Below are 72,089 nucleotides of genomic sequence, written 5' to 3'. Positions count from 1 at the left end.
ACCTTCATGACAACCCTAACCCAAGATAGGCAAATCTTGCATTCTAACGTGCAAGCCGTGTCTAAGTTAGAGGCCCAATTGAGTCAATTAGCTAGCGCGTTGTGTGAGCGAGAGAAAAACAAGTTTCCAAGTCAACCCGAGGTCAATCCTAAGTTTCCTCTCAATCAAAGACCTCCTGAGAATGTTAATGCGATTATTTCTCTAAGGTCGGGAAACCAAGTGGATAACAAAGTTGGTGAGAACGTTAATGAAAATGAGGAGTCGATTCCTAAACAAAATCCTTCTTTGTCTAGCACTAATCATGATAAGCCCGAATGTTCTAGAATCCGTGAGTCTATGAGTGAACCTAGTCCTGGGCCCATTTCTCAAAAGCCCAACGAAGAAGTTTATAAGCCAAAGGTTCCTTACCCACAAAGACTCATTCGCCCTAAACAATCGGCCCAAATGGAACAAATCCTAGAAGTTTTCAAGCAAGTCAAGGTCAACATACCTCTTTTAGATGCAATTCAACAAGTTCCTTCTTATGCTAAGTGTCTAAAAGATTTGTGTACCCATAAGAGAACCACTCATGTTCCAAAGAAAGCCTTTTTGACCTCTCAAGTTAGCTCGATTCTCTCAAATCAAATTCCCGTGAAATATAAGGACCCCGGTTGTCCTACAATTTCTTGTGTCATAGGCAATACTTTTGTGGATAAAGCTTTACTTGATTTAGGAGCGAGTGTGAATCTTCTTCCTTTCTCGGTCTACCAAGCCCTAGGTTTAGGAGATCTCAAGACCACCAATATGACCCTTCAACTTGCCGATCGTTCTATAAAAATGCCTAAGGGGATTATTGAGGATGTGTTGATAAAAATCGGTGACTTTATCTTTCCCGTCGACTTTGTTGTGCTCGAGACTCAACCTGTCACGAATCCTAAGAACCAAATTCTTATCATTTTAGGACGACCTTTTCTTGCTACATCCAATGCCCTAATTAATTGTAGGAATGGTTCAATGAAGCTTACTTTTGGAAACATGACCATTGACTTAAATATTTTCAATGTAGGAAAAGAACCCAATGAGCTTTATGAACAACCTATAGGGGTCAATGTGGTCAACAAGTTTGTCACATGGTCTAGCTTTGATGATAGTGAGATTGAGTCTCTTCTTGGTGAGGATTTCAGAGTCAACAACGAGAACAATAGGGAATATCATGAGTCATTGAAAGAGTTGACCTCGGAGGAGTTGCTAGGAGAATTGAACGACATTTGTTCAAAATGGGAAACTCCACCCGAGATTGTTAGTGCGAACCCTAGGCCCGATTTTGCGAGTCATGTTGGTGAAACACCAACATTTGACTCATTGTTCCCTCATTCACATAGAGCTTTAGGGGAGGATGACGTCGTTTCTTACATCGTTCCTAGTGATTTATCCTATGACCAAAATTGCATAGCCTCTAATTTGCTTGATAATAAAGAAGCATTAAGTTGGTTTAGGGAAAACATTAGTGATACTTGTCCTATAGGGATGAACGATTGTCACATGCTAGAGAAAGTCTTTGTGCCCAAAAATTTTCGAAAACATTTTGACTCTTTCTCGAAGCTTCCTCCCATCTTTCGTTCCGGAATTGGCTGATTTGCTTCCGTCTTCGAACCTTTCCCCATGAAGTTCAGGTATGGGGAAGGCAATGTGTGCGTGGGTCGTGTATGTGTTTCAGTAATTAATAAAAATCCCCTTCATATCCATTTCAGGTATTTTTCTCTTTACTCTCTCCTTTCAATTCTCTCTTTTGCATACATTGAGGACAATGCATGATTTAGGTATGGGGAGGGCTTTAGTGTAATTCTTAAAAAATGAAAATCCCTAAAAATTGAAAATTTAGAAAAATCCAAAAATAGAGATACTTTTAGCTAATTTGTCTTTCCCTCACTCGAACTTTAGGAGTAGTTTGTGTTAGCATGTTTTCGAAAAGTATATATATGTAGTGGCTTTTAGATAATTTGAACGTAGTTGAGTAAGGTTGTCTTTTTGAAGCTTGTATCGACCGATTTGTACTCTAAATTCCAAGATGGCACACACTTTGCACGAGACCTTTGATGGAGAGATTGTCTAGTGATATTATTCGATACCTGAGAGAGAACCCACATGTTGAAACAATGTCGAATCGAGCCTTTGCGAAAAAGAAAAAAAAGAAAAAAAAAGAGAAAAAAGAAAAAAAAAAGAGATAAAAAAAAAAGATAGAAAAAGAAAAAGAATAAACTACTTCAATACCCATTGTTCTTTATAGATAAAATCTTTAGATAAATGGGCAAAAGTAGATTGGCTAGTCTCGTTTTGTGGCCTTTGTTACTCGAGTTATTAAGTCCGTCGGGGGATTTCAAAACCTAGTGCCCTAAAACCGTTTGGTTTGGGAGTCACTGACCCAAAGCTCGTTACATGGGTAACATTGTTTGCCTAAGAAAACGGACAAAATAAAGTCAATGCAAAAAAAAAGAAAAAAAAAAGAATAAGAGTTTGTGAAGTTTGGCTAGATATTTGTTTCGATAGAGAATGGGTCAGTTCAAAATTGGTTGAAAAAGAGAAAATGTTCTTAGACAATTAGGATCCATCAAAGGCCTTAAAATTCATTACACTCCTTGGATTTCTAGTAAATTTTTGTGTCGATGCAAGTAGATTAGAGGCAATTGTATCTTGATTATTAGTAGAAGAGTCTTTAAGTCGTATTTTCCTTAAAAAAAAAACGCTTTTTGTTAACTGATGTGCTCAAAAATGATTACCTTTAAATCGCAAGCGCACGATCACCGTTTTAATATTTATGATTCGATCCACAGAGATTAAAATTATTTTCGCAATCCTTTAATTAATTAACCTAGGCGAATTAGAACGATTAATTTGTGAGAGATGATTTGATTAATCTACTAATCACAGGCGAAATAAAATAATTTGAAAAGAAAATCGATAAAAGTTTAACGAAAGTTAGCATGACCCATTATAATTAAGCCGGCCAATCAAAACAATCCAATTAATCATTAACTTTAACTAACCACAATCAACAAAGAAAACTTTTAACTCCTGGACCATGTTTTATAAAGAATTATGCCTAGAAACGCAACTGGCTAGTGGGCTTGATAACTTGCATAGGAAGCATAGACACCAAAAATAAACAAAATAACAAAAACTGCTCAGCTAAACTAACAGACTCATACCAGTGACCCGATCAAAAATCTCAACAATAAGAATAGACTCAATTATCGAACAACAAAACGCAGCATGAAAGAAACTACTCAATACAAAACATACGACTCACCGTAAACAAACAGAATGACAACTCGACAATGAACTCGGCTAAAAGACTCAACTAGACAAACCCACACAAAACCCAGCAAAACCAGAACCAGGTGGCAGGCTTGCGACTCGAAATACAAAACTACAGCTAAACCCATCAGATTCATTACATAGCAGACCCATACTCAAAAACCAGAATCGATTATTAACTACATAAACCAAACCCAACTGCAGAACTTAGCAAGATTCATATATATTCACCCAGAAAACAAGTGACTCGGCGACTCGGCAAAGAAGAACAAAAAATCGCAGCAACTCGGCAAGCAACAAAACAGAACCCATGAATCGGTGCGAATCGAACAAAAGCGAACTCAGTAAAGAAAAAGAAGCGCAGCACACAAACAAAACCCAGAACAGATCTAAGAAGACGAATTTAGTACAGAACTCGGAGGTGACTCAGTAGCTACATGACTATTTGACTCGGTGCTAACTCGGGAACTCAGAAACAGGGGAATGAGTTTTGTTAAAACGAAAATGAAAACAGGGGTGGGGATTTGAGAAAAACAGAGGAGTTAGTACTGGGTTTGCTTTAAAAGAAACAAAACAAAAATATCATAAAAACGGCTGAATAAATGAACACAAAAGGGGCTGCTGATTAATAAAATAAAACTACCGAATTAACTTACTATATAACTTTTAGAAATCTGAAAATTTAAAACCCTAACACAAATTAAATTTTGTGCTAGAATTTAACTTCTTACTAAAATGAAATCTACAATAAGAGATCTACATTAATCACAAGCTCAATGACTTCTTTTTTTCCCAAAAAGCAATTAAGCATATGGTGGTACTAAGAAGCAACATTTCACTTGGAGCAAGAAAATTAAGACAATACAAGATTAAGCTAAAAGAAGATTTGCATTAAAAATAAAAGTGTTTACAAATATGATATGAAATTGAAGGAACAAAAGAAGATCTAGCACTATACTACCTACCAACTAGGAAAAGACTAGGTTAAAAAGATGATGATTACAAGTAAAGGGGGTGGGGTATTTATAGCTAGAAATGTAGGGTTTAGGGGTAGGGTGGCTACATCTAATCCATCCATGTGTGATGTGTGTTGGGTAAATCATAGCCATCCATGTGCCCCTTGCTTGCCAACTTTCTTTGATTTTCTTCTTTTCTTTTCTTTTTCTCCCTTTTTCTTGCATTTTCTCTTCTTTCTTTATTTATCTACAATTTCCTGAAATAAAATAAATAAGCGATTAATACTACGAAAATAAACAAAAAATAGGCACTTAAATATGCAAAAATATGGACTAATCAAACTTCCCCATACCTATCTTTTGCTCGTCCTCGAGTAAAAATCAAAAGAAAAGAAAATAAACTAAGAAAACTAGATGCGATTCCTAGGCTCCTTTTCGTAGGCGTGACGGGTGATTTTAGGTTCACCAACCCATTAAACTCGTAGACGATCTCTACAAGAGGAGTTTTGTCTCCTAAGGGTTTACAGAAGATATACCCATAAAATCTTCGAGACATTCTAGCAAGTGTCTACTCGACTCTACTCTAATTTCGTTGGTGTTAACAAAAAGCGTTTTTAAGGAAAATACGACTTAAAGACTCATCTACTAATAATCAAGATACAGTTGTCTCTAATCTACTTGCATCGACACAAAGATTTACTAAAAATCCAAGGAGTGTAAGTAATTTAAGGTCTTTGATGGATCCTAATTGTCTAAGAACACTTTCTCTTTTTCAACCAATTTTGAACTGACCCAATCTCTATCGAAACAAATATCTAGCCAAACTTCACAAACTCTTATTCTTCTTCTTTTTTTTTTCTCTCTTTTTTTTTTTGCATTGACTTTATTTTGTCCGTTTTCTTAGGCAAACAATGTTACCCATGTAGCGAGCTTTGGGTCAGTGACTCCCAAACCAAACGGTCTTAGGGCACTAGGTTTTGAAATCCCCCGACGGACTTAATTGCTCGAGTAACAAAGGCCACAAAACGAGACTAGCCAATCTACTTTTGCCCATTTATCTAAAGATTTTAGCTATAAAGAACAATGGGTATTGAAGTAGTTATTCCTTTTCTTTTTCTATCTTTTTTTTCTTTTTTTTTTTCTTTTTTTTTATTCGCAAAGGTTCGATTCGACATTGTTTCAACATGCGGGTTCTCTCTCAGGTATCGAATAATATCACTAGGCAATCTCTCCATCAAAGGTCTCGTGCAAAAGTGTGTGCCATCTTGGAATTTAGAGTACAAATCGGTCGATACAAGTTTCAAAAAGACAACCTTACTCGACTACGTTCAAATTATCTAAAAGACACTACATATATACTTTTCGAAAACATGCTAAACACCAACTACTCCTAAAGTTCAAGTGAGGGAAAGACAACTTAGCTAAAACATCTCTATTTTTGGATTTTTCTAATTTTTCAATTTTTTAGGATTTTTCATTTTTTAAGAATTACACTAAAGCCCTCCCCATACCTAAATCATGCATTGTCCTCAATGTATGCAAAAGAGAGAATTGAAATGAGAGAGTAAAGAGGAAAAATACCTGAATAGGAGATGAAGGGGATTTTTATTAACGAACGAAACACTAACACGACCCACACACTCACACATTTCTTTCCCCATACCTGAACTTCATGAGGGAAGGCTCTGAGAAAGAAGCAAATCAGCCAATTCCGGAAGGAAAGATGGGAGGAAGCTTCGAGAAAGAGTCAAAATGTGTGCGAAAATTTTTAGGCACAAAAACTTTCGCTAGCACATGACCATCGTTCATCCCTATAGGACAAGTATCACTAATGTTCTCCCTAAACCAACTTAATGCTTCTTTATTATCAAGCAAATTAGAGACTATGAAATCTTGGTTAAGGGACAAATCACTAGGAATGATGTGCGAAACGATTTCGTCTTTCCCTAAGGCACTAAGCGAATGATGGAACGAGTCAAATGTCGGTGATTCACCTACATGACTCTCTAAATCGGGCCTAGGGTCAACACGAACAATCTCGGGCGGAGTTTCCCATTTTGAACAAATGTCGTTTAATTCTCCTAACAACTCCTCCGAGGTCAACTCTTTCAACGACTCATGATATTCCCTATTGTTCTCGTTGTTGACTTTGAAATCCTCGTTGAGAAGAGACTCAATCTCACTATCCTCAAAACTAGACCATGTGACAAACTTGTTGACCACATTAACCCCTATAGGTTGCTCATAAAGCTCATTGGGTTCTTTTCCTACGTTAAACATGTTTAAATCAATGGTCATGTTTCCAAATGTGAGCTTCATAGAACCATTCCGACAATTGATTAAGGCATTGGATGTAGCAAGAAAAGGTCGTCCTAAAATTATAGGAATTTGGTTCTTCGGATTCGAGACGGGTTGAGTCTCGAGAACAACAAAGTCCACGGGAAAGATAAAATCACCTATTTTGATCAAAACGTCCTCAATAATCCCCTTTGGCATTTTAATGGAACGATCGGCAAGTTGAAGGGTCATATTGGTGGTCTTGAGATCCCCTAATCCTAGGGCTTGATAGACCGAGAAAGGAAGAAGATTCACACTCGCTCCTAAATCAAGTAAAGCTTTATCCACAAATTTATCGCCTATGACACAAGAAATTGTAGGACAACCGGGGTCCTTATATTTCACGGGAATTTGATTCGAGAGAATCGAGCTAACTTGTGAGGTCAAAAAGGCTTTCTTTGGGACATGAGTGGTTCTCTTATGGGTACACAAATCTTTTAAACATTTGGCATAGGAAGGAACTTGTTGAATGGCATCTAAAAGAGGAATGTTTATCTTGACTTGTTTGAAAACCTCTAGGATTTGTTCCATTTGGGCCGATTGTTTAGGAGGAATGAGTCTTTGTGGGTAAGGAACCCTTGGCTTATAAACTTCTTCGTTGGGCTTTTGAGAAATGGGCCCAGGACTAGGTTCACTCATAGACTCACGGACTCTAGAACATTCGGGCTTATCATGATTAGTGCTAGACAAAGAAGGATTTTGTTTAGGAATTGACTCCTCATTTTCATTCACGTTCTCACCAACTTTGTTATCCACTTGGTTTCCCGACCTTAGAGAGATGATTGCATTAACATTCTCGTGAGGTCTTTGATTGAGAGGAAACTTAGGGTTGACCTCGGGTTGACTTGGGAATTTGTTCTTCTCTCGCTCACACAACGCGCTAGCTAATTGACTTAATTGGGCCTCTAACTTAGACACGGCTTGCACGTTAGAATGCAAGATTTGCCTATCTTGGGTTAGGGTTGTCATGAAAGTTTGTTGTGATTGAGTCAAATTAGTTTGCGATTTCACTAAGGCTTCCAAACTCTTTTCTAAGGAATTGAGGCGTTTATCCGAATCATTGAAACCGGGAGGATTCAAGGGAGTTTGAATTGGGTTATGACATGAATTTGGACCTTGATTTGGGTAAGAGTTTGGGTTGGGCCTTTGTTGAAAATTTTGTTGAGGAGTTGGAAAAGAATTTGGCCCTTGATTCATTTGAAAATTGGGTTGAGGAACTTGACAATTTTGACCTTGGGTCCATGAGAAATTTGTGTGATTTCTCCACCCGGGATTATAAGTGGGTGCAAACGCATCATTCCTAGAATTTTGGAACATAGCATTTACTTGTTCAAACTCGTGCAAGGGTTGAGTTGCGGGATTTTGAAAATTGTAACAAGGGTGCGTCGACATTTGTGTGGGAGGTTTACTAGTTTCTAAAGCTTCAAGTCTCCTAGTTAGGGTAGCTAATTTGGCATCGGTTGCCACATTGTTTCCTATCGAATGCAAACCCCTAGAGCTAGACGCCTCGATCGATTTTTTAGGTTCCCTAGTAGACTCCCATAACATTGTTTTTTCGGCTAAGTCCTCGAAAAATTCCCACCCTTGGTCCTCATCTTTTTCCATGAATTTGCCTTGGCACATAGACTCTAATAACGCGGTGGTTTGACTATCTAAGGCCTCGTACACAATCTTACAAAGTCGCCATTTCTCTATTCCATGGTGAGGGCATTGTGATAAAAGATTTTTGAAACGATCAAAGAATTTCCAAAAAGACTCATTTTCCCTTTGATGGAATTGATTTATTTCATTTGTAATACGAGTCGTTTTGTGGTTTGGAAAATACTTTTTAAGAAACATTACCACAAACCCCTCCCAAGTGGAAATAGAATTGACGGGAAGACTATACAACCATTTTTTAGCATTTTCTTTTAAAGCAAAGTTGATTAGTCTAAGCCGAATGGAGTCTTCGCTTAATTGTTGGAGTTTTTGCAAACCGCAAACCTCCTCAAATTCTTGAATAAAGAGATAGGGATCCTCACCTTCACTCCCTAAAAATTTAGGCAACATACTAATGTGATGTGCCTTAATCTCGAAGTTATTCCCATTAACGGGAGGAAGAGTGATACACGATGGTTGAGCAGAACGGGACGGGTAACAGCGGTCTTTAAGAGATAACGCCATCTTTACTATCGGTTCGCTAGCTTCTATGGGTTCGGAGTCCGAAGAGGACGACGAAGGAATTTCGATGATCGGTCTAACTAATCTAGACGATTCGCTCCTAACCCAAGTAGTTCGCATAAACTAGATAGTAAACACGTAGCAAGTAAGTGCGAAGAAATAAAACAAACAAAAGAAAGGGTGTAAAAGTGAAAGAAAAAACTTAATTCTAGGGTTCCCTAATAAAAATAAACTAGACCTTGCTCCTAACGTTAAGGACCACCAAAAACTCGATAAATCCAAAATTATTCGGACCGGTCTGGCCAGTTTGGAGCAGGCATTGCCAAGAGGCCAATCTCCGCGCTTAGACACCAAACCTTAATCGGCCAGGTAAGCTTTCGCTTGCCTAGACACCGAAAAGTCGGAATAATTAAAGATTACCTCGTCTTTTAGGTACCTTCCTAGTTGAGCGCGAAATCCTAGGGGCTAACGTCTAATTCAATTTTATTAAAGGCTAGGTAAATGCAAAATGAAGTAATTAAATCGTTGTGGGCCAAGGAAAGAGTGATGAAATCCCTCCCCTTATCTTGTGATTGGGTTTTGCCCTTAAGATTTATTTAAAATGATGCACCACACAACGAGATAATAAAAGCGGTAAACAAATATGGATGATTTAAACTACGTGTCCTAATCTAGAGAAAGAAAGAAAATTAACGTACCTTTGGGTCCTCCAGCGATCACCACAATTTAAGGTACGAAAATTTAAAAACAAAAATTAAAATCTAAATGATGTGCCCTAAGTGTAAAAATGCATGATGCAACACATATTTAATTCTAACTACTATTTTTGGATTTTAAATTTTTAATTTTTTTGTGATTTTCAATTTTCAAATTTGTTTGTGATTTTCTAAATAGAGGCGAAAAATAAGAGGGAAGAGATACGGGATACCAAAGCAAGCTTCCAAATCCGAGCAAAATTTGTTCACTTTACTCCATGATTCCCGAATATTCCTCCAAATTCCTCGAAATAAAAACAAAAAGTGAGAAACAAACTAATCCGAAAGATTAAAAATAAAGGAGCGAAAAATTAATTTTAATCCCCGGCAGCGGCGCCAAAAACTTGATGTGCTCAAAAATGATTACCTTTAAATCGCAAGCGCACGATCACCGTTTTAATATTTATGATTCGATCCACAGAGATTAAAATTATTTTCGCAATCCTTTAATTAATTAACCTAGGCGAATTAGAACGATTAATTTGTGAGAGATGATTTGATTAATCTACTAATCACAGGCGAAATAAAATAATTTGAAAAGAAAATCGATAAAAGTTTAACGAAAGTTAGCATGACCCATTATAATTAAGCCGGCCAATCAAAACAATCCAATTAATCATTAACTTTAACTAACCACAATCAACAAAGAAAACTTTTAACTCCTGGACCATGTTTTATAAAGAATTATGCCTAGAAACGCAACTGGCTAGTGGGCTTGATAACTTGCATAGGAAGCATAGACACCAAAAATAAACAAAATAACAAAAACTGCTCAGCTAAACTAACAGACTCATACCAGTGACCCGATCAAAAATCTCAACAATAAGAATAGACTCAATTATCGAACAACAAAACGCAGCATGAAAGAAACTACTCAATACAAAACATACGACTCACCGTAAACAAACAGAATGACAACTCGACAATGAACTCGGCTAAAAGACTCAACTAGACAAACCCACACAAAACCCAGCAAAACCAGAACCAGGTGGCAGGCTTGCGACTCGAAATACAAAACTACAGCTAAACCCATCAGATTCATTACATAGCAGACCCATACTCAAAAACCAGAATCGATTATTAACTACATAAACCAAACCCAACTGCAGAACTTAGCAAGATTCATATATATTCACCCAGAAAACAAGTGACTCGGCGACTCGGCAAAGAAGAACAAAAAATCGCAGCAACTCGGCAAGCAACAAAACAGAACCCATGAATCGGTGCGAATCGAACAAAAGCGAACTCAGTAAAGAAAAAGAAGCGCAGCACACAAACAAAACCCAGAACAGATCTAAGAAGACGAATTTAGTACAGAACTCGGAGGTGACTCAGTAGCTACATGACTATTTGACTCGGTGCTAACTCGGGAACTCAGAAACAGGGGAATGAGTTTTGTTAAAACGAAAATGAAAACAGGGGTGGGGATTTGAGAAAAACAGAGGAGTTAGTACTGGGTTTGCTTTAAAAGAAACAAAAAAAAATATCATAAAAACGGCTGAATAAATGAACACAAAAGGGGCTGCTGATTAATAAAATAAAACTACCGAATTAACTTACTATATAACTTTTAGAAATCTGAAAATTTAAAACCCTAACACAAATTAAATTTTGTGCTAGAATTTAACTTCTTACTAAAATGAAATCTACAATAAGAGATCTACATTAATCACAAGCTCAATGACTTCTTTTTTTCCCAAAAAGCAATTAAGCATATGGTGGTACTAAGAAGCAACATTTCACTTGGAGCAAGAAAATTAAGACAATACAAGATTAAGCTAAAAGAAGATTTGCATTAAAAATAAAAGTGTTTACAAATATGATATGAAATTGAAGGAACAAAAGAAGATCTAGCACTATACTACCTACCAACTAGGAAAAGACTAGGTTAAAAAGATGATGATTACAAGTAAAGGGGGTGGGGTATTTATAGCTAGAAATGTAGGGTTTAGGGGTAGGGTGGCTACATCTAATCCATCCATGTGTGATGTGTGTTGGGTAAATCATAGCCATCCATGTGCCCCTTGCTTGCCAACTTTCTTTGATTTTCTTCTTTTCTTTTCTTTTTCTCCCTTTTTCTTGCATTTTCTCTTCTTTCTTTATTTATCTACAATTTCCTGAAATAAAATAAATAAGCGATTAATACTACGAAAATAAACAAAAAATAGGCACTTAAATATGCAAAAATATGGACTAATCATTAACACCAACGAAATTAGAGTAGAGTCGAGTAGACACTTGCTAGAATGTCTCACAGATTTTATGGGTATATCTTCTGTAAACCCTTAGGAGACAAAACTCCTCTTGTAGAGATCGTCTACGAGTTTAACGGGTTGGTGAACCTAAAATCACCCGTCACGCCTACGAAAAGGAGCCTAGGAATCGCATCTAGTTTTCTTAGTTTATTTCTTTTCTTTTGATTTTTACTCGAGGACGAGCAAAAGATAGGTATGGGAAGTTTGATTAGTCCATATTTTTGCATATTTAAGTGCCTATTTTTTGTTTATTTTCGTAGTATTAATCGCTTATTTATTTTATTTCAGGAAATTGTAGATAAATAAAGAAAGAAGAGAAAAATGCAAGAAAAAGAAGAAAAGGGAAAAGAAAAGAAGAAAATCAAAAAGAGTTGGCAAGTAAGGGGGCACATGGAGGGCTATGATCTACCCAACACACATGGCACATGGATGGACAAGATTTAGCCACCCTACCCCTAAACCCTAAATCTTTAGCTATAAATCCCCCATCTCTTTACTTGTAATCACAATCTTTTTAACCTAGTCTTTTCCTAGTTGGTAGGTAGTATAGTGCTAGATCTTCTTTTGCTCTCTCAATTTCATACCCTATTTGTAAACACTTTTATTTTAATGCAAATCTTCTTTTAGCTTAATCTTGTATTGTCTCTATTTTCTTGCTCCAAGTGAAATGTTGCTTCTTAGTACCACCATATGCTTAATTGCTTTTTGGGAAAAAAAGAAGTCATTGAGCTTGTGATTAGTGTAGATCTCTTACTTTTTAATTTTAATTTTTAGAAGAAGCTTGAACTCTAGCACAAAAGATGATTTGTGTGGGGGCTTATTTTCTAAATTTCAAGGTCGAAGCATAACTATTAATCAAGCGGATTGTTTCTTTTGTTAATTAAGTTTACATGCTCTGTTTTATTTACGCAACTTACTCAGATTAGTTTTTATTAAAACAAAACTCCAGTCCCCTGTTTTAGTTTTATTTACAAAACCCTTTTTTTCTGTTCTGTCTTTTGTTTTAAAACCGAGTTGCGTCTGAGTCGCTTTCCCTTTTTCCGAGTTCACCGAGTTGTTTTCTTGTTGTGTTCTGTTTTCCGAGTGGTTTTATATACTTGCTGAGTCTAGGATTTTCGATTCCGCCGAGTTGTAGCTGAGTCTGAGTTTTAGATTAAGAGTCATCAAATTTGTGTGTTTGCTCGCCGAGTTTCAGTCCTGCTTTACTGAGTCGAGTGGTTGTTGTAACACCGAGTTGGAGTTTCGTTTTCAGTTTTGCAGCAAGTTGAATGTGTTTTGTTTCTTGTTTTGAATACTGTTGGGTTTGGTTTATGTAGTTAAGAATCGATTCTGGTTTTTGAGTGGGTTTCGTTTGGTTCTGTAATCTGCTGCGTTTGAGTCGTCGAGTAGATCAGTCGAGTCCATGGTTTTCTGCGTTGATGATTGCTGAGTTCGCTGGATTCTGAGTCGAGTTTTGTTTGTCTGGGTGCCGAGTTTGCCCCTGTTTCGACTCTGTTTTCGCCGAGTTACTGATTTCTTGTGTCTTACTGTTGTTGAGTTGCTTTGCTGTTCCCTGAGTCACGATTGTGTTAATGAGTTAGGCGAGTCAGTTGCTGGGTTTAGATCTTTTGATTTCTCTGATTTTGTTTTCTCCGATTTGAATTATGAGTTTGCAGTCTGAGCTTGAGTCGTAGTTTGCTGTAACGAGTTTTCTAAATTTTGTTTTTCTGGTTTGTTTTGCTAAAGATTAAACTGTTGTCTTTGTTTTTTTCCAAATTGCTGGCCTGAGTTTTAGTTAAGTTCAAGTTGTCGAGTTCCTTTTTCTAGTTAAATCACAGCAGAATTATGAGCTTAGTTTTGTTTGGTTTTGAGTCGCTTGTTTCCGTAGTGGCCAAGTCGAGTACTGTGTTTTCTTTTGTTTATTTTCTTTGCTGATTTCCTTTTCCTCTGCCAAGTTTATTTTAACTGTGTGTTGAGTCATAGTGTTTGATTTTGGTTCCTATTCTTGGCCGCATAAGTTGATTGCGTGAGATCTTGATTGGCTAGCTTAATTTTCCAAATCATTACGGCAAAAGTTTTCTTAAATTTAGTTTTGTTTATAAAGTCTCTAGGTGATTTAAAATTATTAGTTAAATAAAATTTTAGATAAATGACAATTATTAGATTAGTTAATTTGTTAATTTTAGACTTTTAAAAGAAACCCTTTTCAAAATATTGTTCTAATTCGCCTAGATTAAAGATTAAGGCTTTGCGAAAAATAATTTTAATCTCTGTGGACGAATCTTAAATATTAAAACGGTGATCGTGCGCTTGCGATTTAAAATGTATTATTTCTAGCACATCAAGTTTTTGGCGCCGCTGCCGGGGATTAAAATTAATTTTTCGCTCCTTTATTTTTAATCTTTCGGATTAGTTTTTTTTCTCACTATTTTTTGTTCTTTATTTCGAGGAGGAATATTCGGGAATCGTGGAGTAAAGTGGATAAATTCTGCTCGGATTTGGAAGCTTGCTTTGGTAACCCGTATCTCCTCACTTTTATCTTCGTCTTTATTTAGAAAATCACAAACAAATTTGAAAATTTAAAATCACAAACAAATATAAAAATTTAAAATCCAAAAATATTAGTTAGAAATACATATTTGTTGCATCATGCATTTTAACACTTAGGGGCACATCATTTAGATTTTAATTTTTTGTTTTTAAATTTTCGTACCTATATTTGTGGTGATCGCTGGAGGACCCAAAGGTACGTTAATTTCTTTTCTCTAGATTAAAACACGTAGTGTAGAGCATCCATAGTTGTTTATAGCTTTAATTAAATCGTTGTGTGGTGCATCATTTTAAATAAAATCTTAAGGGCAAAACCACTCATAAGATAAGGGAAGGGATTTCATCACTCTTTCCTTGGCCCACAACAATTTAATTCTTCATTTTGCATTTCCCAAGCCTTTAATAAAATTGAATTAGACGTTAGCCCCTAGGATTTCACGCTCAACTAGGAAGGTACCTAAAAGACGAGGTAATCTTTAATTATTCCGACTTTTCGGTGTCTAAGGCAAGCGAAAGCTTACCTGGCCGATTAAGGTTTGGTGTCTAAGCGCGGAGATTGGCCTCTTGGCAATGCCTGCTCCAAACTGGCCAGACCGGTCCGGATAATTTTGGATTTATCGAGTTTTTGGTGGTCCTTAAAGTTAGGAGCAAGGTCTAGTTCATTTTTTTTTAGGGAACCCTAGAATCAAGTTTTTCTTTCACTTTTACACCCTTTCTTTTGTTTGTTTTAATTTTTGCACTTATTTGCTACATGTTTATCGTTTATGCGAAGTACTTGGGTTAGGAGCGAGTCATCTAGACTAGTAAGGCCTATAATCGAGATTCCCTCGTCCCCTTCGGATTCCGAAACCCTAGAAGTTCCAGAACCGATAGTTAAAATGGCGTTGTCTCTTAAAGACCGCTGTTACCCGTCCCGTTCCGCTCAACCTTCGTGCATCACCCTTCCTCCCGTTAATGGGAATAATTTCGAAATTAAGGCACATCACATTAGCATGTTGCCTAAGTTTTTAGGGAGTGAAGGTGAGGATCCTTATCTTTTCATTCAAGAATTTGAGGAAGTTTGTTCCCTCCAAAAGCTCCACCAATTAACGGAAGATTCGATTAGACTTAGGCTCATTAATTTTGCGCTTAAGGAGAATGCGAAAAAATGGTTATATAGTCTTCCCGTTAATTCTATTTCCACGTGGGAGGGGTTTGTGGTGGTTTTTCTTAAAAAGTATTTTCCAAATCATAAGACTACTCGAATTACAAATGAAATAAATCAATTTCATCAAAAGGAAAATGAGTCTTTTTGGATTTTCTTTGACCGCTTCAAAAATCTTGTCTCACAATGCCCCCACCACGGAATAGAAAAATGGAGACTTTGCAAGATAGTTTACGAGGCCTTAGATAGTCAAACCACCGCGTTATTAGAGTCTATGTGCCAAGGTAAATTCATGGAAAAAGATGAGGACCAAGGGTGGGAATTTTTTGAGGATTTAGCGGAAAAGACTATGATGTGGGAGTCAACTAGGGAGCCCAAAAAGTCAATTCAGTCATCTAACGCTAGGGGCTTGCATTCGATAGGAAACAATGTGGCAACCGATGCCAAACTAGCCACCCTAACTAGGAGACTTGAAGCTTTAGAAACTAGTAAACCTCCCACACAAATGTCGACGTACCCTAATCACAATTTTCAAAATCCCGCAACTCAACCCTTGCACGAGTTTGAACAAGTAAATGCGATGTTCCAAAATTCTAGGAATGATGCGTTTGCACCTACTTACAATCCGAGTTGGAGAAATCACCCAAATTTCTCATGGACCCAAGGTCAAATTTTTCAAAATCAAGGCCCAACTTCTTTTCACACTCCTCAAACAAATTTTCAAAGGCCCAACCCAAACTCTTGCTCAACCGAAAGTCCGAACTCATGTCATAACCCAATTCAAACTCCTTTGAATCCTCCCGGTTTTAATGATTCGGATAAACGTCTTAATTCTTTAGAAAAGAGTTTGGAAGCCTTAGTTAAATCGCAAACTAATTTGACTCAATCACAACAAACCTTCATGACAACCCTAACCCAAGATAGGCAAATCTTGCATTCTAACGTGCAAGCCGTGTCTAAGTTAGAGGCCCAATTGAGTCAATTAGCTAGCGCGTTGTGTGAGCGAGAGAAAAACAAGTTTCCAAGTCAACCCGAGGTCAATCCTAAGTTTCCTCTCAATCAAAGACCTCCTGAGAATGTTAATGCGATTATTTCTCTAAGGTCGGGAAACCAAGTGGATAACAAAGTTGGTGAGAACGTTAATGAAAATGAGGAGTCGATTCCTAAACAAAATCCTTCTTTGTCTAGCACTAATCATGATAAGCCCGAATGTTCTAGAATCCGTGAGTCTATGAGTGAACCTAGTCCTGGGCCCATTTCTCAAAAGCCCAACGAAGAAGTTTATAAGCCAAAGGTTCCTTACCCACAAAGACTCATTCGCCCTAAACAATCGGCCCAAATGGAACAAATCCTAGAAGTTTTCAAGCAAGTCAAGGTCAACATACCTCTTTTAGATGCAATTCAACAAGTTCCTTCTTATGCTAAGTGTCTAAAAGATTTGTGTACCCATAAGAGAACCACTCATGTTCCAAAGAAAGCCTTTTTGACCTCTCAAGTTAGCTCGATTCTCTCAAATCAAATTCCCGTGAAATATAAGGACCCCGGTTGTCCTACAATTTCTTGTGTCATAGGCAATACTTTTGTGGATAAAGCTTTACTTGATTTAGGAGCGAGTGTGAATCTTCTTCCTTTCTCGGTCTACCAAGCCCTAGGTTTAGGAGATCTCAAGACCACCAATATGACCCTTCAACTTGCCGATCGTTCTATAAAAATGCCTAAGGGGATTATTGAGGATGTGTTGATAAAAATCGGTGACTTTATCTTTCCCGTCGACTTTGTTGTGCTCGAGACTCAACCTGTCACGAATCCTAAGAACCAAATTCTTATCATTTTAGGACGACCTTTTCTTGCTACATCCAATGCCCTAATTAATTGTAGGAATGGTTCAATGAAGCTTACTTTTGGAAACATGACCATTGACTTAAATATTTTCAATGTAGGAAAAGAACCCAATGAGCTTTATGAACAACCTATAGGGGTCAATGTGGTCAACAAGTTTGTCACATGGTCTAGCTTTGATGATAGTGAGATTGAGTCTCTTCTTGGTGAGGATTTCAGAGTCAACAACGAGAACAATAGGGAATATCATGAGTCATTGAAAGAGTTGACCTCGGAGGAGTTGCTAGGAGAATTGAACGACATTTGTTCAAAATGGGAAACTCCACCCGAGATTGTTAATGCGAACCCTAGGCCCGATTTTGCGAGTCATGTTGGTGAAACACCAACATTTGACTCATTGTTCCCTCATTCACATAGAGCTTTAGGGGAGGATGACGTCGTTTCTTACATCGTTCCTAGTGATTTATCCTATGACCAAAATTGCATAGCCTCTAATTTGCTTGATAATAAAGAAGCATTAAGTTGGTTTAGGGAAAACATTAGTGATACTTGTCCTATAGGGATGAACGATTGTCACATGCTAGAGAAAGTCTTTGTGCCCAAAAATTTTCGAAAACATTTTGACTCTTTCTCGAAGCTTCCTCCCATCTTTCGTTCCGGAATTGGCTGATTTGCTTCCGTCTTCGAACCTTTCCCCATGAAGTTCAGGTATGGGGAAGGCAATGTGTGCGTGGGTCGTGTATGTGTTTCAGTAATTAATAAAAATCCCCTTCATATCCATTTCAGGTATTTTTCTCTTTACTCTCTCCTTTCAATTCTCTCTTTTGCATACATTGAGGACAATGCATGATTTAGGTATGGGGAGGGCTTTAGTGTAATTCTTAAAAAATGAAAATCCCTAAAAATTGAAAATTTAGAAAAATCCAAAAATAGAGATACTTTTAGCTAATTTGTCTTTCCCTCACTCGAACTTTAGGAGTAGTTTGTGTTAGCATGTTTTCGAAAAGTATATATATGTAGTGGCTTTTAGATAATTTGAACGTAGTTGAGTAAGGTTGTCTTTTTGAAGCTTGTATCGACCGATTTGTACTCTAAATTCCAAGATGGCACACACTTTGCACGAGACCTTTGATGGAGAGATTGTCTAGTGATATTATTCGATACCTGAGAGAGAACCCACATGTTGAAACAATGTCGAATCGAGCCTTTGCGAAAAAAAAAAAAGAAAAAAAAAGAGAAAAAAGAAAAAAAAAAGAGATAAAAAAAAAGATAGAAAAAGAAAAAGAATAAACTACTTCAATACCCATTGTTCTTTATAGATAAAATCTTTAGATAAATGGGCAAAAGTAGATTGGCTAGTCTCGTTTTGTGGCCTTTGTTACTCGAGTTATTAAGTCCGTCGGGGGATTTCAAAACCTAGTGCCCTAAAACCGTTTGGTTTGGGAGTCACTGACCCAAAGCTCGTTACATGGGTAACATTGTTTGCCTAAGAAAACGGACAAAATAAAGTCAATGCAAAAAAAAAAGAAAAAAAAAAGAAAAAAAAAAGAATAAGAGTTTGTGAAGTTTGGCTAGATATTTGTTTCGATAGAGAATGGGTCAGTTCAAAATTGGTGGAAAAAGAGAAAATGTTCTTAGACAATTAGGATCCATCAAAGGCCTTAAAATTCATTACACTCCTTGGATTTCTAGTAAATTTTTGTGTCGATGCAAGTAGATTAGAGGCAATTGTATCTTGATTATTAGTATAAGAGTCTTTAAGTCGTATTTTCCTTAAAAAAAAAAACGCTTTTTGTTAACACCAACGAAATTAGAGTAGAGTCGAGTAGACACTTGCTAGAATGTCTCACAGATTTTATGGGTATATCTTCTGTAAACCCTTAGGAGACAAAACTCCTCTTGTAGAGATCGTCTACGAGTTTAACGGGTTGGTGAACCTAAAATCACCCGTCACGCCTACGAAAAGGAGCCTAGGAATCGCATCTAGTTTTCTTAGTTTATTTCTTTTCTTTTGATTTTTACTCGAGGACGAGCAAAAGATAGGTATGGGGAAGTTTGATTAGTCCATATTTTTGCATATTTAAGTGCCTATTTTTTGTTTATTTTCGTAGTATTAATCGCTTATTTATTTTATTTCAGGAAATTGTAGATAAATAAAGAAAGAAGAGAAAAATGCAAGAAAAAGAAGAAAAATGCAAGAAAAAGAAGAAAATCAAAAAGAGTTGGCAAGTAAGGGGGCACATGGAGGGCTATGATCTACCCAACACACATGGCACATGGATGGACAAAATTTAGCCACCCTACCCCTAAACCCTAAATCTTTAGCTATAAATCCCCCATCTCTTTACTTGTAATCACAATCTTTTTAACCTAGTCTTTTCCTAGTTGGTAGGTAGTATAGTGCTAGATCTTCTTTTGCTCTCTCAATTTCATACCCTATTTGTAAACACTTTTATTTTAATGCAAATCTTCTTTTAGCTTAATCTTGTATTGTCTCTATTTTCTTGCTCCAAGTGAAATGTTGCTTCTTAGTACCACCATATGCTTAATTGCTTTTTGGGAAAAAAAGAAGTCATTGAGCTTGTGATTAGTGTAGATCTCTTACTTTTTAATTTTAATTTTTAGAAGAAGCTTGAACTCTAGCACAAAAGATGATTTGTGTGGGGGCTTATTTTCTAAATTTCAAGGTCGAAGCATAACTATTAATCAAGCGGATTGTTTCTTTTGTTAATTAAGTTTACATGCTCTGTTTTATTTACGCAACTTACTCAGATTAGTTTTTATTAAAACAAAACTCCAGTCCCCTGTTTTAGTTTTATTTACAAAACCCTTTTTTTCTGTTCTGTCTTTTGTTTTAAAACCGAGTTGCGTCTGAGTCGCTTTCCCTTTTTCCGAGTTCACCGAGTTGTTTTCTTGTTGTGTTCTGTTTTCCGAGTGGTTTTATATACTGGCTGAGTCTAGGATTTTCGATTCCGCCGAGTTGTAGCTGAGTCTGAGTTTTAGATTAAGAGTCATCAAATTTGTGTGTTTGCTCGCCGAGTTTCAGTCCTGCTTTACTGAGTTGAGTGGTTGTTGTAACACCGAGTTGGAGTTTCGTTTTCAGTTTTGCAGCAAGTTGAATGTGTTTTGTTTCTTGTTTTGAATACTGTTGGGTTTGGTTTATGTAGTTAAGAATCGATTCTGGTTTTTGAGTGGGTTTCGTTTGGTTCTGTAATCTGCTGCGTTTGAGTCGTCGAGTAGATCAGTCGAGTCCATGGTTTTCTGCGTTGATGATTGCTGAGTTCGCTGGATTCTGAGTCGAGTTTTGTTTGTCTGGGTGCCGAGTTTGCCCCTGTTTCGACTCTGTTTTCGCCGAGTTACTGATTTCTTGTGTCTTACTGTTGTTGAGTTGCTTTGCTGTTCCCTGAGTCACGATTGTGTTAGTGAGTTAGGCGAGTCAGTTGCTGGGTTTAGATCTTTTGATTTCTCTGATTTTGTTTTCTCCGATTTGAATTATGAGTTTGCAGTCTGAGCTTGAGTCGTAGTTTGCTGTAACGAGTTTTCTAAATTTTGTTTTTCTGGTTTGTTTTGCTAAAGATTAAACTGTTGTCTTTGTTTTTTTCCAAATTGCTGGCCTGAGTTTTAGTTAAGTTCAAGTTGTCGAGTTCCTTTTTCTAGTTAAATCACAGCAGAATTATGAGCTTAGTTTTGTTTGGTTTTGAGTCGCTTGTTTCCGTAGTGGCCAAGTCGAGTACTGTGTTTTCTTTTGTTTATTTTCTTTGCTGATTTCCTTTTCCTCTGCCAAGTTTATTTTAACTGTGTGTTGAGTCATAGTGTTTGATTTTGGTTCCTATTCTTGGCCGCATAAGTTGATTGCGTGAGATCTTGATTGGCTAGCTTAATTTTCCAAATCATTACGGCAAAAGTTTTCTTAAATTTAGTTTTGTTTATAAAGTCTCTAGGTGATTTAGAATTATTAGTTTACATAAAATTTTAGATAAATGACAATTATTAGATTAGTTAATTTGTTAATTTTAGACTTTTAAAAGAAACCCTTTTCAAAATATTGTTCTAATTCGCCTAAGTTAAAGATTAAGGCTTTGCGAAAAATAATTTTAATCTCTGTGGACGAATCTTAAATATTAAAACGGTGATCGTGCGCTTGCGATTTAAAATGTATTATTTCTAGCACATCATATTGCAAGCATTAGGCACGAGGAAACAATGTAAAATAGTTATCACCTTTTCATCGATCAACACCATATCCAAGCTGATCAAAGTGTTCTCCCGCGTGTTAGTGGATTCCCATAGCCTGCAAACTCGCACCTTAAGAGCATCTCCAACGGTACTCCTAAATCATTCTCTAAACAATAATATAAAATGTGCCTCCTAGTAAGTTAATACATCGGAAAACGTGAGAACTCCAATGCTACTCTTTATATTTGGCTCCTTATTCACATTTTATATTTATTTTATATAAATGAAAGGAAAAAGTTAACTAAAAGAGAGAGAAGATTGAAGGGAAAATAATATAATATTGAGTTAGGAGCTATTAGATGCTCTTTAAAAGAAAGGAGAGAGAATAGGCTCCTAAATTTTTAAAGAGCATCTAGGAGCCCATTGGAGCACTAAATTTTGATTTGCTCTTAAATTTTAGACTTAGGAGCTTGTTTAGAGAGCCCTTTGGAGTTGCTCTAAGCAACCAGTTCTCGGCGTCACCATTGATATCAGAAAGATATGAGTAATCCATAGCTGGTCTCGAAATAAACAACTGGTGCGAGAAGATAGCCCAAATAAGTCCATTTATAAGAGAATATCTGAAGATGCAGAGGGACTTCAGTTACAAATTGTGTAACTGAAGTGGCTGTCCAGTCTACAAGGTAAGCGGAGGGGCAGGAGGGCTGACCATAAATACACACAGCAGCCTGTTTAGATTTAGATGAATTAAAAATTAATAAAATTAAATCAAATAATCAGCAGAAAGCGCAGGAAGGAGAGATTTTATTTGAAGAGTGCAGGAAGTGCCACATCAGCCGCCCTAGATTTTACTTTATATAGGTATATAGATAATTTTAATATTATAAACATCTCGATGCAATACCAATATTAATATATTAAATTGCAAAATTGGACTATAATTCATGAGCGAAAAAAGAAAATAAAAATCTGCATGTAATTAACAATTTAAAGCACGACATATCTTTATTTTAGTTGTGTTTAAAATAAGTGCGTAAAAGTCTAAAAGATATTGAGATACAACACCGAAACTATCTCTAATTTTAATAGGAATAAACATTATGTTCTAGTTATATGAACGTTAATCATCTCGGGACGTATGAACCCCAATCCATGCACGGATGTATTAGTGATTTCTTCCTTTTTTTGGATTGATTGACAGCAAAAACATCAACTTAAATCCATAAGATCTCGGTCTAAAACTACCCTTGAAACAACTTTTATTTAGTTGTATAAACAGCATTCACTTAATAGGTACTTGAACTGCGCAAATAGATATTGTGAAAGTGTTGCATGAATATTTTCCTGTATACAAAGTAAACCATATAAAAATTAACGATAACAAACATATCCGATGAACAAAACAAATATTATAAAAAAATAAAGAATAAACATATATCCCTAACAGTTAATTTATTAACCTTTTCATCCATCAATATCATGTCAAGACTATATTGTTCTCCCGTATTTGGATTTATCGACTACCACACCCGACAAACTCAGCCAATCATCTCTATCGTCATTCAAAACATCTAGAGTGTAAATCATTATTGTATTAGATGGAGAAGACATAAAAGCTCAAGAAAAGTTGTGTGTGTTAAATTTTGTGAAGTCTGACTTTAATTTATAAGGGTTGATTTGAGAAAAGACCGGCTTATCAAAAATACTTTCTGTTTTTTATATACACCTTTCCAAAAATATGATGATAGTTTCAGATTCTGATTTAATTTTGATATTTTGAAAAAGGTAGTTCTGAAACTTTCTTCCAATATATCCAAAATTAAAAAAAACAGTTTTTATTTTTGATATTTTTTTCATTCAAAAATTCCAGTAAATTAGAACAAAAATTTCAGAAAATTAGAAAAATAGAACAGAGTTCTCTGAGAGACGCCACCTAAGTATATTGAATATTGATGACTAGTCAGAGGAAAATATAATTTTAAATTAATATTTTTTTAATAAATGAGCATATTAAGAATTACGGGTAATTACTAATTAGTTGAGACAGAGAAAAGAAAATAGCAGTAATATAGTATGGTATTGTATTGCTTTGGGAGAAAGAAAAGAAAATAATAAAGAAAACTTTGTTTGCAGCATCTATAACGAGCACTCGGGGGTTTAAAGTGTTGATCTAGTTGAATCGATGAAGCCGATTAGACTGCCGGAGCCACCGGAAAGTCCGCCGAAAGGAGTGCCGGACATATTCGAAGGCGGCGTCTACAGCGTTATCCGGCGAGCTGTTATCATCGGCAACGGTTTTCCAGCTTCTGAGAATCAGAGTTTTGGCTTGGTTCGAGCTTTAGGCCTTTCCGAAAAGCAAGTTTTATATGTAACTTCTTTATTTCTACTCTTCAATTAATTCTATTTTTCGATTTAATTGCGATTCAATTGCTTTTATATGTTCGAACTTAATTTGTTGGCTATTATCTTGCTTTAGGAGCACTCGTAAAATTTGGTTGAAATGATAGTCTAACATCTTCCGGTACTGGAATTAGTCTGTAGAACTGGAAAAAACTCGATTAGTAGTACATCTTTGCGGAGAATATGGGACTTAGCTCCATCTACGTATTATATTCCTTTTGTTATGATTCTTTGTATCAAACTTGCTGCTTCATTTATTTGATTGATTGATTCCTTTGTTGCTTTTGCAAGGCTTTTTGAAGTACTGTATGTAGTTTTCGGTTTTTTCTAGAACATGCTTGGGAGGTTTATAACATTTGGTCACAATAGAAAATCCTCTAACCAAGTTTTGGCTGATTGATTCATTGTTTGGGTCTGGTATCCCATCTATTAGTGCTGGGTCTCTAGCACAGACCTAGAACATCATGAGGTTGAGAGAGTCTATATGATGCATGACAGATTTGGCGAACTATAGATTTGGGTGATTCAGGTGCATAAGAATTACTTCCTCGAGGGTTTCCACTGTGGAAGAGATAAAAACTGTAGATCGCAACCCGTAAACGAAGCAACTCAATTTACTATGATAATATCTTAATAATCAAACCTATTCAGGGGTCGTTTGGTTCAAGCTTTTCAGGTATCAGGTTTGGGTTTGGTTCATTCCAAACCCATACTTGATGTTTGGTTGGAAAATTTATTCGTTCAAACCCATACCTCAAACCCTCAAGGTATGGGTTTTTGATACCTTAGGGGGGAGGTAGGTATAGAACATGGGTATGAGGAATCAAAAATATTTTTATTTTATATACAATTACATCAAATGCTTAACACAATTAAATCAACAACTCAAAATTGGATAAAATTAAAATTATATTATTATTTTTCATTAATAAAAAATAATAATGTAAAAATATCTAAATTTAATATATTCATTCCATCACTCAACCAAACACATGATATCAAGAATGATACCTCAGCCCCATACCACCTTAACCCGATTCCTCATTTCCCCATACCACTCCATGAACCAAACTACCCCTCAAGTCATCCATAATATGTGGGGATTACAATACTTAAATAGGGTATAGAGTAGTAATCTTAATAAAAAGTAATTTTAATAGAATAAGCTAACTCAAGTTGTTGATGTGAATACAAGATGTTGCAGGTTAATTATCGTGTCGTAAGGATTTTGATATTGAATCAAAGCTTCTAAAGTAAATTTATTCCCTACATTCGAACTTTTGCTTAGAGACGTATTTAAATGTGTTTCACTATTTGGTCTTATAATACCCTGGCGCCTAATCTAGTTCAATGTTATTAGAATAATACATAATAATTTTTTTTTCTTAAGTTGATTTTTTCTTTCTAAAAACGTCTTGCATTGTATATTTTATACAGTCATATACGTGTGTGTGTGAAGAATCATGTACCGACTCAAACTTTTTGGTCGTTAAAATTATATTTATTAGTTGCACTAGAACATGTTTTAATAAAACATATGACAGAAAAATACTCTCTCTTAAAAAGGAAGAAATTTAATGTATCTAATAGCCATTTTAATGCATTACTAGAAGAAATTGTACTTGAGCCTCGTGTCCTTAACGATAATTAGTATAAGGTTAGGATACGAAACATAAGAAAGCCTCATAGCACAAGGCCCGTTCTTCGAAAACCTAGTCGCTTCTCACACTTTTGCAGGCCATAGTATGAGAAAAATTTCTTCCAGACTTCTCCTGCACGACTGGCCCATTCTTAGCAAACACAAGTAGTTATACAACTGTACTATAAATGTTCCAACTCAGCCAAGGAGTTGCCAAGTATCATCCTATACCGGTATCAAGTCATAGCAACCACGATATGACATTATTCAGGCACAGCACCAGCTCGCATTTAGGATAGCCATACCAAGGCTCTGACAAAGTCATGCTAGGGGTTAATGTAAAATGACAATCTGATGTTTGTTGTATAAGGATTTTCTTTTTTCTTTTTAAAACCTATCCCCACGAACAGCCCATTCTTATAGCACAGGGGAAGCCTTAACACTATTCTATATATGTTTCAACTCGGCCACGGAATGATCAAATTCCATCCTTTACCTAAACCAAGTCTTTACCACCAGTGTGGCATTGCTCGGTCACAATGCAAGGCATACCTAAAACAAGTGATACCCATGCCCTGAAAGTGATGCCAGGGTAATGACAGTGCCTTAATATGCCACTTATTATAGACAACGTCCTTCTCCGGGAACAATGCCTGGTTGAGACAATGCTATCTTTCTCTATTGAAGGCCTAATGTGACACTGACACATACCTACTATTGCAGACAACCATCATTTCCGGAAAATTTGTAAAATAATTCTTGCTTCAACCCTTGACACAAAAGTTATAACATGGCTCCAGGGAAACATGGCAACTGGTTTTAGGAATAGAAGATAATTATTGCGGAGATTAGAAAAATTTTCAATAGTGTAATACACTAATACCAGTGTCATACAAGCAAAGGCCAATTGAGGTTTTGTCTCATTTGAGGTACATAACATCATCTGATTTTTCCAATAAACTCGAGACACAACGAAGTTTATGTCGTTGATTGGTTAGTCTCTTCATTTTTGCTCAGTTAGTAGGCGCCTTTTTAAAGTTGGCTTTGTGTCAGGAAGATTTTTTAACTAAGCTTAACAGATGTTGATTATGTATCTGACTGTTATATATTACTATATTAGTTCATCTATACCTACATCTTTATATTTGTTATTCAGTAGTGGGAAGAGGGTGACTCGCGATATACTTTTATTTGCATTTGAGATCAGTACTTACTGTTTAGAGATAAGTAAGGGAGAATTATAGATATATGCACTACATGGAGAAGTGAGAAGCAGAATCTGTGAATGTCTAGAGTGTTATATGCTTGTACCGTTACTCCTTGGTTATCAGTTGCAACTTGTTTGGTCTTGCTGGTCATGATTCTTTCATTGTTTTTAGCTAAGCATTAAATTAGCATATAATTATTTCAGAAAAATCTATTGTGAGCTGGTGGTTACTAATCTTCGTAAACCGTTTGTTTACATGGATATCTCCTGTTCAGGGCTTTCATACAGAAACCTGCTAATATATGGAAATATGATAAAAAGATCTTGTGATAGCTTATGACTTATTGTATTGCCTGTGTCTTGTTTTATCAACTTTTATTGAAATATACATCTCATGCAGCGTGTTACTAGACCCAGAGGAGGAATAAATGAGTGGCTACACTGGCTTCCAGTTTCTATCCACAAAGCAGTGTATTACATTATCAGGCAGCTCTTTGGTTATTCCCGGGTTATCTCGAGGCGCAGAGGGGATAGACTTCTGCCATTAACTACAGAAAATGGCGGTAGTGGTGGTTTATCATCTATTTTAGAAGCTGATGTGAAAGGCATAGTAAATATGGCTCGAGAGACTTATGAGAAGTAAGTTATTCTCTTATACATAATTTTAAACAAAACCTTAATATTTGAATGTTTTGTTCTGAGGAAGAGGTTACTGCATTCTTGAGAATGATATACTTAGCAGTTGCGATAGATGTATTTTTGAAGAGGTAATTATCCACTATTGTATCTGGATCTCAGATCACTTTACCCCAGGGCTTACGGTAAATATATATGATGGTCAACACGATATCCCATCCCATCATTTACAGTTTTACACGGGTAATTTGTTAGTAAAATGTCAGGGAAACCTCAAAAAGTTTTTGTTCAAAATTAACTCACTGGAGCTTTCTTATCTGCTCAGAAAAAGTTACAAAGATATGGTTAAGGAATGGCATTTTCCATATGAAGAACTAACACAACTATATTATCTAGCTCTTTAGAATTTATTTAACAAGTAATGATGCATAGACAACAGGTATTCAGATGAACAGGGTACCTATTCACTTCCTCAACTTAGTATCTATATCCTATGCCACATAATTTTCGCCACATTATCTCAAAATAGCGTCACAATTTATCATAACACTCGTCTTAATACGGGTACATATTTTCTGTTAGAATACAAATTATATTTTAATTGTTTTAGAATACGTATTGAGCTAATATAATTGGGTGAAAGTGTATGCTTAGTTAAAGGCGGATGATCTTTGATAAACACAACTGCAGAATTCTAAATGCTATATAAAGACAATTAGGTAAAATAAATTAATATTTTAAAATTTAGATTTTGGTTAGTATATTAAACGGACTTGTAACAAGAGTTTATGTGGTAGATAAGTGGACTAAACAAGTACAGCTTATTAATAATTTCCTGTGTATTAAGTTGTCTAATTTTTATATATATAGAGGCTAGTGTTCTTGACGGACTCCTTATGGACTTAAGATGTTGAAATAACCTCTTTCAGGGATGGTCCGTTGTTGATTGTTGCATGTGGCAGAGACACCATTTCAATTGCAAGCTCGATAAAAAAACTAGCCTCTGACTATGTATTTGTTGTTCAGGTTTGTTAGTTTAGTCTTGTTTTTGTACATTTGGTGCATTATTTCTCACTTTGATTCCCTTAGTTTTGCAGTGTAATGCACTACTGAATTATCATTTCATGACTATGCCTGTATAGCAATAAGCATTTCTTGTAATATGTAATTCATGTCAGTTACAGATTTTTATGGGAGGATCTGTTGGAATTATTGTAGTTCGGTTTTAATTAAGGAACTAGGAGTTGATGCTGGCGTCATAATTTGGGAAATTATTTGTATGTTTAATGGCAAGAAGAAATGAAATTGAAGTTTGTGTGCTTGTGTTTGTCAATAAAAGTATTCATTTCTCTTTATAGTCTATACAGTCTTGTGGCACCATGTATATATATATACTACCAAACTTATTGTATATATGTATATTTAGCTGGTCTGGTCAGGTCTTGACATTATGCTAGCTTGATATAGGCCTTGTATACATTTTTTAAAAGTTATTTGAAGCTTTTGAGCCAAGGAGTATTCCTTTTCCCCCCTCAAGGGAGGAGTATTCATTTACTTGACATTATATATACACATTATATTAATCTTCAAATATGTGTGAAAGTTGGTACAAGTCCCTCCTGGTCTTATTTACAGTTTGTTGGGTCTGAGATTCTAGAATTTTTACTCGAACTCTTGTCACCCCTACTTTAAAAAAATAGATCCTGAATCTTCACACATGCCTGGTTGTTTATGTGGATAAACATTAATTTTCAGCTGCATTTCCTCATTATTATTTGTTCTGTTCTTTTTTCTGTTGGGACTACGGTGTTGTGCGTCTCCCTAGTTTATAATAATATTTCTGATTGTATATTATCTACTAGCTTAGTTCTCATTTTCCCTGGTTGCTTTTGTCCCCGCTCGGCTACTTGTTGCATCTAACTATCCAAGTGAAGTTAAATTTTGTATTTAGACTGTTTTTATTATAGTTCAACCACCAAACTTGGGAGGAATGTCATAGATTTTATATGTTAATCTTTTTCTTGCAGATTCAGCATCCAAGGTCACACCTGAATAGGTTCGACCTGGTCATCACCCCACAGCATGACTATTACCCTTTGACTCCTGCTGCACAGGAGCAGGTTCCCAAATTTCTCCGGAAGTGGATAACGCCTCGTGAGCCTCCTGATAGTCATGTGGTATAAATTCTCATTACGAACACTAGTGTACTTCTGTAGTACTGGTCTTGATGTCTTCTACGTACTTGCAAGCCGCTGCTGTTTATTGGTAACTTTAATTTGTGACAGGTCCTCACTGTAGGATCTCTTCATCAAGTTGATTTTGCTGCTCTCCGAAGTGCAGCTATTACATGGCATGATGAGTTTGCACCTTTGCCGAAGCCCTTACTGGTGGTTAACATTGGAGGACCTACACGTAATCATTCTATGACAATACAGTATATTCTAATTTTATATATCTTCTAAAGTTTTATTCTGCATTACATGAAAAAAAAAAACATAGACAAAAGGGTCCTAAAGAAAATGAAAATCATAAATAAGCTTATATTTCAGCTATAAAAACGGAACATGAAAAGTTTATTACCTTTGTGGTGCCAAAAAACTGTTCTGAAAAGTTTAAAACTTCTATTAGTTCAAAGCAGAAAGTTAATGCATTATATAAAGTTTGTAATGAAGTCAAATATTGAATGATATACTTTGTTGTCTAGTGTGCCTTTCTAATAAATAATATTATATACCAGTCCAGAGGCTGGTTGAAATGGACATATATGTAATTCATTGTTTGCTAAATTTGATCAGGCTTCTGTAAATACGGGATAGATCTTGCTAAACAATTAGTAGCATCTCTCCATAATGTTCTTGTCAGCTGTGGAAGTGTAAGAATATCTTTCTCAAGGAGGACACCTGAAAAGGTAATTATGTAATGCACAAGTCTGTTATGTAAACTTGTATTTAGGGATAGGTACCTTCATATTTATGGGTAAATACTAAATAACAGTTCTAATAGATACCATGTCATATTCTTGTTTACTGTATCCGGGTTTAATCAGACAACAGTTTATGTGTGTATTTGTGCTAAACTAATAATATATATAACAGGTATCTAATTTCATACTCAAAGAGCTAGGAAGTCATCCAAAAATTTATATATGGGACGGCGAAGGTAATCTCTATGGAGACCATGACTCTTATACTAAATTATTTGTGACTAGATCTACAAAGATGATTGATGTATAATCATTTATTAAATATGAATTCAGAATCAAATCCGCACATGGGCCATCTAGCGTGGGCTGATGCTTTTGTCGTCACTGCAGATTCAGTCAGTATGCTCAGTGAAACTTGTAGCACAGGGTATGCTTGAGAAACTTTGATGCCATAAAAACTCATTGTCACACTTACACAGTACGAAAATAAGTTTATACATTGCTATGTGCTTCAATTTATACAGTAAGCCCGTCTACGTTGTGGGTAGCGAGCGTTGTACTTGGAAGTATGCGGACTTCCACAAAACGATGAGGGAGCGAGGTTTTGTTCGGCCATTTACAGGTCTTGAAGATGTAAGTCGGCATTTATAACATTACTATATGTGAAGCAAAAGATAGCTCAATCGTTATATATTTTTTCCTTCTGTGATCAATTTGTATCTTATAATGATAGCCAAAAGCTTGTTAATTAACTGAACATATAATGTCTTTTGGGTTGTTTTATAAGCAGGAGGACAACATGCTACCTGTGGATTGGGGAATAAGTTTAATTTATTGTCTACCATCTTATGATTGATCTCTTGAATTAACTGAGCGTATAATGTCTTTTGGGTTGTTTTATAAGCAGTAGGACAACATGCTACCTGGGGATTGGGGAATGAGTCTAATTATATTGTTTACTATCGTATGAATGATCTCTTGATATTTTCAAGCGGAAAAAATCTTATTTGTAAACATTACGAGGATAACGGAATCTCTCACCTTATTTTGTTTGTCTTATATTTGATGATTATGTTCCAGGAACCATATTTGCATCTTGTAGTATGATTTAATTTTCACTGATATGGCAATGTCTTTAAATCTATATTAAAATTATTGATCCTCATATATTCTAATTAGATACAGATCGACTTGATGGAATTCAGTTAAGTTAATCTTTTTGGTTTCTGACAATTAATAATAATATTTTAATTAATTAATTATGTTATTCTTTTAAATTAGATTTCAGAAAGTTGGAGCTATCCACCACTCAATGACACTGCCGAAGCAGCAAATAGAGTGCATGAAGCAATTGCAGGGCGAGGGTGGAGATTGCGCCCGTAGAAAGAGTTCTAGTCACACTGTTGTTGTCTATTAGTTAAGATATAAAATTTTCCTCGGAGTTGAGGTCCCAGAGAATCACGATGGTTCAAGTTGTTTCGGATTACTACTGATCATATGGAGTTTGGTTAAGCAATGAATGTTTATAATTTTTCCCATATGAATTTTGATATTTATAGAATAAATGAATAGACTAGCAGATTGTTGCTTGCAATGCAGAAAGGTACATATTCATACATACAGTATTTATGAGCACTTGGAGACCAATACATTTTGTAATCTACCATGTAAATGTAGGTTTTTATGTGTTTTAGCAACAATTGCAGATGCACCATGTATTCATGCCTTTAGTCTGTTTCAAAGACATGATTCTACCAGCAAAGTACCAATTGAAACGGTTTTTCTGTTTACTATTTGGTTTTTCGTTACTTCTTTTGACCTGCTGGTTTCTACACTTAGAAATTAGGCAACAGGTTCTGACCCATCTTTGTTGGTAACAGTCACAGGCAAATTTTTTCTGCCGAAAAGGAAAAATTATAGGATGAGTTACTTTTCCGGTGTAATCTCCTGTATTCACATAGACTTGATGCATTCCAGCGGGAAAAAATTGTTGGTAAAATGGTCAATTACTTGTCAGGACTTTGAAATTATTACCTTTTTTCACTTTTTTGGTTCAAACTTAATTTTACTATGTTACGTCTATCATCTTATATGAGTAAAACACTTGTGGAAAATCATGCATGCATAATATTCGGAAGGTTTCATGCATTTTTCAAATGATTTATTGTGATCTGTTACAATTGGAAAAATAATATACGGAAATTAGTAGGTTAGGAATAGTGTGAATTAGATATTATAATTTCCAAGGTCATGTGTTTGGAAATCACATCACTTTCTCAGTTTGGCTTAGGAGGGTTCGTTATTGATAAATGCCTAAAAAGGGCACACCCACACACACCTAAAAAGATTGAAAACCATGTCAAAAGTTGAATTCCTTGTTTAAGTGGAGCAAGTTAGCAGCAACTCCTCTTCTATTAGTGTTTTGCTGAACCCACAGTACATCAACATGCACTTGCAACTTAATCAAAACAAATTAAATCAACTGCCTAATTTTGTTTCTCTATATAAGCCTAACAAATTCTACAAGGTTGCTCACCCTAACAAGGCCTTAACAGGATCATATATTATTCCGGGAACAATTAGGTATAAATCTCAGTGTCAAATGGATTCTTCACAAAAGAGTGGCGAAATGGCCATCAACATCACAGAATCGAAGTCTACCAAAGGGAAAGCTGCTGCTGTTGCTCCGGCCACCATCATAGCGACAACAAAAGGCGCAGAAAATCCGAAAGGTGGATGGAAAAGAGGGGTGGGAGTATTTGACTTTATACTGAGAATTTGTGCAATTGGAGCAGCTTTAGCTGCTACTGCAACAATGGGAACTACTGATCAGACTCTCCCTTTCTTCACTCAGTTCCTTCAGTTCCAAGCTAGCTATGATGATCTCCCAGCTTTCACGTATCCGTCTACTAATCATTGTTAAACTACGTTTACATTGTTTTGGCACGACATTTTGATGACATTCTTAAACATGCATGCATGCAGGTATTTCGTGATTGCCAATGGGATAGCGAGTGCTTATCTTGTCCTCTCCCTGCCATTCTCCGTTGTTTGCATTGTTCGTCCACATATAGTTGGAGCAAGGCTTCTCCTTCTCATCTTAGACACTGTAAGTCTAACACACACTCAAACATTAGGCGATGAATGATGGTCTAGTACGAATTGTTTAAGTTACCAGTTCTCCTAAAACCTCAGGGTGCCAGGAAGGGCTTAACATGTGTAGTTTCTGTATTATGTGACGTGAATATGTTGAAATTATACGAATTGTAGGTGATGATAGCTCTGACAACATCTGGAGCTGCTGGGGCGGCCTCTATTGTATATTTGGCGCATAATGGGAATCCAAACACGAACTGGAATGCAATTTGTCAGCAGTTTAATGACTTTTGCCAGAGGGTGAGCGGAGCAGTGGTGGCATCCTTCATCACAGCTTTCATCTTCATGTTTCTTGTTGTCTTGTCTGCGGTGGCTCTAAGGAGAAACTAGTGTAATATGTTCTATTGTGCTATCATTCGTTACATTTCTCTCTGTTTCAGCGTCCTTGTTTTTTCAAATTACAGTTGAAAATGCAAAATTTGTAATTGGTTTGGTGCTTGGTTTGTGTTCAATTCGTGAGGGTGTTGCTTGTGCCTACATTATGTAAATATACTTCATTTCGACAAAGGCAGTTTACTCCGGTGCAGAGGCTCAAAAGTTGATATCTGCTGTAGATTTACAATACAAAAACACAATTATGTATTAACAAGTTCATGTCACCGACACTAGTACCAAAAAATTTCAAGATTCTATGTTGTGAAGATGACAAGATATGGAAGAAAACATAACATTGAGTTGGTATTATCTTGTCCCAAACTCTGTGGAATACTCTGTTAATGGTTCCCTCTGTGGAATGTGATACTAGTGCAGTCGGTTTGCACGTCATTGTCCGCGGCTATCCACTTAGAACACCTTTCCTTATAGTCCACTAAATTTGTTGTAACTCGGACTCTAAGGTTGCATTTACTTGAATGGAATGGAATGAGGAGAGAATTGAATGAAAAATTATAATGAAGTTTTATAGAGAAGTAAGACTGTATGAGATAATAATAACTAAATATGAGTGAGTCTAAATTTTTTATGATGAAGACCGCAAGGAAATATGATGAAGAAGTGGAATGAGGATTCCTTCCAAAACATGCGTGTTAGAGTTCTAATTCAACTAGTTCGGAAGGGAATAATTGAAGGAATGAAAATCATATAAATTTTCTTCAACCCCAATTTAGAGTAAAATTTCATTCCATTCCATCCAAGTGAACGCAACCTAATATGACAGTAAAACATTTTAACATCTATGTTCCACATATAATAAAAACCTACTGCCTTACCAACTGGTTTGCTTCACTTGTAGTAACTAATTAGTAAAACACAGGAAAGTAACTAAGCGAATGGCGAAGAAAACCAAAATGATACAGTGATGATCCACAAAACCGAATATAACATATTCTGCCTCCTCTTCTTAACATCTCTTTCGCTTAGAATACTTAAATACTTAGAATACACCTCTTTCGCTTCACCATTTCGTTTCTTCCTTTGGCCACTCACCATAGCCTCCTGCAGTATCCTTAGAGTCTTTTCGCCTTTTAAACGTGTCCTTTCCATGTCAACCACACAAAAACTCAGCTTCCTCAGTTCAATGTTTTTTCCTTCTTCGCAGCCAAATATAGCTACGATCCTACATTCAACAAACTCTGTTTTATAGATGCCACAGGAATCACCGGAGAGAATTGTGGCGTATATGACCTTAATACTAGTTCCATCCCAGTATGGTTTCACACAAACTGGCCTCGAACTCGACACATTGGCTGCCCTTTTCAGAGTAGGATCAATGACAATCCAACTCAGGGTCAACTTCTCTTCCAGCTTTAACATGCACTTATTCTCATCACCTTCGTATTTCAATGGCATTTCCACAGTTTCGTTGGACTCAATCAAGTCCACACAGAACAACGATTGTGGAAAGCTGCTGGCATGCACATTGGTGACTAATACTTTGGAGTGAACCGGATTCTTCTCGTAGTGTATATCCACAGCTGAAATTAGCTCCCTGGTTTTTACTTGATCGCGAAGGCCTCCCTTTTTAGTTCTTGAAGAACATAGAACGGGGAATGAATCGTTGTAAAAAGAGCGATAGCTGCCAGGAAAGGAACAGATAGTTTGTTGGACTAGTGGGTGTTTTACAGAGTCCCAGGTGGAATTACAAATGCCTCTCCACAAGCTTTTTCTGTTGCAGAGAGTCCGTAATAAGTTGGAAGTACAGGCCACAGAAGCAATAGAACGGCCGTCCAATTTAGCCAAAACACGTGTCTCGATGATTTCTGGGTGAAGGACATCTAGAGAAGATGTGTCTGTTCCGCCAATACCATGATCAACAGAGCTCGAAGCCATTTGGTGTCAAGAACTTTTTGATATATTTGTTTCTATGTTCAAGTAATTACTTCTAAAGCAAAGTGCAAAGTTGCTTAAGTACTTATAATAGCCGTGGTTAGTAAAGAATGCGTAAGGCTCAGGTGCACACAAGGTTTGTTCATAAGTTTTCCTAACACTTAAGTATTAAGTGTTTAAGTGTTTAAGTATTTCAGTTGGTTGGTTTATTGTCGAACTGGCAAATTATTTTGTATGAACACTCAAGCTCGCGCAACAACTCTGGTCTTTACTAACGTGTATGGCAATTCCAATTGCAGATTACAATCTATACGCCATTACAGGGTAACTTGTCTTGCAGACAATGCTATCATCCAACTAACACAGGCTACAAGGCGGCAAGTCATGAATACTCCGGAATAACGATCAGGGGTTGCCCTGAAGAGTTCAGGGCGGCGCGGCCCCAGTCAAAATCAGTTTCTGGGGGCCTAAGAGCCTCTCCAAGGGTGATATTCAATTTTCTTAGCTATAATGGTTATCTCAAATTTATTAGCTGTAATGGTTACTTAAATCGATTATACAATTTTTTTGCTAGAATTATACCTAAAAACTTTTCTAGTTCAACAATTCTAGTGAATCAAACATGATCATCTATATTCTTTTTGCTAAAAGGTCATGGTTGGAGTGTAATTTTTTTACAGATCATCTAAAAGATGATATATACTTGGAGATGATCTAAGGAGTATATGCTTTGCATATTTCATATCAAAAAAATTTGGCCGCTTAAGCGTTGGAGGCCCTAGACGCAAATCTGGTCCGTCTTTAGGTAGACTGTTCCTGATATGAATACCAATTTATTGTTTATTTATCTAACTGAAACATGTCTCTGTCGAGATCTATGTTGTTAGTTTAAAGAAATTCTTAACACCGTCTAATCCATTCGGATTACCATAATCTCGTAGCAACTAAGTAGTCTGCAGTGTAATTAAGCAGGATAGAGCAAACTAATCAAGGAAATGGCGAAAAATACCCAGATAATAGCCTGAAAAACCCAGAGAACAACATATATCCTGTCCCGCCTCCTCTTCTGTTCTTCTTTCTTCTTTCTTTTAAACTCTAGGTACTTGCCATACATTTTCTTCCCATCTCCGTTCTCTTTCTTTCGATCCGCCCTCTCCATCGCCGCCTCTAATATTCTTAAACTCCTTCCCCGGTCCAATCGTGTCCTAACCATGTCCACCACACACAAACTCACCTCTCTCAGTCTTAACATTTTTCCTTCATCACACTTAAAAATAGTCACAATCCTGCATTCAACAAGCTCCGTTGTGTGAATGCCACAGCAGTCACCAGAGAGAAATGTGGCATATATAACTTTTATACCATCCCGATATGGCCTCACAGAAACAGGCCTCAAACTCGACACGTTAGCTGCTCGTTTCAGAGCCGGATCAATGACAATCCAGCTGAGTCTCAAGCCTTCTTCGAGCTTTGACATGCATGCATTCTCATTACCTTGGTATTCCAATGGAATTTCCACAGTTTCCTTACATTCAATCAAATTAACAGAGAATAATGATCCAGGAAAGCAAGGAGCACTCGTATTAGTATTCGTGTAGTTGACAATTACTTTGGAGTAAAGTGGTTTATTCTCAAAGTGTATATCAACAGCTGATATCAGCTCCGAGGCATGAGCATGAGCATGACCGCGGAGCATTCTTTGGCCAATGTTAGCACGCAGAAGAGGGAAGGAGTCGGAGTAAAAAGAGCGGTAGCCAGCAGGAAAGGAAGAGATGGTGTGTCGAACAAGAGGATGTTTGATGGAGTTCCATGTGGAATTGCAAATGTCTTCCCACAAGCTTTCTTTGTTGCAGAGAGTGTTTAAGAAATGACAAGTAGAAGCAGCAGAGACCAGAGAAGGGCCATCAAATTTAGCTAACAAATGAGTTTCGATAATGTCTGAGTGAAGGGCCGCAATTGTAGTCATTCGATGTCAAGCACTCGTTCAGACTTCAGAGTGCATGTTGTTGCCAACTTGCAAAGTATTGAGTGTGCACTCTTAAAGGGTGAAAGCGAGTTGAACGGCTACGATGATTGGAGTCCGCTCGAATTTATAATTACTCATTCGGATTCGGTCTGGATTTGAACTAAAATTATGTAAGTTCGTTCAGATTAGACTCGAGTTTGAATATCAATATTCGTATGTGATTCGGCTCGGCTCGGATGAATACCAAATTATTCATATCTGTATATTCGTATTCGAATTCGTAGAATATATTTATAAAATTATGAATACTGGAATAATTATTTGCTATAACTAAAATGAAATCATTTGTATAATATTATATTAATATAAATATTATATATATGATGTTTATCATACATAATAATATACATGATTTATGAATGTATATTCGAGTACATTTAATTTAATCAAATTATTCCAAATAAATATGTCCGAATACTAGAATGGTAGGATCCGATTCGATATTCGCTTGAATTATAAAATCAGATTCAATTTTCGCTCATTATTTATTCGAAAATGAATTATATTCATTTTTAACGAGCCGAATCTTGGTTTGAATCCGAATTACTTGAATTCATTCTCGGCCCTATGCAGTGTTAAGTAACCGGGGGTTGGGCGGATATATCGATGGTTAAATTTATCATATTCACCGTAGAAGACTCGAATCCCAGAATCTCCTTAAACGGAGTTCTCGTAAAACTCTGGTTCATCTGTTTAGTACGTGCATCCTTTGTTTTTTATATGACACTTTGAGTGAACAGTAAAAATTTCATTTGTTTTGTGAATAAAAATTTTAATTACATATTTTTGATCAGAAAAATAAAATTTTAAAAATAATACGTTTAATTATCCGGTCAAATTTTTTAAATATACGTGTCAAAAAATCAAACGGCATATATTAAAAGAAGAAGAAGTAATGGTTAGTATTGCAAGTCAAATCATAATATATGTCATATTTTAATTCTTGAAAGCAGTACACGGGTATTATCGTAACAAAATTTTATCATTTACACACATGTTACACAAGAATTTGGAACAATTTCGAAAAAATATATGGGGTTTTAACATTTTTCTTAGTTTAATTATTTCTTTCTTTCTTTCATTTCATTTGTGGTCTGTATTGCAACTTATTTATTTAATACACACGGCAAGTAGTGTCAATTACCTTTAGCTATTATATCTCCAGAATTTATTTTTTATTCAATTATAATAAGTAAATTATATATATATATATATATATATATATATATATATTAAATAGTAACATTTTTCTCATAAAAATAATAAAATTAAACATATAATTTAAGATTTAAGAATATGAAGATGAGAACTAGGAGATCGTTAAAAATATACTCCCTCCATCTCATATTATGTGTCTTGTTTTGACAATTGAAGAGTCAAATTGACAAGATCTTGACCGCAAATTACACATATCATTCTACTTCAAAAGATCGAAAAACTTACTTGATTACAAAATATATTAATTCCCTTCAAAATCCATTTTTCAGATTTTTAAAATAATTAATAAACTTTTTTTAATTAACAGTCAACATTTGGTCAAATTAACTTTTTATTAGTCAAAAGAGGACACAGATGGAGGGAGTATATATTTATGTACATTCTAAAACTATAAAATTCTGCCCGTCCGCCCTCCACCCTTACAGTTTTAGCCGAACGCTAAATACAAGTTGTGTTGATATTCACGTTTGAAAATTAAACACCGTCTAATTGTCGTCATACATGCGGGACTTTTATCCGGCACGGTCATAAAAAAGTAAAAACACTAAATTACTTGTAGCGTTTTGTACACAATGCTTTCCAGTAACACGTTGACTAGACAGTTAGATACCGTCATTCAGTACGTGTAAATATCCCAATTTCCGATTTTCCTAGTTTCAGATTAACTTTCTGCATTGGGTTGTTCCCACACCATTGCGTTGATAATGCTTTATGTTTGGATAGAAACAAAATATAATGCCCAAGTGCACATCGTCCCTAACTACAATAAAAATAGCTCTTTTTGATTGGTGGATAAATAATAAATGATAATGGCCCCCCGTATTCACATCAACTCCACCAATCAGAATATGTTATTTTTATAGAATTTAATGATTATTGTGTGCCCTTGGGCACACATTAGAAAGACCGAATATAAAATATCTTCACCAGTATTGTATCTGTGGAAAGACCCACTAAGGGGGAGACGCCTAAAACTCCTGAATTCTAAAGAAAGTAAAAAATTAATTTTATATATTGAAAAATATAAAAATTAATTAAGCTCTCATCATTGAAATTTTAATTCCTAAGAATATGTTATTGTAACTTATTTTATTTTCATATAATATATAATAAATTAGAATGATTTTAATGTTAATGAATTGAAATCCATACATTTTCAAAAATACAATTTAGCCTCCCCTGACTATAAGATTTGTCACTGATTTCTCCTGCTCCTATTTGACTATTTCACTACCGATGGAGTGGATATGTTTAGGTGTGTTTCCTCTGCGTTTTAACTATTTAAACACCTGCAACATGCAGACATGCATGAATCGTGATTCTTGCTTTATTGACAAATGGCGAAATGTTGCATGTGAACGTAAAAGATTATATTGGATTCTCATACTATTATACTTTCATTCAACGCAGAGAGACATGGAGCCGTTTGGCCTGGGCAGACTGAACGTAACTTTTGTCGTAAGTTAAAGTATAAAACGTCAATTTAAATAATTTTGATTTATTAATAATTTATGAGTTATTATAAATTAATAATTAAGATCAAAATGATTTATATGTAACTTATGTGTAATGTGTAATTTTTATAAAAAAATATTCTGAACTAATTTCTATTATTTTTTTCAAATTTTAAACTGACTTGAGAAATATGACATATTCCGTATTTATGAGTTTTAAATTGAAAATGACTTAGAATCAGGTCTTTATGCCAACAAAATAGGACCACAGACATATAAAACAACCGAAGCTCTTGTTATGCTTTGCGCACCAAAACGTAGAAGAATGACGAATTGTGTGTTACTGTAGATATACGCCTAATTTTAAAATGCAGTGGATATGGCAGGTAAATGGATCAGATATCCGATCCGATTCGTAGTTAAATAAATGAATATTGATCTTTATTAAAAATATCCGATCAGATCTGCTGATAATCTGATTCGATAATAATCTGGTTTGATAAATAATGAATATGGATATGGTCAAATACGATCTGCTAACGATCCGACTCGACCCGACCATGCCTAATTATATTATATATTATATATTATATCGTATTATAATATATTATATTATATTAATATATTACATATAAAATAAATTTTTTTAAAAATACAAGACGAAACCCTAAATCATATTTTCTTATAACCGATCCGCCGCTCCTAAGTCTTGATCACCTGACTCTCACTCTATTATCCGGCTAATTTAACAATCACTCTTTTTTTGTGCAGAGTGAGTATAAACACATGGGAGCTAGCTAAACTCTTCCACTTAAATATTTTAATCCTTATTAAGAAAAGAGTATACCATAATTTGCTTCCTCCAAAAATATTAAGCAATTTATTTATTATTCTTCTATTCACGTACTTGATACATTCTATGTTGAACCACCAACAAAGTTATTAAGTTATATTGGGTCATGTTCTAGAGAGAACCATTAGAGCGAGAACCCATATAACATTACCTTATTTCTACTATTAGTCCGGGTTCGGCAACAGAACTTCACATGCAAAAAATGTCGATATCTATGTATTATGTTTTAAAATTGTTTTTGAACACACACAACGATGAAAAAACATGAAAAAAAAACATGTATTTAGATTTAGAACCTAAAAATCTATTTTAAATTTAGGGTTCTGCAGCAGAACCTTAGTGGTTCTGTGGTTCTATTTTAAGGACTGGTTATGTGGTTCTATTTTAAGGACTGGTTCTCTCTCGAGCGTGACCCTATATTCTTATTAATAACATGAAACTGCAGACTTTATTTTACTGCTTTATTAATTTCTTTTTGTGCTTATTACGTTAAAAATCATGAATTAATATAGCTAGAAAATATCATTTTTTTCCTTTTTTAAGGTTAAAACATTGTCCACGATAAAATATATTTCGTAAGTTTAGTGGATCGGATCTCCGATCCGATTATCCACGACCTGAATGGACCAAATATGGATTGACTTGTAAAATATCCGACTCCTGATCCGGTCTGAATCCGACAAAATTAAATGAATTAGGATATGAATTTAGCTAGATCCGATCCAAATCCGATCCGTTTACAGGCCTAAAAGGGATACCTTTCCACACTTACAAATAAGGGTGTTCATGGTGCGGGTGGTGCAGTTTTTCCTAAAATCGCGAACCAACCCGCACATGCGGTTTGAGAATGCAGTTTGAGAAATTTCGTAAACTGCAACGGCACTGCACCGCGTAATATAAAAACCGTTTAAACCACACCACAAAATTGTGGTGCGGTTTATGTGGTTTATACATACAAAAATTATACTTTTGAATGACAATATAAATATAATTTTAAAGTATATGTATTTAAAAATAATTTTTGAAATAGATTTATGTGTGTATGTGTGTATTTACAAATTTAGAGTTATGATACTCATCAAAAGATATATAAACTAAATTATAAGTATGATAATGATGATAATGAAAAAATTTCAACACTGACAAATTATTTTATTGAAAACAGATATAATTATAATTTTTAATTTGTCGCCTTGGATCTAACCTTGGTTTATATTATTAAAACTAAATTGAGTAATTTGAACATATATGTACACACACATATGATATAATATCATAATAAATAATCTATCTATATAATATAAATATCTGTAATTATATGTGATATATTTTTATACATTTGAAAATAATGGTGCGGTGCGGTTTGAACCGCGCTTGTATAATGTCAAACCGTAACCCACACCGCACCGCGCGGTTTGTTAAAATTTCAACCCGCAACCGCATCACGAAAAAGAAAAACCGCATTTTGCGATGTGGTGCGGAGCGGTGTGGACAGTTTATACGGTGTGGGCGGTTTGATAAACACCTCTGCTTACAAAAATATACGAGCACACCTGACACCGCCCGCGTCCACCTAATAGGACCCCCGTCGCGAATCATCCGTTTTCGACACCTAAAAGAAAATGTTGGAAAACGTTGTCCTCTTGTCCTCTTCTCTTCAATTTTTCCAATAACCGCCCTCATACTGAACGAATTGGGATGATTCGTGAGATGTTTGGGGAATATAATCAAGATTCATCCCAAGTGTACTTCCTTGTGGTGCAAAAGCAATACGAAGAAGTCTCGTGTCTCGAACCCCCTGTAGTCCAAATTGTCCGACTGTTGAAACTCGTCAAGATGTGTTACTGCATTCAATTCATGGATCTTTATCGCCAACGCTTTCTCATGCATTCATCTGATTATTCAATATTGTTCAATGCGGTGCACCTGCTCATGTTAGTGTTGGGCTCCAATTCAAGATGGAAACCGTTTTCCTCAACCAATGATCGCGTCTTCTGGTAACCGTTGTCTTCCCACTAAAAGTTGCGTATTCAATAGACTAGTATCCCCCCATTGGTCTCATCTTCTACAGGTAAGTCTTGCGTGAATAATACCACAGGCTAAGGTACTTCAAATTCACACATTATTTTCTATATTATGCACGAAGCCGGCGGTCTTCATGGAAACAACCTCCTTACTCCCGCAACCGAAAAATAGAACTGAACCGGCCGTGAAAATTCAGTTCGGTTCGGTCCTAATTTTCTGGAAATTGAGTGTATTCGGTCCAAACTTAATAGACCGAAATAAAATTCAGTTCGGTCCGGTCCATAAATAAATATTTCTGTCCGGACCGAATAGTCCAAACAATATATAATATATATTTATATTTATATAATATATATCTTGTATACCATATTAATAATATATAATTTGTAAAGTTAATTAAATCTATCTTTGATGAAGTGTTGGTGATTGATAGATATTACTGTTTTTAAAAGAATTCTTAAAATTAACTTTATTTATAATATAATGTTTGTTTTAATTTGAAAATTTCGGTTCTTTTGATTCGAACCCAAACGGCCTCTATATATAGAGAAGGCAAAACAGCCAAGGAGGTACCTAACAAATAGGGTAACAAATAAGGTCTTGACTTATACTCTATCGTCTCTTAATACTTGTTTGCCTTTGTCTCACGTTTGCCAATAAATATTTTTTATCACTAATATCTTTTATTTCGTAGTAGTATTAAATATAAAAATTTAATTGTATTAAAGTGCTCATAAATACGAATCTAACAAGATCACTCATGACTATATTTAGTCTTATAAATTAGACGTAAATTAATAATTTATCATATGTTATGAACAATCCCAACATATCAAACGAGAAAAGTAAATAAAGACGGAGGGAGTACCTTTCTTTTATCCGTACTAATTGTCAGGTGGGAGATGCTTCTGAGACTACATCTTGATTAGGAGCCTGTTTGTGTGGTTTAAAACCCGGGCTTTAAGTCATTTCCGGTTTTGAGCTGAAAAATGTCTGTTTGTGTAATAAGTCACAAGTCGGCTTAAAGTCAGAAATAGGCCAGAAACTGACTTAAAGCCAGAAGTTAGTTTGATGTACTTTTTTCAATGACTAATTTTTTTGAACTTTTTTTGATAAAATTTACTCCTAAGTCATAAATTACTCATAAATTAATTTTATCATCATTATTATATTTTAATAACTCACAAGTCATTAATAAGTCAAAATTTACCTCTTAAGGGGTCGTTTGGTTCGAGTAGTGGTATGGGGTTGCAAAGAGGAATCTCATACTTCCATCTCATACCCACCTGCCCACTTGGGTATCAAAAACCTATATTTCGGGGGTTTAAGGTATGAGTTTGACATTTTATTTTTTCTAACCAAACACCAGGTATGGGTTTGGAATGGACAAACCTAGGGCTACAAACGAACCGAGCCGAGTTTTACCGAGGTCAAGTTCGAGTCGAGTTTTTTTTATCGAGTCGAGCCAAACTCGATAAACTTATCGATCTTTCTTTTCTGTTCGAACTCGAGTTCGTTAAAGACCGAGTCGGGTTTGAGTTTTTAACGAAACGATTTGAGTCGAGCCGAATCGAGTCGATACCGAGCTTGTCAATAAAATTTCTACTTTTTTCAGATTTCAACAATTGGCTTTGTCTATTTAGTACACAATTTAAAAATTAAAAATTTTGATTACAAAATTGACAGTAAAAAAGCTGAATTTAAAGTCTAAAACCAAGGTCTAAAATTAAATTTCTCTTTTTTTAATGCATATTTTTTATCGAGTCGAGTTTTTAACGAGTAGAGTCGAGTCGAAACCGAGTACGAGTCTTTAACGAGTCGAGTCGAGCCGAACAACTTAAAACTCGGTTCGACTCGTTAAGCTTATTGAACATTATTGGTTGTTCGAACTCGAGTTTGTCAGCGTGCCGGGTCGAGTTCTTACCGAGTCGAGTCGAGCTGGCTTAACGAGCAGCTCGGTTCGTTTACAGCCCTAGACAAACTCCATACCAGATTCCAAATACCCATCAACTAAACGACCCATAAACTCTCAGTTTATCAGATAAGTCACGTTAAGTCATAAGCATAAACTCAGCCAAACGGACTCAATGGCAAGCATTCTTTTGGAGGAAACCCACTGTAATATTCGTAGTTTTTTTATATTTAATTGTTATGTATATATATGTATTGTATAAATTTTTGAAAAAGTATTTTATTGTGCAATATTTTAAAAGTATTTTTTTAATAACATTTTATTAATGTTTGGCTTATAAAATTTTATTAATATTTCTGGGGTTCTAGTTTTAAATAGGGTAAGCATCTGTGTGCTATTTTTAATACCTAAGGTTTATCTTTATTATTATGATCACTACAGTTATTTAACATATCTTTTACGTAACAAAAATAGTTTATACCTAAAAAGCTTATTTATACGATAGCCTTGTAAATGTTCTAACCATAAAAGGTACGCTCTCTTTTACCCTCCTGTTATTCTCTAATGTTATTATGCTTTTCTTTATATTCTATACTGTTGAAGTTGTTATGTAAAAATAGGTTATGTACACTATGTTTTGAAACCCTCTTGTCATTCTCTCTATTATTCTGATTGTGTACTGTATATATGTGATACCGTTATGTAAATGAAAGTTATTATTCTCTATTTGTTTATATTTATAATGTATATTGTATCTCATACTGTTATGTAAATGAAGTTTACTTATATTTTTGAAAATAAGTGTTCTGTAACAGGAAAAAGATTTTCTTCAAATCTATATTTTTCTTATATTTAATTATTATATTTTTCTATGACTTTACTAATTATATATGTGTGTATTTTATGTATCAGTAATATGCGTGGATGTGTTAAATATGTGTTACCAGTGATATTTGTATTTGGCAAAGATTTTTAATAGTTATTTTCCATGTTATTAATTATTAGATATTTTAATTTGGAAACAATTAAATTATTTAACTTCTCTTATTCATTTAATTGATTTTTGTGTACATTAAAATATTTTTATATAAGATGTTTTCTGCAAAAAAAAGAAAAAATATTTTTTATAGTTCTTAATTTATTTACAAGTAATATTTTACTATTGTTACTTGGATATCAGTATTGGCCAGTCGGGCAGGGTTAGATTATATGTGATATATACTAGTCTCAAAACTTACTTGCATACTGTTAGAAATCATTAAATTAAAAAGATTGTATATTTATTGTCTAGTAGACTGATAATCCTTTATTTTTATGATTAAAAATCTGTGTAGGGTTCAGTGCTGCAAGTTGGAAGTGATTGTTTTGTTAAGGTAAAATTACTTTTCGCACTTTCAGAATTGTTTGAAATGTTTTATACTGCTTTGTTATGAAAGTTTGGGATTGAGAAAATATTTTAGATATAAGGAATTCCCAGCTAGCTACTCCCTCAGTCCCATAATACTTTTCTCGTTTCTCTTTTTCACGTTTGCTAACACACATTTTTGATCGTTAATATCTTTAATTTCGTATGACTATTAAATATAAACACTTCACTGTATTAAAGTACTCGTAAATACGAATCCAACAAGATCACTCACGAAATAATCTTATAGATTAGACGTAAATCAGTAATTTATCTCATGTTATGAACAGTCCCGACATATCAAACGAGAGAAGTATAAAGAAAAAGAGGGAGTATGAATTATGAACCCGTTAGTAATTGAGTATAGTTCCAGAACTAGATTATGATACCTTACTAGGGCGTGCTTGGCACAATTTATGATACTTTACTAATGGGCGCATTATTGACACCTATGAACCTATGCTACCGTGCCACCGGGTATTAGTAGCCTAGAGAACTGTGGAATTTAATTTATGAAATTATGATTTATGATTCTTGGTTATGAAATTGTGAACGATAGAAATTCTTAAAGTTTTTGGTCTATTCGTAGAATTTGTTTTCTCACTACGCCATATATGGCCTACTGCAACACCCAATAACGATGTTACCACCTAAAATGTAGCCTTAGGGGACCAAAATCAGAAAAAAAAGATATATGGCAACATCGGGGCACGATGTTGCCATTTATGTTGCCTTAGATGCTCGAGAAAACCGCAACGCCAACACATCTCTCGATGTTGCCTTAGAGACCTGAAAATTTACTAAAAAAAGCGGGGCAAAAAACCCGCCCCTTGTATATTTTAATTCCCGCTCACTCATCCCAATTACAGAAAAACAAAAACTAAAACACAAAAACACTTGTATCTCTCTTTCTCTATTACACAAAAACACTCATCTCTCACAACTGTACTCGTCTCTCTCTCCTGGCTCGTCTCTCTTGGCGTCTCTCTCCGAGCTAATCCGCTCATCTCTCCCGGCGTCTCTCTTCGACCATCTCAACTTAGAAGTAAATACATTCATCCTTTTACTTCTTCGGTTTAATTTGGGGGTTTACGAACCTTAATTTGTTCAATTTGTTTTAGTTTGAGTTCATCTCTTTGTGGTTATAATTTGTTAAATTTGGGGGTTTGATGAACCCTAATTTCTATGGGATTTTTGATTCTTAAGCTAGGGATTTTATATTTTAAGCTGGGTTTAATTTGGGGATATGTTGATTTACAAATGTATAAACCTAGAACATGCCAAAATTTTATCAATATAGGTGTTGCCATATTTAATAAAAAAATGTTGTTGTAGAGTGAGTAACATGTTGCTATTAGATTAATGGCAACATGAACCTTATGTTGCTAAAAAATGAGCTGTGTTGCCATAGATTTTATGGCAACACTCTCTTTGGTGTTGCTATTAGAAATAAAATGTAGCCATAGGGACCTAACACCACATTTTTTGGGTGTTGCCATAGCTTGTTAAAATATGTTGGCTTACGCTCTAAGGCTACAAGGCGATATCCAACACCCACTATTTTGACAAAAATGTTGCCTTAAACCTTATAGCAACATTTTTACACATTTTTAACACTTTTTTTGGGTGTTGCTATAGGGCATATATGGCGTAGTGTCTTACTGGGCCGTGTAGCTCACGACTTACAAATTTCAGGTTAATGTTGTTGGCATGGCTTTTGAGTTGGATTTGATTGAATTGGGCAAGAGTCTAATAATAATGATTATATTTTATTTTCAGTCATTTTTAGCAGCTGTGTCTCCATGAAGAATATTAGTTTTATGTTCAATTGAACTGGGATCTTTGAGAGATTAATTTATGATATTATGTGACTTTACTTTATATCATTTATTGAATTAAATTTGAATTTCTTTTATTGGATAGAATGATAATAGTCCGAAAAATCGGGCTGTTATAATTGATATTCAGTGCCTAAGTTAGCTTCCTGTAGACTACATGCTATGATTGAGTAATGTGATTAGGGATAAATAATTATTTTTTAAAAAAATAGGTTTTAATACATCATGTTGGAAATTTGTGTAGATGACGGATAATGACAATATTTAGGGTCTGGAGGAATAGTTTGAGGACAATTTTGAGGAAGACCCCGAAGAGGACATTGAAGAGTTATCTATAGTGTCACTCGAGATAGATGAGGATGCTCCTCAACCCGATTATGATAGTGAGGACTCGGTTAGGGAATCTTCCTTTCCCGAGGTTGTGTGTCAGCCATGTAGGAATGATGAGATAGCCAAGTTAAAGGGAGAGAATGCATTACTAAAATTGAAACTCAAACTTAGAGAAGAAGAAGCTGTGGGAGTAGTGGCTCATTTAGAAATAAAATACAATGATCTTTACACAGCTTACATACACCATCTTAAGGACTGCCGACATTAAAAAAATAAGACTACTAGATTGCTGGAAATAGTAAGAAGGGATACTGGAATCTCCGAACGTGCAATAAACTTTATTTGTCGATGACCATTATCGCGATGTCCCGCATGGATCAAGAGGATCACCACGGATTTTCTACAAGGGCATCGAAGAGCAATCACGACGACTAGAGCAAGGGTGACTGAGATTTTAGAAGAACATTAGTTTATTGATTAGATAATTTAGTTTATCAATTGTTTCTCCCAAATATCAAGTCGTGTAGGTCTAGATTTTATTTGGTATTGTTCGAAGACACATTTTGTGGCCTATTTCGAGCCTAGATTAATAAATTTAGTATTATTGTTTCGACATTTTTATGAATTTAATTTATTGGATTATGAATATATTTACTTTCTTGATAATTATGATCCATATTATAGATAGTTTATTTTTGTTTGAGGGAATCATGAGTGCTCGACGTGGAGGTGCTAACAATCGCAATAATAGAAACAACAGCGGGAGCGGTGGAAACGATAACGATAACAACAATGATGAAGGTGGAAATATGTTGAACTAGCTCGCGCAAACCTTGGCAACACTCGTTGGAAATCAACAACCAGCTCAACGAAATATTGTGTCAGAATCCAAGGGTCTAAACCCCCCCCCCCAACATTTGATGGTGCAACTGACCCTGCTATTGTGGAAAAAATGGATGCAAAAGATGGAAAAGGCATTTGATTTGATGGGAAGTAATGATGGGCAAAAGGTTAATTTAGCTGTGTATCAATTACATGGCAGTGCATATGATTGGTGGCTGATGGAACAAAGGAAGAATGAGGAAAATACTGATCTGATGACATAGGATAGATTCAAGACGGCATTGACTGATAAATACTTTCCAAGAACTGTTCGTGTGCAAAAAGAGAGGGATTTCATTAGGCTTGAGCAGGGAGATAGGGCGGTAGTAGAGTATGAAGCAGAGTTTGTGAGGCTCTTCAAATATGCTCCTACCTTAGTTGCTGACGAGATCAGTCGGCCTAGAAGATTGGAGGAAGGACTTGGGGAAAATAGTAGGCATGTTGTTGCAAATTTTGAGTTAACCACGTATGAGCAAGTACTTAACAAGGCATTAGTGGTTGAAAGGGGCATAGTCGAAGCATTAAAGAAGAAAGATGAAGAAACTAAGAAGCGAAGCGAGCCTTCAGGAGGATTTAATGGTACTGGATCGTCGAAGAAGTTTAACAATCGAGTAACGGGTGGAAATGCAAATAAGGGGAGTCAAGGGGGCAAGCTCCAATATTTAAGGTGTGGTCGTAATCACTTGGATAAGGACTACCGATGGAACATAGGAGCATGTTTCAGTTGCGGTGAGATGAGACATAGAGGTGCAGAATGTCCAAAACGTGACCCAACCAGAGACAAAGACAATGCAAACAAAGCAACCGTAGCGGCTCTACTTTGTCCAACTTATGGGCGAGTATATCAACACCAACCGAAGGAAAATTAAAGTAAGATTTTATTTTATTTTAAGAGTACATTATTTGGAAATCTAAGTTTGGTTTGAATAGAGGGTAGAATGTAATATTCTTAGTTTTTTTTATATTTAATTGTTATGTATATATATGTATTGTATAAATTTTTGAAAAAAATATTTTATTGTGCAATATTTTAAAAGTATTTTTTTAATAAGATTTTATTAATGTTTGGCTTATAAAATTTTGTTAATGTTTCTGGGGTTCTAGTGTTAAATAGGGTAAGCATCGTGTGCTATTTTTAATACCTAAGGTTTATCTTTATTATTATGATCACTACTATTATTTAAGACATCTTTTACGTAACAAAAATAGGTTATGCCAAAAATGTTTATTTATACGATAGCCTTGTAAATGTTCTAACCATAAAAGGTATGCTCTCTTTTACCCTACTTTTATTCTCTCCTGTTATTGTGTTTTTCTTTATATTCTATACTGTTAAAGCTGTTATGTAAAAATAGGTTATGTACAGTATGTTTTGAAATCCACCTGTCATTCTCTTTGTTATTCTGATTGTGCACTGTATCTGATACTGTTATGTAAATGAAGGTTTTTCTCTATTTATTTATATTTTTTTAATGTATATTGTATCTCATATTGTTATGTAAATGAAGGTTACTTATATTTTTGAAAATAAGTGTTCTGCAACAGGAAAAAGGTTTTTTTTCAAATCTATATTTTTCTTATATTTAATTATTATATTTTTATATGACTTTACGAATTATATATGCGTGTATTTTATGTATTGGTAATATGTGTGGATGTGTTAAATATGTGTTACCAGTGATATTTGTATTTGGCAAAGGTTTTTAATATTTATTTACCATATTATTAATTATTGTATATTTTGATTTGGAAACAATTAAATTATTTAATTTCTCTTATTCATTTAATTGATTTTTGTGTACATTAAAATATTTTTATATAAGATGTTTTCTAGAAATAAAAGAAAAGAGATTTTTTATAGTTCTTAATTTATTTACAAGTAATATTTTACTATTGTTCCTTGTATATCAGTGTTGGCCAGTCGGGCAGGGTTAGATTATATGTAATATATACTAGTCTCAAACCTTACTTGCATAATGTTAGAAATCATTGGGTTTAAAAGATTGTATATTTATTGTCTAGTAGACAAATAATCCTTTATTTTTATGATTAAAAATCTGTGTAGGGTTCAGTGCTGCGAGTTATAAGTGATTGTTTTGTTAAGGTAAGATTACTTTTCACACTTTTAGAATTGTTTTAATGTTTTATACTGCTTTGTTATTAAAGTTTGAGATTGAGAAAATATTTTAGATATAAGAAATACCCAGCTAGCAATAAATTATGAACCTATTAGTAATTGCGTATAGTTCCGGAACTAAATTATAATACCTTACTAGGGCGTGTTTGGCACAATTTATGATACCTTAGTAATTAGGGGCGCATTATTGACACATATGAACCTATGATACCGTGCCATCGGGTATTAGTGGCCTAGCGAACTGTGGAATTTAATTTATAAAATTATGATTTATGATTCTTGGTTATGAAATTATGAACGATAGCAAGTCCTAAAAGTTTTTGGTCTGTTAGTCGAATTTGTTTTCTTACTGGGTTGTGTAGCTCACGACTTACAAATTTCAGGTTAATGTTGTTGGCATAGCTTTGGAGTTGGTTTGATTGGATTGGGCAAGAGTCTAATAATAATGATTATATTTTATTTTCAGTCATTTTTAGGAGCTGTATCTCCATGAAGAATATTAGTTTTATGTTCAATTTCAGAATTGGGATCTTTGAGAGATTGATTTATGATATTATGTGACTTTACTTTATATTATTTATGGAATTAAATTTGAATTTATTTTATTGGATAGAATGATAATCGTCCGAAAAATCGGGTTGTTACAGTTGGTATTCAGAGCCTAGGTTAGCTTCCTGTAGACTACCTGCTAGGATTGAGTTATGTGATTAGGGATAAATAATTATTTTTTTAAAGAATAGGTTTTAATACATCGTTTTGGAAATTTGTGTAGATGGGGGATAATGACAATATTTGGGGTCTGGAAGAAGAGTTTGAGGAAGATCCGAAGAGGACATTGAAGAGTTATCTGTAATGTCACTCGAGATAGATGAGGATGCTCCTCAACCCGATTATGATAGTGAGGACTCGGTTAGGGAATCTTCCTTTCCCGAGGTTGTGTGTCAGCCATGTACGAATGCGTGTCAGCCATGTAGGTTTAATGAGATAGCATAGTTTAAATATAATACTGTAATTATATTTGATTTAATATATAATTTTTAATTCATTAATGATTCGGGAACACTAACAACTTTATTTATGTTGTAGATTTATATTTGGAGTTGTTATCCAGCCATCATTGAATAATCAAATCGGGACCGTTAGTTGAAAAGAATTTCCCACAATATTTCATTGCGGGAATATTGTGGGAAAAATCGGATTATAGAATGATAATCGTCCGAAAAATCGGGTTGTTACAGTTGGTATTCAGAGGCTAGGTTAGCTTCCTGTCGACTACCTGCTAGGATTGAGTTATGTGATTAGGGATAAATAATTATTTTTTTAAAAATAGGTTTTAATACATCGTTTTGGAAATTTGTGTAGATGGGGGATAATGACAATATTTGGGGTCTGGAAGAAGAGTTTGAAGAAGATCCGAAGAGGACATTGAAGAGTTATCTGTAATATCACTCGAGATAGATGAGGATGCTCCTCAACCCGATTATGATAGTGAGGACTCAGTTAGGGAATCTTCCTTTCCCGAGGTTGTGTGTCAGCCATGTAGGAATGCGTGTCAGCCATGTAGGTTTAATGAGATAGCATAGTTTAAATATAATATTGTAATTATATTTGATTTAATATATAATTTTTAATTCATTCATGATTCGGGAACACTAACAACTTTATTTATGTTGTAGATTTATATTTGGAGTTGTTATCCAGCCATCATTGAATAATCAAATCGGGACCGTTAGTTGAAAAGAATTTCCCACAATATTTCATTGCGGGAACCTAGAGTGCTAGCAATGAAACATTGCGAGGACTTGGTACCTACAATGAAAAATTGTGGGGATCTTGATAATTTTCTCCTTTTTTCTTAAACCATAACTGTCCTTCCACAACTTTTTCTTTCTATTTTAATTAATATTTTTACATTGCAACTGAAATAAACTTATTTACTTTATTATATTAAAATAAATAATTTCATATGAATTTTTAATAATATAAACTATTTATATCAAATAATTTTTTAAAACATCCCGCAATGAGATATTGCTGGGATTTGAAATTTGTTTTAGTTTATACCAGTTTTCTTTTTCTTTTCAATTACACCCATTTCAAGCGTGCTAGATTAGGGATTTACACAATTTCAAGCGTGCTCGACAGACGATTAGCTCGATTCCCGAGTCAGACACTACTATTAGCTCGATTCCCGCTCACTTTCTCTCTCTGACAAGCACAACGCTTCATCGACACAAATCTCCGAATTTCAGTTTGCACTCTCTCTCTCTCTCTCGCCCCCCCCCCCCTTCTCCTTCTCCCTCTCCCTCTCCCTCTCTCTCCATGGAGAACCAACTTGTATAAAGTCTAGTAGAGAACACCTATATATACACATAACATATATATATCAATCTTATTATTCATCAAATATATAATTAGTAAATCAATAAATAAAATTTCATCATTTTCCCTCCAAAAACAGTGAATAATAATAACAAATAATATCCAAATTATTTTCATAATAGAATCATATTCGTCCAAAATAGTTTTATGGTAGAACTGAATTTAAAAATAAAAAATATCTGCTTAGATCTTAAAGTTAAAATTTTTATACGTGCAATGGATGATTAGTGTTCTACATCAGACTCAAATTTTATGCGCAAGTATAACTAATTTAAAAATTATTAATGAGATTTTAAAGTAGAACCAAATGGTTCTCTACGGGACTTTATATAAGATGAGCCTCTCTGGAATAGTGGCGGCTAGAACCCTAGTTTTAGAAGTCGACGGCATCAAAAATCAGGTCAGTAAATCACTAAATCCCTTATGTACTAAAATCAGGTGGTGTGGTCATATGAACCACACTACCTTTGACAAGGACTTCAAAAATCATAGAAGTAAAGACTCTCGATCAATGTACTTCTTCGAACTCGAAAGAATGATTTAAATTCTGGAGGACGATCACACTGTTTTTACTAAGACAATGGATCATGTTCTTGACTACTATGATCTTAGAAAGAAACAATATGAGAGTGTTTATGGAGATTAGAGGATGCATGATGATTCAGACTATCTCAGTCCTGTAAAGGAAGAACAGATTGATGAGGCACATGATGATGAAGTCATTGATTTGACAGCTGATGATGAAGAAGAACAACGTCGACTATCTAGAAATCCAATTAAAACTCAAAATCCCATTGATTTTAAGACTACTCATCAAGAATGGAAAGATGAATTTCTTCAGGAATCTAAACATATATTATTCCAGTAGTCCACATTATATTCCTTATGTTCTTGGTGATCCATTAAGATTCAAGCACAGAAATTCACTTTAAGAGTCTGTCAAAGCTAAAGACTGAAGTTGTGAAGAAGATGTATCTTAAAATGGTGGGCTCCTTGAATAATTTGGAAGCTTTGTTCGCACAAGAATGTATACTTATTTTGGCTAGCGGAATGGATGAAGATCCCAAGTTTGATGAAAAGAGAAGATCAACCTTATATGTTGTTCCTGGAAAGAAATACAAGAAGAAAAACGATGAGATGCACTTCAGGTGTTGTTCCAGTGGACATATATTATGGTTTAATGTTGATGGAGCAATATTCTTTTCCTCATTTGCTATCAAGGATAGAATTGAGGAAGTTGAAGACGTCGTTGAGTCTGCAGAAGAAGCTGCTTTGGTTGCTGATCTCAATCAGTTAGTCGAAGAACTAAAGGAAAGAGAACAGAAAACAAGCGAGGAAAGGAGAGCTGAAAAATGAGCTAAGTGCTTAATTCTTTTATCTTCTTAGTCTACAGAAACATGTTCTTAATTAACTGTGTCATTTGTTCATACAATTTGTATATCCCGTATACTATTGATTCAGTTTCTTTAACATTTTTCAGAAACAAAGTTTTAACTATTCTGATCTATGTTAGTTAGATTGACAACATGATTGTATTAAGTATCAGGTATCAGCCCATTAAAATGGTAGCATGAACTTTGGTAATCCAAAATATATAAGGATAATAATTGTATGTTTAGACAATTATTATAAAAGATATGTTTTGGTCACAAATTTGGAAGGCCCAGTTGGAATTGGATTCTGATTTGAGTTGAAGATTTTAGGATTGGATTCCAATTGCAGTTAGGTATTTCAGAGTTAGAGTTAGATTCTGATTTGTCTAAGTTTGAGATGGCTATATATACATAGTCATATTATGTTTGATAGGTGTGCTCAAGATGTAGACTTAGGTATCGCTTGCGGGCGGACAATTGAGTGGTAGGCTTGAGTATCCAAGTTTGATTGATTGTATTATTGATAACGATTTTGATTAATAATACAAGTTGGGACGTGGGTTTTCCACGTCAAATATACTGTTGTGTGTGTGTTTTGCATTCGAAGTTGAATTTTGTATTTTTTATCCCTAACAAGTGGTATCAAGAGCCGAGGTCAGGATCGTGATTGATGAGGTTGGAGGAAAATTTGGGATTCAGTCGAGAATGCAAAGTACGGTGAATGTTTGTTAATTGGCAAGAAGAGACAAAGTTACATGCGGTATGACGGTTGACTTGCACTGTGGATCAATCATGATGGACTCAAGATGGAAGAAAGTTGAAGGGATCATTGCAATTGTTTCAATGGTTTAATAACCAGGTGAATTATTTGGATGATACTAGTAGTTTTTCTAGAGGCCGGAGGATTGTGAAAGCAAGGATCGGGTGACTCATCAGATTGAGGGGCACTCGTGGTTGATGCACGTGATTTTGTAGATGGATAAAGTTTGTACGAACAAGACATGAAGATTCTTGTTCGAGGGGAGGCATTGGCGGATGGACGTCTGTGTCTTGGTCGTCAGTGTTGATTCGATTATGGAATTGTATTGGGCTGAAGAGGAGGATTATTAGGTATCAGCCTATTACAATGGTAGCATGAACTTTGGTGATCCAAAATATATAAGGATAATAATTGTATGTTTAGACAATCATTATAAAAGATATGTCTTGGCCACAAAGTTGGAAGGCTCAACTCTTCTAACCTCCTGGGCGAGACAAGCCAGTTGGAATTGGATTCTGATTTGAGTTGAAGATTTCAGAATTGGATTCCAATTGCAGTTAGGTATTTCAGAGTTAGAGCTAGATTCTGATTTGTCTAAGTTTGAGATGGCTATATATACATAGTCATATTATGTTTGATATGTGTGCTCAAGATGTAGACTTAGGTATCGCTTGCGGGCGGATACTTCAGTATCCAAGTTTGATTGATTGTATTATTGATAACGATTTTGATTAATAATACAAGTTGGGACGTAGGTTTTCCATGTCAAATGTATTGTTATGTGCGTGTTTTGCATTCGAAGTTGAATATCATATTTTTTATCCCTAACATTAAGAATTTGTTGTTATTGTCCATAAAAACAAATTGCGGGAGATTGTTAGGATTTATGACTGACAGATAACAGTCAACTTAACATTTTATTTACTTAGATTATTCTAAGTAGAACATACTACCACAATTAGAGTATGTCTTTCTACTGTTTCAATAACTGTCATGGAATAAGAATGTCCTTGAAAAAAGTTCATTAAATAGTTCATGCCTCAAGTCGCACATTGGAATGATAGTAAGAATAAAGGAATGTTAATGTCAGTTGGTTGACAGTAGTACTATAAAAGACAGATAATTGCAGGTCACGATAAATGGTTTATATTTGACAGCGACATTGGTGGAAGCTCCGGAGACAACAAGTTTCGTACGAAAGACAGTAAGACTTGGATTTTCTGACAGAATCATCTACATAGAGTCATTGTCATCCAAAGTCATTGTTTGACAGTAAGTACTTGTGTCACAATGTCACAGAAATCGGAGATACGGGATTTGGTTTGAATCTTCATCAAGTCAAACCCTGTGGCATATAAAGATTTTCAAAACTCAGGGATGCGGCATAAAATTTGTTTTGTAAAACACCTGCAAAGACTATGACAGAAGATCAAGAGTATATATAAAAAGTCATGGATAGCCGCCTGAAACGTGTCAAGTCCCCATCCACTGAGATTTGATAAGCTTAAAATAGAATGTATCCTAGGTTGCTTTTCATACAATGTAATATCTATTTGATTAGCATTCTAGGAAAGTCACAGGGGATGTAATTTGTTAGCTGCTGCAAAGTAGAGTCTGCTTTGCACTCCTACAAGGACCTGTGTTAACGGGTGATGTTTTAATATAGCAAGTCATATAGAAAAACATCACAAATTCTATTGAAACAACAATTGAAGCGAACACCATTGTATCTTTTGAGAGAACGAAAACTCAAGAAACTCTTTCTTAAGGTTGTAGCAACACAAAGAAATAAATAATATATTTATTTTGTGAAGTTAACTACTGTGTTCTTCAAGCTTACATCTTAATCTACTGATAAACTAGAATCTTATATTTGTTGTTGAATTAAGATTTGAAATTATTAGTATTGCATTCAACCCCTCTCCCATTCTGCAATACATTCTAGGACCAACAGCGACTGAGGTGCTAGAAACTCCCCCATTTAAATTTCTAACATCCTCGTTAGATCGAAATATAAAATCCCTAGGTTCAGATATTTAGCCCTTGTAGGTACCACCCGCCTTCGTCTTCCCATCTCTGACAATTTAATGAATCAAGCTTTCGAGAGTGAATAACATAGTCCATAGATGACAACTCTGGTCAAATCCCGAGTTATTTTCGAGAACTAGGTCCAATCGTGAATCCTGAATCCAAACTAAGCTAAAATACACTGGTCTAGATGCAACAATTTGGGTAATTCACAAGTCAACACTGACACCTAAAAAAACATGATTTGTTGGTGCATTTGCTAATCATACTTATATTTATATACTAAACTAGCGTCTCCACGCTCCTAAATGTGGGATCGTGTTTTAATGAGGTTCTTAAACTCAGCGTTGAGCCCCCAAAATTTTAAATATTTTGAAATATTTTAATTAATTTAGGTCCTTACATTGAGTACTAATTGAAATTGGGAATATTTTGAAAGATTCTTGTGAATTTTGTTTAATGTTAATAATATATAATCATGGGCTCTTTATTTACCGAGGGGTGTGTTCAATTAAGATATTAAAGGAATTTTTTTCATTTACGAAGTTTGAGTATTTTCAACTTGAATTCAGTTAGGTTTTTAAGTTATTCTATCAAATCTGGTGCTATTCAATGATACTTAATAATCTGATGGTATTTAATTGACATTATTTAAAATTCATTAAAATCCGATGCTTTTTAAATAGTGATGGAATTATTTGGACTTTATTAAAAGATGAAATTTTTGGACTGTTTCGGTGTACTTTAAATTTTTTGAAATTCCACTAAAATGTTTTGAATTTCAACTCTACGACATTTTATCTAGAATCTACACACAATCAAATCAGGTACGATTCATTAAAAATCTATATCTTACATATAATCGATTAAAATCTCGATATACCCCTAATTTATGATATCACTAAATACATGTCATATTGGAATCCAATTCTCAGAATTCCATCAGTTTTCAAAACAAAATCTGCCACCCTACACATATGATCTATCGCTATATATTAAAGTCCTCGTACATATCAAGCAAGCCAGAACAAACTGATCAAGAAACTTGCAAAAAATACCCAGAAAACAAATCTCTGTCTCTTGAAATCCAAACTCTTCGCATACATTTCTTTCCCTTGCCCGCTTTCTTTTCTTCTTTCACCATTCTCCATAGCCTCCTGCAATATTCTCAAACTCAATTCCCCGTTCAAACGCGATCTCACCATGTCCACCAAGCACAGACTCAGCTCCCTCACTTCCATGTTGTTTCCTTCTTCGCATCCGAATACTGCCACGATCCTACATTCGACAAACTCTGTCGTATCAATGTCACAACATTTACCAGAAAGAATTGCGGCGTATGTTACTTCTACAGCACGCTTATCGCCATGCGGCCGCACAGACACCGGCCTCAAACTCGACACGTTGGCTGCCCGTTTTAAAGTCGGATCAATTACAATCCAACTCAATCGCAACTTATCTTCCAGCTCTGACATTTTCTCAAAACCTTCGCATTTTAATGGAATTTCCACAGTTTCCTTGCGGTCAATCAAGTCGACACTGAACAATGATCCAGGGAAGCTGCTAGCATCCGTATTCGTGACAGCTACCCTGGAAAAAACGGGATTTTTCCCGTAGTGTATATCAACAGCAGAAATTATTTCCACGGTCTGGTTCTCAACCAGACCGTGGTTTTTCCCCTGTCTAGAATTTGCACCTAGAACCGGGAACGAATCCGAGTAAAAAGAACGGTACCCGCCAGGAAAGTTAGAGATAGCTTCCTGCACAAGCGGATGTTGCACCGACTTCCAAGTCGAATCACAGATATCTTTCCACAAACTCTGCTTATCGCAGAGCGCATGTAACAAATTCGACGTCGAGGCGACTGAAGCGAGAGATGCGCCATCGAACCTCGTTAACAGGTGAGTTTCGATGATATCCGAGTGAAGGGCAGCGAATGTGGATTCGGGATTAGCTGAGTTAGAAGTCATTTGAGATATATTTGGTATGTTTGTTTGTTTTGTGTTGTGTAATTCACACTGAAATGAGCAAGTATTTAAACTACTAGAGGGGTTAGTTTAACGTGTTATTTTACTGACAAGTAGGAACTAAACGTGTAAAAGACCAATCAAGACTTCCACGCCATGTTGCATGTCCTACGTACAAGACTTTTCTCCCAACAAACATATCTAAGGTTATAAAACACATCAAAGTACTTGTAGTGCGCTGCGCACTAAGCAAATCCCACTAAAAACAATAATGCGTTCTAGATAGAGTCCCGCGTTAGTCTCCGAGTAAATATGTTTAACCAGATGAACAGGAACAGGGTAGCTATTACTGAATAAAGGAATGTTAATAACATATCAAATTTTTTAACATGCGTTTATAATCACATACTATTTTGAAAATAGTATTTTGATTAATAAATATTTTCTTACATGCATGAATTATTATTCAATTCATAATTTGAATTATATAATCAATACTCTCTCGGTCCGGAAAATTTAAAGGAAAGTGGGTGGAGTGGTGAAACTTATTGATTTTTAATATATAAAATGAAGATAGTAGAGTAAAAATAGTGGAAAAAAAGAAAAAAAGGTAGGAAATAATGAGATCTATTGACTATGTTTGGTAGATTTTGAAATGTAAATAGTTGGACAGAATAACTTAAAATGTAAAAAATATTAGAACGGTGCGAATACATGAATCCGATAACCATTATCTGGCGCAAACAATTCTGTATCATTCCAATAATGTTAAGTGCACATAATTGTGTGCATAAAATTTATATATAAAAAAATGTGTGCATAAATTTATATATAATAACATGGCAATTGATGTGAAAATTTTTAATTGAAATGGTTAATGTAAATAGAAGGAGCTCATTTCAATTAAAACTCACCACATATTATTATATATGTATAAAATTTTGTAACTGCATAAGCATTTTTCCCGAATAATTAGGTTTTTTGCTGGGTGATGCAACACCTTACATATGTCATGATGATATTCGCATGTACACATGTGGATCCCACGACACAGTACAGTTGTTGGAGATCAATCGCTCAGTACAAAAAGAATACAGGTACACCAACAACTTGTTAGGTGTGAAACTGTGAAACTGTGAAAATTAACTCAAGTCTTCACTCACTATTATATATTTATTTATTTTCACATACTGCAGTGTTAGGTTTAAACTTTTACGCAGAGGCCAGAGTTCAGATGGGCTTATTCAAAGAATCCATAAGACCAAGTCCAATAGGTGTGCTAAATCAAGTTTTAAATCCAAAAATAGGGAATATGGGATAAAATTGCACTCCAACACTATGCTAGTGATGTGCTAAATCACTAGCACAAGCCTCCCCTTCCCTTCCCTCTTAGCATAGTGTTGGACTTGCTCTAACTGACTAACCCATGTTTCCACTTGCATATTCCCAATCTGCCCAAGTCTGTTTGTTTGTTCCCAAACTGTCTAACTTTTATATTTTACATAATTAAGAAAAAATAAAATGGAACTCATCGTAAAAAAAAAAAAAAGGAGCAATATATCACACAAGCATTTATGCATACTTTACATATAGATCACTTAAATATCTTATTTTTATTAAATTAATCCTTCTCTTACTTAATCAACTATAATAATTATAAATTATTAACTAATATTTATTTAAACATGTAAATAAATAAAAATTCAATATTGAACTTAACAATTCTTAAATATTATCTCATAACGATTTTTAGGTAAAACAAAAATTTGACAATAAAATACAACAACATAATTATTTTAAAACTAATGTCAGTGTTGTGAGCATCGTTGACTGCGTCTCGTATATATGACCTTCTTGACTGCATCTCCCACAAGTTTTAGATCTTTGAGAGTTATCCATTTCAGTTCGAATATGTTGACTTTATCCTCGTTCATATTTTTTCCTTTTCTTTCTCAGATTTTTTTCAACAATGAGGGTACCATACATCTCTTAATTGTAGGCTAGTGGAAATGTCCAATACGCTTGATTGGGCAGTGGATCAAATTCATAGTTCCATATTTCATACAATATTGTCATATTGTGATAGGGTTAATACTTTATTTCGTCACTCTAATGGACCAAAAGTTTCAGTTGGCCTCCCGATTAAAAAAAGTTTCCTTTTAAATAACAAAGCATCTAATGGGTCGTTTGGTTCACAGAATGGTATGGGGTTGGAATGAGGAATCGGGTTAAGCTGGTATGGGGATTAGATATCATTCTTGATATCATGTGTTTGGTTGAGTGATGGAATGAATAATATATTGAATTTAAATATTTTTAAATTATTATTTTTTATTGATGAAAATAATTCTACAATTTTATTTTATCCAATTTTGAGTTGTTGATTTAATTTTGTGTCAAACATTTGATGTAATTGTATATAAAATAAAAATATTATTGATTCCTCATACCCATATATGTTCCATATCCACCTCCCCCCTAAGGTATCAAAAACCCATATTTTGGGGGTTTGAGGTATGGGTTTATACAAATAAATTTTCCAACCAAATATCAGGTATGAGTTTAGAATGATCTAAACCCATACCTGATACCTCAAAATCCTGAACCAAACGACCCCTAAAAACTTTCATTCACGAGATTAAGTTTAAAAAAAGATTTCAACGTCGTTAAGTATGTGTTTGACTTTAACGGATAACATTAGTTTTAACGGAATTGCTACAAAAATTAGAGTTCTTAAGAAAGGATGAGGTGGGGGATATTAAGAAGCAGCGATGCGTCAGTTTGCGAACAAGGGGTGGAAGGTGAAGGATTATGGCGGGCAATAGAGGCAGTAGGGGCCGGTACGAGAGCTGAGCCCCGCCGCAGAACACTCGTCGGTGGCTTGTGTGTTTGTTGTGTGTACGTGAAGTTTGTATGAGTAATGGCAGCGGAAAAACGGCTAAGCTGCTAAGGGGTTGATGGCGACGGGAGGACGAGGGATGGGGAAGATGGATGGTTTGAGTGTACTGGAGATACTGTATCAAATTGTTCTTTGTGATTTATTCTTTTGTCGTCCAGCTCTTGCAACAACATGTCTGAATCAAACAATTCCTCCGAAGCTAAGGTTGGACAACTTGAATTGAGGAAAGTGGAAAATGGTGATTTTGATTAGCAAGATCATCCAAATCCGGAAAGTCACCTCTTAGTGCACAATTATGTCTCTCAGCTGAAACCATATCCTGTATCTTTCTCCTATAGATAAATGGTTTCATGTTTTAAACTAAAAAGGAACTTCCCTGCATAATCCTAGGTGTTTGAATATCTTCAATCCTATGCCTCTAATTTTGATTTGTTACGACACATCCGTTTTGGAAGTCAAGTTGTTGACATCAGGTATGATGTTCCATCTGATGCAGAAATGCAAGCATGGTCACTCTCGGGTGGCACATGCGATCATTTTAACACTAAAGAGAAATGGCATGTCACGGTGAAGGATAGCCGAATACAAGTTTACCAAGTGAGCTTTGTGATTCTTTGTTTTGTAAATTTTAACAAACTCCCCAACATTCTTGAGTTTCCAAGCGATAAAGGTCTGGAGGTGTTTCATGGCAAGCCAATTTGATCAGAGATAAAAAAGTTGTTTTTTTTATTTCAGAATTAGTTCAATTGAAAGTTTTGATCGAAAATAGTGATCAAATGGAACACTAATCCGTTAAGTTTTAACAGAAACTAACGAAATGACCTTTCTACAAGTTTTAAATGGTACAATTAGTTGACTGAATACTTTTTTCACTCGGTAGGCCAAATAAAAGTTTTGATCAGGTACAGTGATGAAATAGAGCATTAACACTATTGTGATAACCCTAGTGTACTGCTTCCAATCAAGATTACATACCAAACAAGCAGCAACTATATGTGAACACTGAGAGTAATATCGACTCCATTTTTCACAAGGATAGAAACCTTGAAACAAATTTAACGTATGTTTGTTTCTGCCTTTTCAATATCCATTCGTTGTTCAATAACGTGCAGTGATAACCTCAAATACCCTTTTTTATTCATTAAATGGAATAACCTCGTGGACTAAATTCTTCTCTTCTATTTTTTCAAACAGCTCCCTCGATCTTTTGCAATATCTATGTCCATTTTGAAGGTCATTCAATATTTGAGTACTCTTTCTGCAACCAACTTCACCGAACGATAATAGATATACTCAACCATTAACGTGAGTGGGTTAAAATGACCTAACCTTAAGAGTACGTTGAAACATTCAATCATATTGATTGTCGCCTGACCATAGTGTAGGGCTGAGCAAAACCGAACCGAAACTGAAAATGTTAGGCCGAATTAACTCACTATATAAATCAATATAGTGAACACAATCAATAACAAAATACTCAACCAAGATAATTAACAAAGTAAACTCTCATTCACAAAACTCAGTAGGTTACAAAAACTCTCTTAGTGATTTATAACTTATCACTAAGAGCTGCTGGGTTACAAGAATAATATTCTCGATGTTTTAACTCTTATAGAGTAAACCCTAATCTGTGTTTATATACACAGTTACATGATATCTACTGATTGATTTATAATTATCTGCTTCCTAAAATAATCTAATCAGTAGCTATCCTTCTGCTGTCCTGATTTGCATAATTTCCCTTGATCTTTATCTTCCTTATTTAGCCAGATCCGCTCCTGAAAATCAGCCGCCTGCAAACTCTGATCATCGATAAACTCTGATCCAGCTGGCAGTCGTTAAACTCTGATTTCCAGCTAAACTCTGATATTTGCTTCTGCACACTAAACAAGTTAGATACCTGTGACATCATCAAATATGTAACAATCTCCCCCAACTTGTACATTAGACAGAATGAACAAGTTATATATATATGTACTGATGATGTCAAAAACTATCAAGGACAAATGCATAAGATAATCAATTTACAAAATTAATTACAACTTACAGAACCAGCAGAATTATCTATCAAATCAACCTATATCCATAGCTTTCTCTGACAAACTGGTTGATCAGATTTTCTTCCTTCAGCTTTAAGGTCTATATCATCTGGGTTTTAACATTTCTGAGTTCTTCAGTTTCATCCCCAGTCTGATAGATAGCTGCTCTCAAGGCATTCACCTTGCTTCTTTCCATTGCCTCTCCCAGCTGAATTACCCTTGGTCTGTCTGCATCATTGTTGTAACCCAAGATTCTGGTGTTTGCAATAGTCTCCATCACAGAGCTATTCTTCTCCATACATATTTCAGAACCATCATCTTGAGCTATCTTTGGAATGTATTCTTCATCAGACTTTATCCCATAGAATCTTCTTTTCTACTTTATCTAAGTCCTTTTGAGTGACAGCTTCCCCCACTTTCTCAGTCAGAGGATAGGGATCTCTGAAGGTGGTTGCTGAACTTGTTTGAATTTTCTCCTTTCTGTGACCTAAACCAGTAGTATCATAAGCTTCCTTTCCTCTGGTTCAATGAGTTCTGATCTTGGTGTTCATTGGGCTTTCCTTGTACAGACTTGTACCAAGGCTTCCAAAGAGACTCTTCTTTTTCTGATCTTGAATTTTCTCAGAGTTTATCTTCAGCCATGAGACTGCAGCATCTTCAGTCTTAGTCTTAGTTTAATTTGTTTCACTTCACCCATTCTTTTTCTGGTTAGTCCAGCTTCTTCCTCTTCAATTTGATCAGAGACATCAGTGATTATATTTGCATTCCTACTCAGCTTTATCATCCTCTGAGAAGGATTCTCTGATGCTATTCTGACAATTGATTTCTTGATCACAGGAGGAATAGGAGGAACTCCATCAACAGTTTTCTTTCCTTTGTCTTTTGAATCAGACTCAGATTGAGTTTGAGACCTGGTTCTTGGTCTGTTGATATCAGTGTAGTTTACCTCACTAATTACTACCCTTTTTGCTTTGGATTCTTCTGTTTCTGTGAGGGATCAGTAACTTGTTTTTGCTCATCAGACTTTGTCTTGCTGATCTTCCTCTTCTCAGCAGCTAGTCTTTCTTCCTCAAGTCTGATGGCTTCTATATCCACTCCTGGATTTTCTTTTTCAAATATTTTCCTTGCAACAGCTTCATCAATAGCTTGCAACGAAGGAGATTTGTAGAATAGGGTGGTTTCTCTGCCTCTGAACTTCAGAGTTTGGCAGAACTTCTGAGATTCAGGATCTCCAGCTTCAATCAGCTTATCTGATTCAGGAATCAGATCTTCTTTCTTCTTCTTCTCAACCTCAGAGTTCACAACTGCAAGTTCTTTAGATATATCATCAAAAATGTTGACTGCTTCACTTATGCTCTGAACTTGAGACATAACAGTCAACTTCATAGACTTGTGTGTTTGTTGAGAATCTCTGGGTCTATTAGAGTTTGCTTCCTTATCACTCCTTTCCTTCTCTTTGATTTGTAACAGCTTTAGCTGCTTGTCAGCCATCTCCCTATTACCTTCTTCATCACCATCTGGCCTTCTCTTTGTCATTTGCTGGTCAGATTTGCATTTGTCTTTAGATATTTTCTCCCCCTTTTTGACATCAGCAGAGGTGAGAAATTGAACCAGCTGAGCTACATAGGAGCTCAAATCAGCTATAGTGTGCTGCATTGATGTTTGTGTGGCCTCAATAGAGGTCAGTCTGTCTTCCACAGATGGAGGTGGAGCTCTGCACATTCTCTTGAAATATGACATTTGATAGACTTTTCTCTGTGCAGAAATGGGATGTTGGATTGGAGAAGCAATGACTGGAGTAGGAGTAGATTCTCTGACTGGTGACAGTGTATGTACTGAAGAATCAATTCTGACTGGAGTTGATTCTCTGATTGGATCAGAGATTGGAGAAGCAGAAGCTAGAATTGGAACAGAGGTGACCTCTGTTGTATCATCATCATCATCATTGACAAATATACTCAGAGTATGAGATGCCAGAGCTTCTGTAGCTGCATCAGAAGTTGCAGCTGTAGGAACCTCCTGAACATGAGCTGCAACATTAGCCTCAGTTTGAATCAGAGAATCTTGAATCATTTGCAGTACAACCTCTATATGTGCATCTTCTGATTGGCTTGGAATATCAGGAGTTTTATCTGACACATGAGTGTCAGCTGCAATAATGTCGTCATGTTGAATCAGAGATTCCTGATTCAACTTCAACCCTTCATCTGATTTGGCCACTGCTGGTTGATCATTAAATTCTGATGTTGATTCTGACATGTGAATGTCAGCTTCCATCGGTTCAAGTGGAACTGCAGAAATAGGTTTAATCCGGACTGGCTCTGCACTTGAGGGTTGATCAGAGAATGGGATCAAGGCCTGTATGGGATCCTCTGACTGAGGTGGCTCAACAGTCAGGTCAGTGATGTTGGTGGGCTTGATTTTCTTCCTCTATTTCTTTGCTGGTGAAGGAGGTGGAGGTGCTTTATCAGAGTCAGAGTCTGATATTTTCTGCAAGAATCTTCTTTTTCTGGGAGGAGGAGAGGGTTTGGTTGGGGATTTTGAGGACCTGAGAACCCTCTTAGGTGAAGATATTTCAACTGACCCTTTTTGGGAAGAACCAGAGGGTAAGATTTGGTCAGATTTTACAACTGGCCCTTGTTGGGAAGGACCAGAGGTTGGGACAGTGTCTGGTTGATCAGTAGAGGAGGCGGGATGTGGTATATTCTCATCAGAGAATAATGGTCCATACTTATCTGGCATAGCTACCCTTAACTTATCCTGTACTGTTACAGAAATAGCAAACACTGGTGCATTGGGTTTCTTGCTATCCTTCTTAATGAGATCAGTAAAGGCATGCTTAGTGATCTTAAAAGGTAACTCAGTACCAGAGTAAGGCAAGGGTACATTAGGAAAGCAATAGGAGAATATTAATTGACAGAAACGAGCAAAATAAACAATATTCTCATCTTCCGATTTTCTATCTCCAATAAATCTCAAAATAGAAGGAGCCATATCAAACTTGAGATTATGAATAAGAGAGTACCCAATTTGTTGACTGAAAATAGGGATGGCATCAAAGTTGCTACATTTGTTGCCGAATGCCCTGGTGATGCAATCGTAGAAGAAGCTCCACTCCTTGCAGAGATGTGGACGCTTGAGCTCCCCCATTTTATCAGTGTTACCAGAATAGCCAAAGAATTGCATCATATCTTTAAGGGTCTGAGTGGAGACAGAGCTGGAGAACTTGGAATGCTCTGGAAGATGAAGCGCCTTTTCGAACTGTTTCAGGCGTTACCAAATACTCCTGACCCTCATAGGTACAGGTTAGCGAGGGGGATCCATGTTCACCTCCATCATTATATCTTGCCGAGCGCCAAAATGTGAGAATTTGAACAGGTGATAAAACTTCAGGCTGGGTCAGAGCATACATGAGATCACTGTGGGCAAGATAATCCTGAATGAGATGAAACTTACGTGGAGCATCATCATTGGATAGAAGGGCAGCATAGTTGTTGGTGACGAACTTGGCACCATCAGACTCGAAGGCTTTAGTAGACATTTTCTGTGAAAAATGCAAGAAATGTGGAGTGTAGATGAGATGTTCGATGAAATGCACAAGTGAAAGTAGAGAATGGAGAACGTGTGAGAGAGAGCAGTAAAAATCGTGTGTAAAAAGTGAAAAACTTTTTAAAACGGATATATATATATATATATATATATATATATATATATATATGTATAGACACGATTTACTGACTTAAAGAGATAACGGGACACGTGGCATATGACTAACGGTAACAAAAGGAGATAGTGGAGAGGTAATAATTAACAAGGCGTGTGAATCTGCGTGTTTGTGTAACAATTTCCGAGGAAACACAATTATTCACCGTGTTTTTCTCCACTCAGGTATTGAAATGGATTTTGTACCGTTTGACAATTAAATCTAATATTCACCTGACAAAAAAAAATCATTTATTTTAAACTCCGACTTTGATCAGATGTTTGACCATTGACCAGAGTTTAATTAAATGGCATATTATGAGACAAATCAGAGATTGTTCATAAAATTTCGTACTGATGAGAGATAGACATTGAAAGTCTGAATATCAATTTTTCCTCAGAGTTTGCAAACGATTATTTGAATTTAATCAAAAATCACTCGATGTCATAAAATTTGTTAATCACAAATGCGGAGTGAAAGGTGTGTGTTGACATGATTCCTCTATTGTCACAGAGATTGACAAACTTCTTAAGAAACATTAGAAAGAATCAGATTAACCGAAAATGTTTTAACCACTTCATAAGCCGAGTTTCTCACAATATGGATCAGAGTATAAGTTTTCTTCTCTTTTCTAAGACAATTATCCTTTGAAAGGGAACTTCTCATGGCAAGTGAGTCATAACCTTCATCAGATTTTTATTTCTCAGTGTATTTCTCCAGTAATCAGAGAATGCGAAAGGTCTCTAAGAAAAATAATATTTTTCTGATGCACTTTGCTTAATACCAGCAGTGCACTTGGATCTTTCCTTTCACAGAGTTTCTAAGATCTCAAAGGAGTACCTGAGATAAACCAAATTTTTTTTTTTTGAGAGAAGAAACAAATTTTGGTGATCCATATCTGAGACTTATTCACTCTTAGCTCATAAGGGGAGTAAAACAAATTCTTCACTGAGTATATGTCTAATATTTAAGAAGTAAGGCAGTCTAGGTAACAGCTTTAAATCATGTTGAGTGTGACATAGATTTCCACATATGTAATATCACAAATATCAGACTTTAGAGATGTTCATGACTTAATTCAAGTATTTGTAACATATTCTTCACAGGAAATTCTCTTATCAGTGAAAATTCATGTCATTAGAGTTTGTCAGGTCAGAGTATAAACATCAGAGTTTGTCAAATCAGAGCATAATCATCAGAGTTTAGATCAGAGAATAACAGATGCAGATGTAGATCAGGTATATAAAAGTGATTAATAACAGATATTTTATTACGAAATGTAGCAAAGTTTAGAGAGGACCAGAGATCATCCCTAATTCGTTTACAAGTCTTGTAAATGTTGCTTCAGCCAGAGGTTTGGTGAAGATATCTGCTAACTGCTGATCTGTTGGAACAAAGTGAAGTTCTACTGTTCCTTCCATCACATGTTCTCTGATGAAATGATATCTTATGCTGATGTGCTTGGTCATGGAATGCTGTACTGGATTTCCTGTCATGGCAATAGCACTTTGGTTATCACAGTAAATAGGGATTTGAGTAAGAGATAACCCATAGTCCAACAGTTGATTTTTCATCCATAAAATCTGAGCACAACAGCTTCCTGCAGCAATATACTCTGCCTCTGCAGTAGATGTGGAAATTGATTTTTGTTTCTTACTGAACCAAGACACCAGTCTTCCTCCAAGAAATTGACAACTCCCACTTGTGCTTTTTCTGTCTATTTTGCACCCTGCAAAATCTGCATCAGAGTAACCAATCAGTGTAAAGTCTGATTCTCTGGGATACCAGAGTCCCATCTCAACTGTACCCTTGAGATATTTGAAAATCCTTTTAACTGCTATCAGATGTGGTTCTCTTGGATCTGCTTGAAATCTTGCACAGAGACATGTAGCAAACATGATATCAGGTCTACTAGCAGTTAGATATAGAAGTGAGCCTATCATACCTCTGTAGTTAGTAATTTCTACTGGTGATCCAGTATCTTTATCTAACTTAGTGGCTGTTGCCATGGGAGTAGTGGCAGCTGAACTATCCTGCATACCAAATTTCATTAGCAGGTTTCTGGTGTATTTAGATTGATTAATGAAAATTCCCTCATCAGTCTGCTTAACTTGCAGCCCCAGAAAATAGCTCATCTCTCCCATCATGCTCATCTGATATCTAGACTGCATAAGCTTTGAGAATCTTTCACAGAGTTTAGGATTAGTAGATCCAAAAATGATATCATCTACATAAACTTGAACTAAAAGCAGGTCATTACCATGGTTGAGATAAAACAGAGTTTTGTCTATTGTACCTCTGTTGAAACCACTGTCCAAGAGGAATTGAGCCAGAGTTTCATACCATGCTCTTGGTGCTTGCTTTAGTCCATACAGTGCTTTATCCAGTCTGTAGACATGATCTGGAAATTTTGTGTCCACAAAACCTGGAGGTTGTTCAACATATACTTCTTCCTCCAAGAAAATTCTTGTGTGCTGCATAAGCCAAGAAAATTCTGATTGTTTCTAATCTGGCAACTGGGGCAAAGGTCTCATCATAGTCAATTCCTTCTTGTTGAGAGTATCCCTTGGCTACCAGTCTGGCTTTATTTCTGGTGATTATTCCATCACTGTCTGTCTTGTTTCTGAACACCCATTTGGTACCAACTATTGATCTGTTCTTTGGTCTTGGTACTAGTGTCCAGACTTTATTTCTTTCAAATTCATTTAACTCCTCCTGCATTGCTGTTACCCAATCAGCATCCTTAAGAGCCTCTTCCACTTTCTTTGGTTCTGTCTGAGATAAAAATGAGTGAAATAAGCATTCATTTGCTGTTGCAGTTCTGGTTTGTACTCCGGCATCTGGATCTCCAATTATCAGATCTGGTGTATGAGACTTTGTCCATTTCCTTTCATGTGGCAGTTGACTTCTGGAACTAGATCCTCCCCCATAATCCATGTTGTTTCCAGTGTCATTCTGATTCTGATTCTCTGATGCCTCTCCCCCATTATTCATGCTATCTCCATGAGTATTCTGAGTTTCTGATGCTCCCCTTGAAGATGTGTTCTCATGATTCTCTGATGTAGAATGATCAGAGTTAGAGGAGTCAGTATCAGAGTTTGTGTTTTCTGCTGAGTCTTCAACATTTTCACCCATATTTTCATTGAGAAAGTGCTCCCCCTCAACATGTGCTTGAGGTAGGTGAGTT

At 35.4% G+C, this 72,089-nt stretch overlaps 5 protein-coding genes across 5 annotated transcripts; 2 read left to right on the top strand and 3 right to left on the bottom strand.

Annotated features, from left to right (window-relative positions):
• Positions 1–23,515: 23,515 nt before the first annotated feature.
• LOC108210810 (mitochondrial fission protein ELM1) lies at positions 23,516–32,040 on the top strand. The gene is made up of 10 exons (XM_017382229.2): positions 23,516–23,813; positions 27,092–27,330; positions 28,257–28,353; positions 29,355–29,504; positions 29,613–29,739; positions 30,123–30,235; positions 30,423–30,486; positions 30,584–30,677; positions 30,775–30,883; positions 31,532–32,040. Exons 1-10 carry the CDS (start codon positions 23,628–23,630, stop codon positions 31,631–31,633), a joined length of 1,281 nt encoding a protein of 426 aa, XP_017237718.1. The 5' UTR covers positions 23,516–23,627; the 3' UTR covers positions 31,634–32,040.
• A 732-nt stretch (positions 32,041–32,772) lies between these two features.
• On the top strand, positions 32,773–33,858 carry LOC108213674 (casparian strip membrane protein 3). Its single transcript, XM_017385468.2, has 3 exons — positions 32,773–33,148; positions 33,236–33,359; positions 33,521–33,858. Exons 1-3 carry the CDS (start codon positions 32,853–32,855, stop codon positions 33,734–33,736), a joined length of 636 nt encoding a protein of 211 aa, XP_017240957.2. The 5' UTR covers positions 32,773–32,852; the 3' UTR covers positions 33,737–33,858.
• An 808-nt stretch (positions 33,859–34,666) lies between these two features.
• On the bottom strand, positions 34,667–35,674 carry LOC108212395 (probable F-box protein At2g36090). The gene has a single exon (XM_017384122.1). The coding sequence runs from the start codon at positions 35,672–35,674 to the stop codon at positions 34,667–34,669; it is 1,008 nt and encodes a 335-aa protein (XP_017239611.1).
• Positions 35,675–36,635: 961 nt separating this feature from the next.
• On the bottom strand, positions 36,636–37,637 carry LOC108213585 (F-box protein At2g27310). Its single transcript, XM_017385389.2, has one exon. The coding sequence runs from the start codon at positions 37,635–37,637 to the stop codon at positions 36,636–36,638; it is 1,002 nt and encodes a 333-aa protein (XP_017240878.1).
• A 21,490-nt stretch (positions 37,638–59,127) lies between these two features.
• LOC108211082 (F-box protein At3g44326) lies at positions 59,128–60,318 on the bottom strand. Its single transcript, XM_017382579.2, has one exon. It carries the CDS (start codon positions 60,262–60,264, stop codon positions 59,308–59,310), a length of 957 nt encoding a protein of 318 aa, XP_017238068.1. The 5' UTR covers positions 60,265–60,318; the 3' UTR covers positions 59,128–59,307.
• Between the last annotated feature and the right edge of the window lie 11,771 nt (positions 60,319–72,089).

This window comes from Daucus carota, chromosome 3 (assembly GCF_001625215.2).
Source record: "Daucus carota subsp. sativus chromosome 3, DH1 v3.0, whole genome shotgun sequence".
In the NCBI taxonomy this organism is placed as follows: Eukaryota; Viridiplantae; Streptophyta; class Magnoliopsida; order Apiales; family Apiaceae; genus Daucus; species Daucus carota.
This window is presented reverse-complemented; position numbering and strand designations above follow the sequence as displayed.

What these genes read in the sequence shown, in the direction of transcription:
- LOC108213674 (XM_017385468.2), top strand. Translation starts at nt 32,853, where the DNA reads ATGGATTCTTCACAAAAGAGTGGCGAAATGGCCATCAACATCACAGAA. An exon ending in GATGATCTCCCAGCTTTCAC is followed by an intron (nt 33,149 to 33,235) that starts GTATCCGTCTAC and finishes GCATGCATGCAG; the next exon opens with GTATTTCGTGATTGCCAATG. An exon ending in TCCTTCTCATCTTAGACACT is followed by an intron (nt 33,360 to 33,520) that starts GTAAGTCTAACA and finishes TACGAATTGTAG; the next exon opens with GTGATGATAGCTCTGACAAC.
- LOC108211082 (XM_017382579.2), bottom strand. Translation starts at nt 60,264, where the DNA reads ATGACTTCTAACTCAGCTAATCCCGAATCCACATTCGCTGCCCTTCAC.
- LOC108212395 (XM_017384122.1), bottom strand. Translation starts at nt 35,674, where the DNA reads ATGGCTTCGAGCTCTGTTGATCATGGTATTGGCGGAACAGACACATCT.
- LOC108210810 (XM_017382229.2), top strand. Translation starts at nt 23,628, where the DNA reads ATGAAGCCGATTAGACTGCCGGAGCCACCGGAAAGTCCGCCGAAAGGA. An exon ending in GCTCGAGAGACTTATGAGAA is followed by an intron (nt 27,331 to 28,256) that starts GTAAGTTATTCT and finishes AACCTCTTTCAG; the next exon opens with GGATGGTCCGTTGTTGATTG. An exon ending in AGTGAAACTTGTAGCACAGG is followed by an intron (nt 30,678 to 30,774) that starts GTATGCTTGAGA and finishes CAATTTATACAG; the next exon opens with TAAGCCCGTCTACGTTGTGG.
- LOC108213585 (XM_017385389.2), bottom strand. Translation starts at nt 37,637, where the DNA reads ATGACTACAATTGCGGCCCTTCACTCAGACATTATCGAAACTCATTTG.